We start from the raw sequence: 72,089 nt of genomic DNA on the forward strand, positions 1-72,089 counted from the left end.
TTAATCCAAATTGGTGAGTTATCAAAGTGGCTGTAGAATAAGCCAGGATCTGACAAAAGGGTGTTGGCCATCCTGGTAACATGCTTCTCAATCTGGGGAAATAGAATATTTTCACACAAAACTCCTTCCACATGGGTTGCCTTCTGTCAGTGCCCCAAACTACAACCACAATTTTTGCAATGAGATGTGAATTACAGCACCTGGCCTTCTAATTTTTGAACTCTGTTGTGTTTCAGAGTACCTTGAGTCTCTTGCCCTTTGAAACAAGATCCCCTTTTGAAAACATTTAGGGTTAGTCTGAAGTAAAATCCTGAATCCAGAATTGTGAGAGAGATGGGAATTTGCTGAGGAAAATATTTTACCACAAGGAATGCAATGATGGCACTTGACAGGCAAGCATGTTTTGTTCCTGAAAAGGTATGTACATCTAGGACTTGGAAGAGTTGAGCAGATTAAAGCTGGGTGCTACCTCTAGGTAGTAAATTAGGTGGCAGAAAGAAGTGTTTGGTTTTGGGCGACTCCTGCAAGTCATGTAACTGTATGTTGAAGGCAGTTCCCTCTAGGAGAATGACTCAGTGCTTACTACAGCTTGTGGGTGTCTTTGCTGGCATAAAAAAAGCTACCATTGGTTATGGGGACATGGATCAAAGCCCCTAAAGTAGGTCATGTCAAGTTTACATACCCACTTGTAATAATCATTTGTAGTCTCTTGGTAATAAGTGCCTTAAGTTTTAGTGTTCATGTTCTAATGTCTTTCCCATTTCAGTCCTAGGATAAACAGATTCTGCAGAAGTTTTCTTCTGAGAAAGCCCACAGGATCCATTTTTATATATACTGCATTGGAAAACTTTTTCAACGCAAAGGGAAACATATTTTTTAAATATTTGTTTCAGTGCAAGTTCACATTTGCTTTAAGGAACATAATAATAATGCCTTTATAAATGAACTCCTGTCTGTGAGGAGATCATATATACAGTAACAGCTGGCATGGCCGGGAGACCACCAGTCTCCACAGCACATACCTGGCTTTTTTAAAAAGTATGGATCACTTTCAATGACTTACGAAATTCTAGCTTCCATAATGCTATGCTATGACTGTTCAGTCATATAATGTCCTGGAAAAATTTTCACAAAAGCCTCCTTTTCTTATTCTTAGCATGGAGAAGAACCTTAACAAAGTCTTGATGAGTGCAGTTGTGGAGTGGCTTACCAGTAAGTACCACTAACCCAAGGCTCCCCTGGGTCGCTGCTCTCCATTAATTAAGGCAGAAGATGGAGCAGAAGAGACATATAAGCAACTCCTTTCTCAGGAATGCATAATACCTTTCAAGAATCACTAAGAAAATACTGTGTCAGTACTCAGAGGCTGAGTAATAAAAAAAGCTTTTTGACACCCCCACCTCCACCCCCACCCCCTCCCTGTTAACTCTTTCAACACAGGCATGAGAAGAGGAGTCATATTTCTGATGATTTCATGTGCTTATCTATTATAGACCAAAAGAGAAGCAGAAAGGAGTATGGCTAAAAAAATATTCTTTATAACTTTTTATATTTCATTTTTTCCTTGCTTAAGTGTCAAACTATTAGAACTAAACTTCAGAGGTCCCATTGGTTTGTCTGAATGATTTTCCAAGCATTTAACAATTTATTAGCAATTAATAGAGTGTATTTGGCAACCTGAAAAGTATTCAGTTGATATGCAGCTAGGAAAACACCTTAGAAATGCATATAAAGAGCACAGTGATTTCAGAGAGAGTTGTCATGATGAATTTGAGCTTCTTGCCTGCTTTTATTAATTTGACAGTAATTATATAAACTGAATTGCATTAGGACAGAGTGAAATACCTCAAGAATTCTAATATTGCAAACTCCAATTCTTTTAGATGTAATTTTGTGGAAAATTTTGACTTTTTGTTCCAAAGGAAAACACTACTACAAGTTGAGATACTGGATGTTGCCATGGAATAGAAATAGGAAATCAGCTTTTCTGATTTGCAACTATTAGTGTCTTGGTTCTAATTATATTAATCCTTACACTTGTGTGATAGAGTACCTGTATTTTTGCAAACTGACTTAAGTAAAAGAAAATTTGAATTAAAATAATCGCCTCTTCTAGGACATCTGTTCAAAATTAAAAGAATATCAACTCATTATCTGATACACATTATCCAAGATAATGTTAGCATTTTTTTTTTCATTTTATGTTTCTTTTCAATTGCAGTTTAAATTCCCAAGCTCTCTGAAGTGGTGAGTCATTAGGAGTGTCATTTCAAAGACTGTATTTAATCTCTTTATCTTTTCCCACAACTGATTTACCCAAGGGCAGGAGTAAAGCACATGTAATAGATTCCCAAAGGTTCCCAAATAGTTATTTCTTTCTTATCTAGCCTTATTTTATTCTCACTTTATTTAAAACTGTTCTAAAAAGAACCATCAAGTTGGTAATTTTGACTGTGGGAGAATTGGGTGGCTTTTATCACCTCGTGGAATTGAGCTGATGACTGGATCTGAATTTTGCCTCTTCTGCTTCTTGTTTCACATGTGTCTGATCCACAGCAGTCTCCTGTCTATTTCTACCATCTTTGGAGTACAGGCATACAAAGATCTTCTCTTTTCTATCACTATGTGGTTTTTTTTAAAGCCTTTTCCACATGAAACTGTTGGCTAAGTATAAACAGCATCAGGTAAGGTATTAAGTGAAAATGAAATAATTCAAAGCAGTTATTAAAGTTGATGAATATCAAACATTAAAAAAAAAAAAATTGAAGACCTAACTGATCTCTACTCTGAAATTTAAAGTCCTACGCAAAAACATCAAGGATGTTCCATGTAAAATACTCAGAAATAAGGAGAAAAAAGAGATTTTCTGCATTTCCAAATTGTGATTAAAATTATATTTATCTTGGTACAGTAGTTGAAATGTATTAATGTGTCATCACCACACAGAAGTGGTAACTTCAGAGAAGAAATGGGTGGAATAGAGGTAGATATGGGACTCTTTCTACCATTATATGCGGGGATATTTTCTTCACTTTTCTTGCCTGAATATCTCATGCGTGTCACCAGGTTGTATTGAAAACTTTGCTCATGCATTGGCTAGTTTCAAGCGTAGCCACACCTCAGTGTAGAAAGCATGTATCAAATATTACTTTTCTGATCTGGTAACATATTCTAGTTTGAGGATGCCTTCCCAATAAATACATGCTGTTAGCTTAAATCAGATTTCCTGTCTGTAATGAAAAACTTTTCTCCCATGTTGACCTTAGGCTCCAACTAATTTTCCTAACAAGATGTTAAAAAGGAGCCTTGGCTATAAATGAGACTCCGATTAGCCTTGTCCATGGCTGCAGCTGGCACACAGACAAAAACCACCCAAGGTCAAGCAATCTTCAAACGTCCTTCTCAAAGTTCCTGCCGGGCAGGGTCGTGTCCTACCACTGCCAAGTGTGGGACCTTGACTGGAGGCTCCCCGTGCCTCTTGTCGCAATGCGCGTGATGCAGTAACTCCTCCCAGCCACCTGGGAGTCCACTCTGCCGGGGTGATGGTTGCACCTCAAGCACTGTGCCCAGAATGCCAAATGTCTAGCTACGTGCGTGTCCAAAAAGTATTCTAAAGAGTAGAAGCAGATTAAAAAGACTGGGAGACAGAAGACAATTGTAACCTGGGAAAAATCTCGTATTAATATGACCATCAAGGGGAGAAGAGAATTATCTATACTTACAGCACTCATAATTTCAAACTTGATGGTCAAAATGCATTGTGTATTTTTATAGCACACCCTTGTTCTAAGACACAGCAACCCAACCTGTGTTGACCCATCACTTTGTAACCTGTAAATTAACTCATGTAAGACAACACTGTTTATATCATCTACAGCATGTAACTTTTACATGTACTGACATACACAAACACAAACTGTCCTCCAAGACTGCACACAAAGCACAGACTAAAGAAGCAAGAGGAATTCTGAGGAAAACATTTCAGTTTTTATCCAATTAAACTGTTCTACATGGGCATGGAGAAAGTTTGGTCTGTTTTCCATCGAGTCAAACTTTGGGCTCATTTCTCTGCACTGTCTTGCTCCCTCCTTTTGTAGTTAGCTGTTCACACCTGTGTACAAAGAATGCTCCTGGAAATTCTATGCCCAGTCTGCAGGAATAAATCAAAGACTAAATCTGTTCAGACTGAGCAGTCTTTATGCACTAAGGCAAGAGAAAGGCATTATCAGTTTGTTCTTCCAAATTCTCTGCAACTGATTTATCTGACTACAGCAAAGCCCTTTCTCTGAGGATCGGGGCTGACAAGGCCAGGATGATTTTAACGTTGTTTATTCCTAAAAAGAAGAGTCCACTGATACCTCATGATGTAACAACAACTAGCACCTCACTACTCTCTTCCCCTCCCTCCTCTCCTTCTTATGCTCTTCCCCCACCTATAATTTTTTTCTTTTGCAGTTTTTTTTTTTTTGACAGGAGTTTCCATTAATCAGCAGACAGACGTTGTTTTCCTCCTGCTGCATTAGGGACAAGCTATTCATCCTTTCTGTGCAAGAAAAGCAAAGGTCAAAAGCACAACTAATTAAAAGCAACTAATGACCAAGTTGGCCTCACAGGCAGTGCAGGAAACACAGCTTGCCTGTGGATGTTTTAACAACAATCTGTCCGACTTCTGTGCTCCAAGCAGTCCGAGAAACTGTTTATGATCAAAGGTTTGCTTCTCAGGCTGAGACCTGTTTGCAGACTGGACAGATAGCACTCTGGATGTGCTAAAGCTGCCAGTTTGCTAGCTAATGACATTAGGCCACTGACTTGATGGCTGTACAGTCATTGGGCCCATGCCAGCATCCGAACATCACAAACTTGGACATATGCTAAGAATCACCAGGAATACAGGGGTGATGCTCTGTACCCCAACAGTCCTGAAGAAGCTCTGCTGGAACCCCTGAGCGTTACCTTGGATCAGAGTTAAGACAAGATGACTTTCAGAAACCACCTCACTACGTTCCAAAGGGGGTCATCTTTGATGATGCCAAATGGATGAGTTTTTAGATATTACTGTCTCTTTGGGGGTTGTTACTATGCGAACATCAAATCTTCAAGTTCCCCCAGTCATGGCTAACGTGGTATCATTACATATCTACATACTTGTTAAAAAAAAAAAAATGCACAGATCCCAGCATGGATTACGCTAAATTTTCCCTTATTTCATAAAATGAGAAGAGGTACCATGTAGACACAGCTGAACTGAAGACACTGTCATAGACAAGGAGAGGAAACCAGGAGACCGCTGCGGCTGTTGTGGCACAGGTATGACCTGTCCTGGCCGAAGTACGACGCCACGGGCACTGCTAGTCAGAGATGCACACTTGGATGCTCATACCTGAACACACCTGAAGAAATTTCACCCCCTCTCTTGAGTATTGGCTTCATGTAAGAAAGTATACAAATACTTGGCTCATAAACATTGGTTTTAGTCAATTATCCCAATTTCCTCCAAATACATTAAACTACTATAGCTTACATTTTTTTATCCAAAATTCCCTTTCTTCACTGCTTGCAGATGTGGAAAAAAACAGCTCAAGTAACACAGTCCATTCCTCCAACAGTGCAGCTGCCCACCACTGCAACATGCTGCTATGCCATAAAGAGGGTGAAGGTGGCCAATGCTAATTACAAATGTAACCATCTTTAGTTATTTTTTCATCAGACGTTCCTTGCTGAGTTTGACTGGCTCCCTTTTTCATTTCCTCTGTGCAAAAAATATACATAATTTTAAGAGCTTGCTAAAAATATAGGTAAGCCATAATTAGAAACTGCAATCAGGAACTGCTGCAAATAGAAATCTTTAACTGAATTTCTAAAATTTATAAATTCCAGTCATCTTTTTTGGTACACAAGAGTTTCTCAGACTTCCGGTATTCCTTTAGAAACGTCTTTCACTTTTTGGAAGGGAAAACAGTCTGCTTCTGTTTTTGTTTCTAGATTTTTTAAATTGATCTTTGACTTGTCAAGATGGAGTCTGGTTCTCAATAGTGAAATATTTTTTCTGGCATTAGAACAGCTAGGCAAGAGATCCAAAATTTTAAAGGCAACTGAAATCTTAAAAAAAAAATGGCAAAAGAGTAAAGGGTAGTTCTTACATTGTTTTAAGCGTAAAAACAGTTCCTTACTGTCCTCTAGTGGAGCAGTATTATTCTCATGGACACTAACTGCTCCTTTCTGCTTGTAACTAAACCTGCTGCCCCTTTGTGAGCAACCCTTCCTATTTACTGCTTCCACACTTCATGACTTTATGGCCATCTATTGCACCCCTTCTTCTGTGCCTCCTTTGCAGATTGAGCCTTAACTTCTGCTTTGAAAATTCTCCTGTTCTTTCCCATACTCCAGTTCTACTTGCACAGTGAATAATTTAACTAAGTTTCTACTTTGTCCTCCACCCTTTCTCAAAATACATATAAACAGGCTGAATGAAACGGGTCCTGGCAGAACTCCGCTGTAATTTCCTCCTACTGTGGTGATTTATGTACCTTTAAACAGGCATAATCCAGGAGAGAACTTTTCCTTTTATACCATGACACGTTGGTTCTAATACAAGCTGTCAGATGAATGATGCTTTGACACTTTTTTAAAGATTCTTAAAGATCATCAGAATGATTTGCCCTTAAAAAGCGGCGACTTTTCACATTATACTTGCCCATAGGTCCGAAAATCTTGGTCATTACACTATCAATTAGCTCACTGATTCCAATACACCATAAAACTCATCTGGCTGCAGCTCCACTGATCTCCTTGGAGTCTTTTTATACGTCTGATGGCAGAATTGTCAGTTTCTACCCCTTGACTGCCAAAGCTGCTTTCAGTGACAAGCTCCACGCTACAGCAGGGGGGTTAGCTGTTCCTTCTCTTCCAAAACCACAGGAGTGGGCTCCAGTCCAGGCAGTTTGCTGACACTCACTTCATTGATCCCTTCTGCCATTTCAGTTTGCAACAGCTCCACCCACCCTCCGTGCAACAAAAGGTTCTTAAGTGCTTCCATGATGAACATCGGTGCAAAAATCCCAGTTTTACTTCTCACCTTACCTTTAAAGGTCCCCATTATTGTTTGATCATTTGCTCTACCAACTTACTGTGAAGTCTGCTCTTTCCAATAGTTGTTAAAAATAAGATTTACAATTAATTCTTTAAGAAGCTTTTTCTATAGCCTACTTCATAGCAAATTTTACAATGAGTTAAAATGTGCCTCTACTTTTCTTTTTGTGGACATAACTTCTACTTCATAAAGGTTCTCCCTAGTTAAAAGCATCCTCCTACCTTATTGTATTTTTAAAAAAATTTTTTTTTATGGATATTTATTCAGAGCATGTAATAGTTGTCTTAAAACAATTATCAAGATACCTGCAAGAATTCCATCTTTTTGGCAGCACCTGTTAATTTCCTTCAAAGTTTTCCAATTTTCAGGAAACTAGACTTACCTTAGCATGGATTCTTTGACTACAACTCCAAGAAATGAACTTTTACAGTGTGTAAACATTTATTGTCAGCATGTGTTAGTATGTATGGGAAAGACTAAAGATTTTAATTGTTATTTGGCTTTATGCATTTGCTAGTCCTTAGGATATAGCCCTGTGAAATGCTAAAGCAAATCAGTCAACTAAGCAGGTAGGATGGGGACAGTGCCTGGTGATACACCCACCCTCTATTCTTCCTGCAAGGCCTGTGATTTCAACCGAAGAAGATTTTGTGTTATTCAGCATTACAGTTAAAATTTTTTTAGTTTTCTTTTTAGGCATATGTCATAACCTCTCCACCAGCAGAAGCTACCACCACTGCTATATAACTCCAACTGGAATTAAATGGTCCTACCCTCCCAGTTTTTAAATACATACCTTTTTATACACACACACATATTTAATACAAGAATAGGAAGTACAGATACATTTTTTTTTAATATATATATCTAAAAAATAGAAGTATCTGTACTTTTTACTATTTTATTTTGGTTTAAGGCATTTAAATAATCACTTGCTTTATGATCTCTTTTTAAAAAGAATCCTCACTGGTTGAGCCTAACTCCGACTGTACACTGCTTGAACATTTTATTCTAGTCTAGAACGCTACTGTATTCTTAATATCTTATAGTGATTTTTGGCCTGCCTACCTATGTAAAAGCATTATCCTGCCTCTGTGATGCTGTATGCTTTTACTCCTGAAATGCAAGTATGCTACAAAAAATTAATTTAAAATCTCTCCGGAGAATCCTTCATAATCTAGTGGACAGGAATGGTCATCACCTAGGAGAATTCTATGCATAGCCATTATCCAAATGTATAAATAACAATGCTTATTTCTTTATCAATAAATGAGACATAGATATACAAACAGATCCAAATTAAGAAAAAAAAATATTGGATATTCTAATTTAAACACTGAGGAAAATGTGGTGCTATATATTTAACACCGAAATTTAAGACAGACACTTAGACTACATTGTCTTCATACCTCCAAACTATTAACAGTAGATGCGTTTCATATTTAATACAGCTTTATTTCAAGTAGATATAACCATTATTGTCAAAAAAGAAAGACTATATAAAAAAAAATCCAGTGCAAAATAAAAGCACCCTACAAAATCCACATTTCTGTTCCCATTGACAGGCATTTAGACCTTGCAAGAACAACAGATTTCAGTGACTTCAAAGCAGCTCCCCGCTGACACAAAGTTTAGACAGGATTTGCTGGAATTTTAGCTGTTGACTTCAAAAAAGATGTTGGCTTTCAAAGGAAAAAAAAGGGGGACTCGTTTGGCAGGTGCAAAAATTAATACAAAATGTATTAACACAATACGAAACAAACATACATTAAATAGTTTTGTTTCCTGGTACATCAGATTTGCAAATGAATTTTATAAAATTTACATATTTAATGAAATGATTGATCTATCACTGTGGAATACAGTTCTGTATTTCAAGTTTATATTAACTATAAATATCTAAGGACAGGAAAGACACTCTTCAAGCTGGCATGCCTTACTTCCCCATCCTTTATGTCTTCTGCTCTTTGCCTTTTGGAGAAAACATTACGGCATAAGGCTGCCGTCTTTTTGGACGTTGACAGGGAGCAAGATCTTCTTTAATATATCCTTAAAAGAGTAAGAACAAATCTGAGGTAAGAAATACAATATAGAAATGCATGTACCTTTAGTTTAATTTTCTGTTTACCCTCAAAAAACAACTTGTGAATTTATTTTCCTTTTGTGGCAACTGGTTCTAACTTGAAAAAAAGTTAGAAATCCCTGGGTGCAATATCATTAATGAAAGCACTCAGATGCTTTCTAGTAGATGACTGCATAGTAATGCATTACAGACAGATAATACTGAAGAAGAGAATGGAAACTATGAATTGTTGATCTATTCAAAACAAAACTGCAGTTTTCATTGTCTTTTCTACAGAAGATTTTACGTAAGAGTTATAAAGTATGTAAGTACTGCAAATTCAGTTGACTAATAAAAATCACTTTTAAAAACGTATTTCCTAGTCATACAGACTAAACTTCAGGCACATGTGCTTTGCAGGTCTAAATAGTACATCCCTCTGTTTTGAGGGCATTCTTATTTATTGAAGACTTGTCCATCTGGAAAAAGCCAAACGTGAACCTATGGATCAGAGACACCTTGAAAGCTCTCTGATAAGAAAAGTGTGCAGAAAATTTCTGTAACATGCTTAACCTAGCTAACACTGATAGTAAGCAGATAGTTGAATGAAATCAGTTACAGCACCTGGCTCTTGTCAAACCCTTACTGTTTATCAGCACCAACATCTGCTGAAGTGAGAGTATTAGATTCCTACTTCGTAGTTGGAAAATGGTGCCTGTGCAACTCAGTTATTTAAAAACAAAAACAAAACAAAAACCAAGACAAAAACCAAACACAAACCATAATTGCTTCAAGATACCAGTAAGAATTAGAAAATACATCCTTTGTACCTCACTACTTTGGAGTGACAGCTGCAATTGCTCATCATGGAAGCTCTGGTGTTTCGGTGTTCTTGCTGCACTCTGTATAATATGGCTTTTTACCAAGAAAGTGCTGATCTAAAGTCTGCCTCTGATACGCTGTTGAGAACCACTAACAACTGAACAGCTCTTACTCTAGCAGAACAAGGAGACAGCCAAGAAGCTCATTTTAACGAGATTGCAAGCAGATTCCAAATGCGTAGTAACAATCTCCCTAACAGGATCTCGATCACCTGAGGTTATAAATGGACATGCCTAGTTTAGACCAGCTTTCTTATCACCTCGAACAGGTAAGAGGCAACCAGGTTGGAAGAGAAAGGATTATAATTTGTTCATCTTGCAAGATAATGATCAAGAACCAAAGGTGGTTCTACAGTGGTGAGAACTCTCTCTCATTACTTACGGTGAAGGAGGAGTGGATTATCTCCTGCCAAGCCCTAACTGGATACACAAGAGAAGAAAGATAACTCAAAGGAAGCAGTGATCCCGCAGTGTTCCTGAGGTGCTGGCTAGCTGGACTGAGGGATTCACTTTTCCTTATGTGATACCACAGACAAATTGCTGGAAAAAGAACCATTTTCCAGAAGCCTAACCAAGCCCAAGGAAGCTTAACTGCCTGCAAGTTCTGTGACTTGCTTAACCCTTTGCAGTGGATATTTAAGAAGGGGGAACTTGACTACAGCTTCAAGAGCAAATTTTACATTTGTCCACCACAACTGGGGTGAGGCTTAAAGTCCTGAACACCGTGTCTGAAATGCACATATTTCTTGGAAATGCAGCTTCATCTTTAAATGAACTCGACTCAGTATATCTTCATTAAGCAGTATGATTTGCACTATGAAAGTTATGTAAGTCCCTAAAAATCAAGGCTCCCCATTCTGAAATATTAAGGATGATACTGCAATGCTATCACACAAAACACATACACCTATCTGGCTACATTTTTCTATGCCTGACCTGAAACTGTTATGAGAACAGATAAAAATAGGTAAAGATTAATGCTTCACAGCTATTAACATATGTACAGATAAAGTAAGTAACTCAAAGAGAGAGTTCATATAGGGCTCTAACTCAGAGTTTCACCAATTCTGAAGAAATGTATATATAGTACCCTACAACCTCACCATGTTTTAACATCATTATCAAAAACTTATTTTTATACCAAGCTCTAGGATTCAGAAGGATTATTTAGGAAAGAATGATCTTCTATGTGGAGTCAAAAAAAATCCCCAAACCCACTAGCTTTTGAGTGTCACTAACAAGCAGGGTATACATAATTAAAATTATTTAATCACACCCTACCTTCAACATTTTTATTATCATATGGTATTATGGAGCTCTAAAGATACAAAGGACATCAACAGAGCTGTCTGTCTCTCCTCAGTAAGTACAATCTCTTAGCCATTGCCTCTGAAAATGCTGACCCAACTCTTGCTTTTTAGTAGCACAGGAATAGTACAATATTTATTCAAAATAATGGCTGCTGAAAAGTAAACAGATCTCAACAATACTGGGTGAGAAATGATGCTTTATGAACTAGAGAATTTCAGGGAACCATTTCAGAGAAAAAAAAAAAAAAATCAGCTTTAAAAAGTTCTTTGCAAGCCTTTTTTGCACCAACCTCTTTCCACACAAGTTTGAGTGGAAGGAAATCCAACCTCCCAGAAATTTTCAGGAGTATTTGGAGGAATGTAGCGAAATCTGTGTCTTGAACAGGAAGCTAGTTTCTTTTCTCTCTCTTCTTCTGGAATATCTGCATAATACTGAATGTTAGGAAAAAAAAAATAATCCAAGTTAACCAATTCATACACATAGAGCAACTGCTTTACACAATGACATTGTCAATCACTGTTTAGTAACACAGTTACCTAAAAATAATGGTGAGGATAGGCAAGAGTAGAGATTTGTTATCCAATTGATAAACACTTGGCCATTATTCTAAAAGCTTACTGAATTTACAGATTAAGTATAACCTTATGGTGGCAAATTTGTTAGCTTTATATCTTTTAACATACCATAGGTATAAGGTTTAGGCGTGTGTACAGTTACTTATGTCAACAGTTTTACTGACTGATTTTACAAGGCTAAGTAGCACAAGTGTTGAAATAGATGAAAATTTTCCAACAAACTGTTTCAGCTCACATTTACAAAATAGAAAAGTGAAAGAAGGCACTACAGAATCCATGCTGCAAAATTATTTCCAGTGTCTAAATTCAGAGTAGTAACAGCAAACTTAAGTCAAAATGCTTCCTACTTTATTACCTCAAATTAGGAGTAAATAAAGAGCTAGTTTAACTATCTACCAGCCAGGCATTCTGTAGGGTATACAGTAAATTAGCTAGCCACTCTGACCCCAGTCAGCTGTACTGGAGGCTGCAACAAGAAAAGTATATACACTCTCCAAACGTTTTTGCTGGTTGTTGCCATAAGTACCATCATGGATAGTTTTTTTCATGCAGTTTTCTACTGGTTTAGTTTGTGATTCTAGTTAGCATCTCCTAAAAAGAGCAATCTGGCACTTAGATATCACAGAATGTCAAAATATTTTCAAAATGAATGCACTGCTTGATTCAAGCGTCAAGTCAACGTAGTCTGGATTGCACAAGAAATCTGACCCCCATAAAAGTGGTAAACCAATTCTACTGAAATTATAGTGTTACAATTCAAAAAGGCAAACTAAAGTTTAAAACCTCAATCAGCTGGGAAGTGATCTAGACTGAGGAAATCAGGAAAGGTACAGAATACCTGTCAATAGAAATTACCTCCTGTCCCCATCTATTGGCAGGATTTCAGAAAACCTACTTAACTTGGAATCGTAAAGTACACTAATAAATTCCTTTTTTTCCTACTAGATGGCAGACAAAGTATAAAATAGGCATAAAAATCCTCTTCAAAAAAATCATGAGCTATAAATATTGATGATTGTATAGAAAAGAGTAATCACAGCTCTGAAAGTGTCAGAGACAAAAACTGCATGAGCTAGTTTTCATTTTGTGATTACGTAGTCTGTGAGAACTGCAACTCTGCCTGAAACTAAGGTACGTTTTCTTCCACACCAAAATCAATTCAGATTTCTTGCCATTCTGCAAAGTGTGACACCAGAACATATTCCGCTCTCAAAGCCCTTATTAGTACAGGAATCTGATCTAGTAACATGTAGGTCTTCTGGACAAGAATGGAGATTCAGATTGTATCCAAAATTTCAAATTACTGGTCTGTCTACTACAATGTCCTGGTATGCAGGTTAGAATAAACTTTCAGTTCCACAGATAATATTCAGGAACGGTTATGAACACCCAGTAAAAGGCTCTTCACAATGTATTCTGTATAAGCCCAGGATATTCCCACACTCTTGACAGCAGAACTCCTTTCACTCACTGCATTTGGAGACACTTAGTTTGAAAATGTTTGCCACAGTCTTATCCAATGAACCTTTAAACAGGGAAAAGCCTATGCCAAGACCAGAACTTGAGTGGGTATCAGTAGCCTGGGGATTTAGTCAGATATAGCAGGGTCACTTATGCAGCTGGACCTCAGATCCAGCTGGAAAAATGTCTGTGTCAGTCAAAGAGCTAGAGACTAATGAAAGAGGAGGAACGGGTAATCATCACCTAGTACACATCAATTTTCACTGATAAAAATTAAGAAATGACACAGTGTTAAGTCAACAAAATCAATCATAAGAATTTTACAGTATCTGTGTAAACCAAATAGATCAACAGCTGAATCCTAATTAGGGATAATTAGCAGTGCACCTTATGTTTGCCCTTTCAATAGCCTGGAATTTTAGAAATCAGCCTACTAGAAGTTTGTAATGTGCTGCTTTTTTTTTTTTTTTTTAATTAAAACATTTCCAATCTGTGAGGAATATTTATGGATCAAACAATGAAAAATAAAATAGTTTTGTAGGAACAGAAAATAAAAAGATCAATCAATAATCGAGCTAAGTATGTATTCAAAACAAATTAGAAAATAAGTTGTTTTTTTTTTTTTTAATTTGGGCTTGTTTAGAAATATATTAGGGTTGACAAAGAATGAAAAAGTTAGATATGTCTGCTAAACAGCAAAAAGAGCTCTCAGCTGTTGTCTAGATCGATCTCACTAACCACAGCATTTTCAACCCACACAAAACATTTGAGCTAGGACTTTCTACGTGTGAAAAAAACAAACTCTTCAAATATTCCTCTCACTAGTTTAGCACAAAATTACCTACAGAGTAATTTCTGTAATCTACATATATATAAAAACATCTGACTGATCCTCCTACTTACCTAAGGTGTAGCTAGACTTAATAACCACACTAACAAACATTACTTTCATAAGCTACCAGTAAATCCTGCATACAGTTTTTCTCTGATCGCATCGCAAAGTCATAACAAAACAAAACAAGACCTCTTATCAAATATTCTACACTATAAAGTGAATTAGATGCTTCCACAAAATTTTAAGAACTCATAAAGGACTTTGATACCAGTCTACTATGGCATGTGCAGAAGTTAAATCTCTCACATCTTCTCAGAATGTCAGGTAAATCTCCCCACTCATACTGTTTGCAGCACACGGCCACAAACAATTTTCTGATTTCTACCCACTCCCTAAATATTTCCTTAGACTTTGGTGACTTTTCAAACCCATATGACTAATAAGTAAGCCAAAACTTTTTTTTTTTTTAAGCATCATTTATGCTTTGTCTAATGCTCCCTTCTTCCATAGGCATTTAATTCAAAGCTAGTTTTATTAAGGTGCAATGACACAGCAAAGCATTCCACACATTCCAAGACATTCATCTGGAATGGCATAACTTAAAAAAAGACCCAAAACCAATGACAAACCCGAACTTTTCTGAAATTTAATGTAGAAACCTAATACTGTAAAATTGGAGCAATAAATGCTTTCAAACACCACAGTTACCACTCTAACATAACAGAAAGTAGCAAGAACTATATTGGCTGAGAGAAGATCTGTAGCTTACAGAGACAGGGAATTAAAACACTTAACACATGGCTCTTGAGCCAAGAAATAGACTGAAGGTTTGGGTTTGTTTCCCGTGTGCTCCCCCCACCCCCCAGTTCTTGTTTTCTTTCAAAACAAACATAGTTTTGAAAATGGTATTTATACTTGACTGTAAAAGTTAATTATTTGCATTTAATGAGTTTTACCAAAGCTATTTTTCAGGAATGTGTTTTTGTTAAAAATATACTTTAATAAATGTCTTCAGCTAAGTAAATGTGACTTGATTATAAAGTAAATATCAAGAGAATCTATGAAAAATGTTGGTTCTATATAGATGTGGAAATCAAGTGAAAAGATTCTAGAGAATCCATCATTATTCAGTCATTAATCCACACTTCTGTCAAGTATATAATGTAACAGATCATCACCTAATTAACTGTAGCCTGAAAGACTATTAGTAATGAAATGAAATATATCCTTATTACACATGTAATTACTTCAATATTTTATCTCTGTACCAAGTATCTGAAAGCGGTCTAGTAATTTGAAAGGGAGGAAAAAACATGTAATGTAAAACCTAAAATTTCATACTTTTTAACCGGCTATTGTAAACATTTTTTGCACGTATTTGTACATATATATACACTGGCACCTATGCTGGTGCAATTATCTGAACACACAGACACCCCAGAAAACAAAATAAAAACTCAAATCAAGATATATCTACATATAGGTACAACAGGACATAGAACTTTCTTATTTCAGTACCTGCAAATTTCAGTAGAGCTTTTGAGCTAAAGTTTAGAAACCTGTAATCGTTCTTTGACTAGCTAGTGTATTTTCTATTATCAAAAATCTTACTGCAACCATGATGTGAGAAGTTTCTATCATACAGATACACAAAAAAATTTAAGACTTTCAAAGTTATATTCAGTGACTAGAGTTAAAAACAAATCAACCAACCCAAAACTTGGTAAAACACCTTTGATAAACACTTCTGTGTTACTGTACGTACTGATGGTGATGCAACCAGACTCATAATTTCAACAGCACTTTAGCACTTAGATACTAGCAGAGCTAAGAGAATAAGAAACTGACCAAGTTTTAAAGCACTACTTACTATCTCACATTCCTTACAAGTATGGCCAGGCAATTTTCTTCTTTCTTCTTTTTTTCGAATAACCTCAATATGAGGAAAATCTAACACAGTATTCTTTCTGAAAAACAAAAATGTTTTCACACGACAGTACACATTTATTTCTTCTACATGTCCGGAAACTTCCAGTTTTTAGAACACAATGAAAGAGAATATCAAGAAAATAAAAGAATATCAGAAAATGTCCGCAAAACCCAATCATTCTGCATTTCATAGATGAATAAGCCTGTTCTTATAATGACAACAGTTCCAGGATTTTTAAAATGTAGTATGATCTTTTACATAACCAGAGGTGTGAATCTCATTATTATGGCTTTTCATAGTCCAAAAGTAATTAATAGGTTGAAGTTACTCAAATATAGATCTGCTGCAGAATATTTGTTTTGTCCAAGACACAGTTGTGCTCGCACCAATTTCTGTAAGAGGAATGTGTGTTAGGGTTCAAGAACAGAACATATTCTTTTCAACTTACCTGCTCACAAAACACTAATCAAGTTTTCTACAAAGAAAACATATGCCAAGCTAAAAAGCTAACTACTCTTTAGCTGAAGGGCTCAGTATCATTATGAAATGAATAGTCAGACTGCCAATGATGATTATACAGAAAGGCAATAGAGGAAGCAGTAAGAGGTACAGTTGTTAAACATTACTCATTTATTGCCCAGAGAAAGGGTCAAAAATGCCAGAGAAGGAAAGGTTTTTAGTTATACAAGCAACCCATAGGCTGTCGCTCAAACTCATGCATGACCACATAAGAATCAAAACAGATTACTGCATTCAATAAAATTATAAAAAGCAAAAGAGGCACTCCCTTCTCTTCAGCAAATGTCATAGACAGGCATCTCAATGTGTTTATTTTCACCCCCTCACCCCAGCTTTTATCTAAGGCTTTTATCTAATTCAGTAGATCTTTTACCTGTGCATCTTCAGCTGCTAGTATGTTATGCACAAACATGCTTATTTTATGGAAGAACAAGTTCCCTATAGGGAGAATATAAAGAGCCTTAAAATGCCTATACAGAACAAACTAAATTACCTTTCATCACTTTTGAAATATGGCTCCACAAAAGCTTTCTGCTTGGCTTTATCTTGTTTATCCTCATGTTCTGTAAATATACATGCAAAACAAAAAGTTACATGTGATATAAGGTTAACAGACTGCCTGTAGAAATGTCTGCAAAATTATTAGCCAACTGTTCAATGAAATACAAAAATGCCATGTACATTCAGTCTCAGACAACCAACTCAAACAGATACTAAAAATAATATAGGACTGAACCAGTGATCCAAAAGCATTACTGGAATAGAAGGAAACCAGCAACGAGACGAGTGAAAAAGATAAACAGAATAGCAAAGGAAAAGTCGCATAAAATACAAAGTACTGCGAAATCATCAATAGAACGAACCTAGGATAGGGAGAAGAAAGGAAGCAAGTAATCTTCAGCCAAAAAACTGGTGTTTCCTGTAAGAGTCACTATGCTGTACAGCTCCTATGCCAACTTCCATTACACATCCCATATTTGTGTGGCGGCTATATGAATGAACTACCAAAGTAAGTTTCATATTGGTTTATGTTATGTCCTTGTAATGAATAAATTTTCCCGTGAATTTATGAAAAATTAACTGATGGTTTATTTGGCGTATTTGTTCCTAAAGAACAGAGCCTGATTTAGAATCAACTTTTGTAGTTTAACCAGGCTAAAAAAGACAAAAAAATTATATCCCACTCTTTAGTTTCTTGCTTGCTGCTGTTATTCCCTTATCCTGCTCTTCATCATGAAGACTTTCTTTTTCATCACATGCAGAAGGACTATCTTGTGGTAGGCAGGATTCATATTCTTCATGGGTTGTCTGATCAAACATCTCTGTTAAGCTGTCATTCATTTTTTTTTCTCTTCCTATTATAAAAAGCATAATGAACATCCAAATCAGTCTCTCAACAATTTAAGTCAGGAAAGTGCACTTTGACTGAATATGTTTCAAAAGAACTAATATTTACTTCCTGCTCCAGTACCGATTAACATCAGTTATACATTTATTCTTTCTGCAACTTCCCTGTCAATCTTTCAAATATGGACAATACTCATTTATTTTTCATAAAGATACCTTGATCCCATTTCTAAAATTTGATTAATTGATTAAATCACTTTGATGTCCCTTTAACCTTAATACTGGATAGATGGAATTTTTGTACTTGTAATTATGGAGTTATCCAAGCAGAAGGAAATACTTTCTGTGGATAAGAGATAAACTACAGAAATATGATCAGGTTGCAACAGCTTGAAAAACCAAATCACACCATTAAAAGTCACTGCCCTGCAGCCATGATTCACCACATGCCATACATTAAATGTGATATAAACACATTTGGATTTATTTTAAATATACCAGCTCTATTTATATGTCATGAAAAATGAAATCACTCTTCCCATAGAAAGTCTGATATGATTACATAGCAAAGTTTCAAAGCTGTTTGTTATAAGTGTAATTGTTGCAGGGGAGATCATACTTATTATACGCTTAGATATTTAACTCTTTAAACACTGTAAAAGCACAGCTACTGGCTCTGTCTCAGCACAAATCCTATTATTTTCTCAGTCTAAGTTTAAAAAATAAATAGAAAAAAAAAAATCAACCGCCACCACCGATTCCACTAGGGAACAGACTGATCTTTGTAACCTACAAAGATATATCAGTATTTTTTTTATTACAAACCATTTTCTATTGTCTATTCATACAGGGAGAAAAAAAATGTCCTTTACTCTTTCTTCTTCCTCCTCCAAAAGAAAAGCAAACCAAAATTAAAAAAATAAAAATCTTACTTGGACTGCTTTCCTGGTTTTGCTCTTCATTTTTCATTTTTAATAGCAAACTTTCACTAACATATGTATAATCCATATCAACAACTTCCCCTCCGACTCTTGACTGAGAACCACCCTAAATAAAAAAAGCAAACATGACAACTGCACTCAGAAGCAACTGGTGTAGCCAGCACCATTGCTGTATATCTGAAGCACTTTCACAACAGTTACTGGAATCTTTTTGGACACTTTCTGTGATTTTTTTCTGCAGTAATGTCTGCATGATAAAGACATAAAATCTAGGTAAGACAATAACACGTCTTGAAATTCACATGTGAAGCATTTATCTGGTGGATTACATTACTTGATGGACAAGAAATGCCTTAAAAGTTTTCATGATAAATTCTACAAAGATAAAAAGTAGCAGTGAAACATACAGAAATTAAAAACTGGTCAAATTAACAGGTTCTAAGATAGCTTTTAACTGAGACAAACCAACAAGACTTCTGGAAAATTCTCACAAGATCCTAATAACCTGCACCCAACTGAAAGAAAGATAAGTCATTATTTGCACATTTTCTATTACTTAACATAAAGAGATATCACAGCAATCATTTTCACAGGAAAAAATGTGAAATTTAGAACATTTTTTTTTTTTCATCTTAAACCCAAACCTACCCCCAGATGCATCGGTTTCATACTAAGTAGCCACCCAGCTGAGTTTATCAAATGCAACTAGACAGTGGAAATGTTTTAGGGTAACTGTAGTGTACTATTCATAAACAAGTATTTCAGGAGTGCAAACAAATATCAAATGAGCTGAATTTAGATTTTTGTTAGAAAGTGGGTTTGGTCTGCCCAGAATAAAGTTCATGATACTACTTCTGTAGGCTTTTTTCAATAAGATATAACATGCAGGCTTGTTATGTAAGTTTACCTTTGTATCAATCACAGTAATGTCCATTTTGTACCGTGAAAGGTCAGATCCTGAGTCTATGCTCCACTGGAGGTTTTCTAAAGAAGGTTTATCTTTCAGGTCTGGATGCAGAGAATATGAGGAAAAAAAAGGCAAATAATCAGAATCAAATTCTGCCAACAGCATCCTATAGTGTGCAAACTGTAAGCCATCTTTCCTTTTATCAATTCATCTTTGGGTTTAGGGATTGATTTTTCTCAAACAATAAACATGCTCATTTGGTGTAAATCTTAATTTACCTGAAGATTTAGAAATAGATCTTTAAGTTTTTTGTCATATTCAGGGAGCACACTGCTCCTTTGTGTTTGTATGAGGTATGTAATACACAAAATACTCTTGCAGGTAAAATCTATGCACTGTGTAAATCAAGTAGTATTAATACTGGATAGAAGACATTAGATCGGTAAGAATACAAAAGTCAGGTCTGACAATACAAAAGAATACAAAAGTGTCTGGTCATTGTTCCAGAGATGGCTCTTGATATATCTGTGATGTAGACGTTTAGATTCCAACACACTACTGACACTAACTACTGACAGATTTTTTAAAAAACTCCTAACACAAGTATTTCTAAATAAAGTGTGCAGCATAACAGCTTAGCTAAGGTATACAGCAGCAGTGATTCTACAATCCCAATTTGAAAAAATAAGTTTCCAGACTGGGATCACTCAATAGGAAAGAAGATACAACTTACAGGAAGAATATTTGGCAACATCTGTTCATTATCATTAAAAGGTATAAATGTCTTTCAACAGATCATCAGGAATAATGAAAAATATTAACAAAATGGCTTCCTCTTATGCTCAAGTACAGTTTTCAAGCATTTAATGTAGAAAGTTTAAACTGAAACTTCCTGAGATTTTACTGCAGCATCTGTTAATCTCACACTGCAGTACACAACAATGCTAAATAAATGAGAAAGAACAAGATTCCTAGCCTGTTGAGTTTACAGCTGAATGCCAATAATATATCTATTACACAGTGGCAAAAGAATGCCAGGAAGATACAGACTGAAAAGGTGCGGGGATGATCCTGAGAAGTTTTGATTAGAATGAGACTGAGTTAGAAGCAGAACAGAGAAAGCGATTAAAGTGGGAGAAAAGAAGATATGAAAAATTCTATTCAACCACAGCACAGGCTGGGGGGCAGGGAAGGCAATAAAAGGAAGATTTTCATCAAGTTACCTTGCTCATTTTGCAGTGCTTTATTTTTTGATAGTCTACAAGGGTTTGGTTGAAGTACAGATGCTGGTTCAGACTCTCCATGTCCTGTCCTTGTTTTCTTTCTATTTGGTGCATGGCCACTGGCAACCTAATGACATATTGCAATTTTACTATTTCCCAAAACATAAATATAGTGTTTCAAAGAAGAAAAAAAAGTCAGAAAAGCACACCTTCACATCATCGAAAAGTTGCTCTGTCTCTGCAGAACTTGGCAGCGGTGCAATTTTGAAGGGAGGAACTTCTTCTTTCATTTGGATCTGGTTTTTCTTATCTGGGAACGTTTTTCCCAGCATTGTCTCTTGTACATAGGATTCCTCTTGTAAACCTCTGCCAAACAAACAGCTCTCATTGTTGGCATTCTGAATGGATGATGAACCTTCAGGAATGGGCTTCCCTAGCTGTGAAAAAATGTCATGCAGAGTCACCTGTTTCAGTCTGTTTTTACAGGTCTCCTCACTTCCTTGTTTTTTCTCTTGACAACGAACTCCAGAGAAGCGATCAGACAGATCCAAGGGCTTATCAACTGTGTGCTCCCCATTAACAAGCTGAATGTCCGATCGAAAGGGCACAGAGTTCTCTTTGTTGAAGGATGTTTTTTCACAGCTAATTGCATGCTCATCGTCAGCCTTCTTTCTCTTAGCACACCTGCCTTCTAGCTGCTTCTGGTGTACAAGAAGGAAATCACTCTTGATCACCTCATTTTTAGCTGCACAAGTGTTTCCAACACAGGTTACAGCCTCATTAGTATTCTTTTTCACAACCATCTGCCTATTGATAGAGGCCTGGCTGATAACTGAGCTCATTTCTGTTCCAAGGTTCAGTGGTGCAACAAAAGCAACATCTTCAGATTTTGATCTACTTTTATGAGATCTGGAACTGGAAGGATTGTTGAAGAGGTTGGTTTTATGATTAGGCTTCAATCCTGAATCTAAAATACAAGGGGCATGACTTGTACTTGAGTTGATCTTCATATTGCTAGTAGCTCCAAAAACAGGAGAAGCTACCTGAGAATCCCAGTCAACATGTGGTGGGGTGTTCTGAGATGGATCTGAAAGACTGAATACAGTGAGAGATGAGATACTTTTCTGGTATACACAGGGGGCTGGGAAGCAAGAAAGTGATATACAAAAATTTTACATTTCCTATCAGTGATCTGCTTTAAAGCTGTCGGAGTTGCTAGTATTAACTGAAAACAGAAGGAAAAAAGAAAAATTTTTGGTCTAGGAGTAAGTACTGTTGCACTTAGAGATATGAAAGGTAAAAACCAGACCTTGTCCTTCATTTTAGTATGGTGTGAAATTCTGTTCCATTAAACTGAGAACCAAGAACAGAATTAAGCATATCTAGAAATCTCTTCTACCAAAGGACTCCCCCTAACATTACAATGCAGCGAAGAAAGTGGGAATGGTTGAAATTGCAGTCTACTTAGGTTCTTGTATAGATCTTATAACCACTGTAACAGACTCTCAAAGCTTCTGCAAGTGAAGGAAAAATGTGCAAGCTTCTTTCAGATACTCTGTCTTCCACTTGTCATCAGTAAAACATAAGATGACAAATAAGGGCTAAACAAATTTTCAGTTTAGACCACAGCATCCTGAGGACAGTGGGAAGGGCAACAGTCAAACAGACAACCAGTCAGCAGAGAAGTTTTATGATCATTTTTTTCCAGGCCCCTTACCTCCAGGTTTATGGGCCTCAGAAGTTGCCTTGCAAATAGTTACCTCACAAGTCAGCGAGGGAGGAACTGCTTGCACAGAAAGCCCAAATCACAAGTTTGAGAATGAAGTCCACAGCTTTGCATTCTATCAGTTCCTTTGCTTCTAATGTTATTTAATTGAAAGAAGCCTGTATAATATGAAAATACTTATTTCCCTGTCTGTACCTTTAAAGCAAACTGCTGTAAGGTTTTAAATTCTAGTAAAGCCAGAACTTGATATAAGCCTGCTTAAAACAATATTATTATAACCAAGTGGAAACACACCCTAAATTGTTGTCATCGTTTCTTGATTCAGAATCTGGATGTTTTCTTGAGTCTTCAGACTGCATGCTCTCTGGGGGCTGGCTCATAGCAGTATTAGTGTGGGGAGGACTCAGTACACTCTGGGTCTCCTTGCATGTGGTGAAGGAAAACAAAGGAAGCATGAGAAGCTACTAAAATGAAAAATTAGAAATATGCTAGGTTTGCACATAAATACTCTGAAGACCCATCCAAATCGAAGCATTCAAAACTCTGAAAAATAATAGAAGTTAAAAAGATAGATGAAATTTTGACCATCAACTTTAAAGAAATCCTATGGAAACTTAAAAATTTCATCATTCAAATGCACACACGGAACAAATAGTCTGCATATTATACTTTTCACTGTAGTTACCAAGCAAAAACATCAAATAATCTCACCTGAGTCACCAAACAGTCTCATCACCAGATAATATTTTTTAGTGTCTTAGACGTGATTCCTGCGCAAAGGGAGTTTGGCAGACACAAGGATTTATTCCACTGTCTTAGTCAAACCTGAAAGTTGTATACGCAGCGGAACTACACCCCTACCTTCCCCCCCAGCCCCTGGACAGGTCAGAACAGTCATATCTCTTCTTGCTAGAGCTCTTCTGTAATAAGTAAAGGCAAACTGAAGTGAGCTTACTGGAACTCGGAATACTTTTGCAGAGTTTTAATGCAAAAGAGGAAAATACTGGTTTTGGAAACAACTGGCACAAAAAGCTGGTTATGTACAAAATTTGGGAATGCTACTTACAGTTTCCTCTTGAACAGCAAGTCCAATTGTTTCTGCCACGACTGCAGCCAAGTTAAAAGATGGCTTTGGAACGGGGTAGCCTCCCATCCTTGGTTTATCTTTATGAGTAGAAAGAAGCTTACAGTAAGTTACATATACATTGTAGTATCTTACTCCACTCACACAGATGGTACAAACACAGAACTAAAAGGATCACAAATTAAAATTGGTAATTATGGCAATTGTTTGATTTGTGTCAGATAAAAATTGTATCTGGAAGTGGTAAGTGGAGAAGGGGAGCAAAAGTAGAATTTCTGGTGAGAGCAAGCTTCTGTGCCACCAAAGAAAAATGTTTCCAATATGAATATAGCTCCCCAAAATTAAAATACAAAAGAGAAATCAAAGTAAAAGCTGCTTTTCAAACTCCCAGTCCAGTGCATGAATAGTCTGAGAAAAGCATGTAGAACAATGATAATGTATATTTATAGTAAAATGCTTGTGTTGCATATTTCCTAGGTGACACAATTATTTTTCCTGTGTTTTTATTAGGAAAACAAAGATGAGAGTTTCCCTTCTTTTGAGAGTTTAACTTTACTCAGTTTATTAAATTGAGGCAAGGTTATACGATGGGAAAGTACAAGAACTACAACCACCAACAACCTTAACTTGCACAAATGATTCCAAAATGCTGATTTTTGCTGTCATTTATAGTTAAATACTTCACAGAAAAAAAAATCAGACACACAAAGTTCTTGTCAAAGAACTGTTTATGGAGATGGACTTAAGGTTTAAAGACTGGTACCAATTCACAATTGCAAAAAAGGGAATAATTAACAGAAACACTTATAAATGTTGCATATTCATGTCAGACACCAAGTGCAATTGCCTAAATAAGTTATCTAAACTATAAGATAAGTTGACTAAACAGTAAGATATTTGCAATAAGAGCTGCACTGAGCTGCTTTCTATTTACTGACTCTAACCTCTGATGCTACGCCACTGGATCATGTAATGCCTGTCTGTATACCACTAGATACAAGATCGGCATTTCAGCAGCAATTCTGTGATATAACATAATATCCTTTTTCTGGCTTGTTTGTTTAAGATGATGAACCCTCAGTTGTTAATAAGCACTCAGTTTTACATTTTTTTTTTGCCTTGTTTTGAATGGAATTAGAGCTAGATCTATTAATACACTTACTTGGTACAGGGGACAGGTGTGGATCACAGGTATCTGCCACTAGTATCTCTTCCCCATGATGACTGTTCACTTGTGTGGAATACAGCGGAATTTTTCCAAATTCTAGGAGATGTAGAAATAATTCCACATGGTGAAATTAGGTATCCTGTTGTGATAGTTTTGTGTAGATACAGACCATGATCTTGATCTTAAAGAACTTGAACGTGAGTTTTGATATGTCAGTAGATCCAGTAATCTAAGCGCATCTGATTATTTTTATTCTGATGTATCAGTATGGCAAATTAGTCACAAATATTTCATATTAATCCTTACTCTCACAAACATGAGCCCAGCCAGTCAGCCATAAGACAATACTGACACATAATTACATCATTTTCTATACTGACCACATTAAAAGTATGTATTCAGTCTGTATTTGACCTGTTAATATGGCATCAAAACTATCAGAGAGTAAACCATCCAAGGGAATAATGTTCTGCATCAGCTAAGGTAATGAAAAAGTAAAAAACCTGAGATTCGAATCATGACCAACTTTGTGTCATGTAGCCCCTTCTATCTGGACACCAACAGCTTTTCATAGCTATTAATTCTTATAGGTATTTATACCATTTCTTACATATTTAACTTTGGTTCAATTTATTAGCTCATTTTTTTTTTTTATTTAGAAAATGGAGAGAGGTAGGTATGCTTAGAAAGGAGAAACTATTCACAACATTAAAATTACGTATGCAAAATAAAGGGCATGAATAAGCAAAAGACCCTCTTCACCCCACAGCTGTGCTATCTTTATTCTTGGAAAGAAGCTTTTAGTCAAGACTTATATTTAGATGTATTCATATATTATTCAAAATACCTTTTTTAAAAATCTACAATATAATTTGCACATTAAGAGCACATGTATTGTATATCATATTTACTGTGTATCATTAATATACAAGTGCAAAGTCCCTTATTTCACAAAAATATTTCTTGTAGTTAAAATACACTAGAGCTATGTCTATGACATTACAGAACAAAGTCAGGAAATTAAATGCGCATAATAATTCTGGACTTAGACACAGTACAAATGCAAAGTGTACCAGGATGAGAAAAAGAAAGATCATCTAGCTGCTAGTATTAGGTATCTATCAATTTCAGTAATATTACTTTACTGGCAGAATAATTTTTGAATGTGGCAAAACATTTATTTCACTCTCCACTAGGTGGTGACATATCTGTATGCACAAGTCAAACCCCAACAGATTATTTCAGTTGGTTTGCAGTTGGGGAAGAGATGTGGGTTGGAAAACAGTTATATTTGCATGTGGATGTGGATGAAGAAAAGTAGGAGGTTAAGATAAGCTCTGAGCATATTGTCGATATAACAGTTACTGCTAAAGACATTTTTCCTCTGACTTCCACTTATACCGTAAATGGAAAAAAGCCAAACCAAACAAGCCACAAGACTTTTTTTTTGGTTTTCACTCTCTGCAATCAAACTTATACATCATTTTTTTCTTTACCCCTTAAAAATATATTTTAATCAAAAAAAAAAAAATACAGTACTCTTACCACTGTTGCTTTCTGCAAGTTCCAAATCTGTGTGTGTCTGTTCTGTGTATCGGATATGCCTATTCTCTTTTTTTCTTCTCATACGATTAACCATGGAAAACGAAGAAGTCAGAACTGGAGAATCTGGAATGACTCCTTCTTCTAATTCCACTGCTTGTTGCTTTTGTTCCCTGGAGATCAAATTATGTGGTAAAATAAAACCCCAAGTCAGCTAGATGAAGAGCTTCTATTTCAGCAAGCAGGAAAATCATATGGTTTAAGAAAGCAACAATTTAGAAAATACAATCATCTCAATAACATCACAGTGTAAAAAAGCAATACTAGAACCCAGTTTTTAGATAGATCTGACAACAAATTCATAATTGCTCCATCTAGCCTAAGAATGGCATACAACCCTAGTTTTTCACATCTGAAGTCAACGTTTAACTACTGCACTATGCTAGAATTTCCCTCAAAGAAACTAGGGACTGTAGAGTTTCTAGCTCATCCTCTGAAGAATGTACTATTCGAATGAAAACTAGTGTCTCTCTCCCTGTATGGAAGTCCCTGCATACCCCAAGAATACTGTCTTAAATATAAAACAAGCTGTTGGACAATTTTAAATAGTAATGAACAGCACTATATTCAAAGCAACTACTCTCCAGAGCATTGAATGTTACCTCTTACTCGCCTCACAAAGGTCTTCAGAAAGGAGTGTAAAAAGCAATATAAACCATCTAAAACAAGTAACTTAAAACACAAAATGGGTTATGAAGTTTGCTTTCTCTCACACTATCAGCTCTAACAGCATGTTACAGAGTCAGCATATAAAAATTAGCGTAACAAATAACTATGTCTTCTATCTCCAAAAACTATCTAGACACAGCAAAGAAATAACAACAAAAAAGCGTTAATTTCAGTTCTTTTAACTTAAATATGGTTTGTTTAGTACTTAATAAGGGCATTGCTACCGGTCATATGGTGATGATAGTGAGAAATGGAAGAGCCAGTAAAAGAAAAACACAAGGAAATGTAACCCAGACTGCCTGGTCATCCTTCTGCAGTAGCACTTTTCCTTACAACTCTCAAGAGAAAACATGAGCCAAAAAGATAATTTCCTAACTATAAAGAGAAGGATGTAAGGTTGTGATCTAAGGGAAGAAGAGGAAATACGGATATATTTCTGCTTGCACTGAAATGAATCACAAGATCTTATATAAATTAATGGAAAACTGGAAAGCTGCTTGACTTGAGACAAAAAGCATTTTTGCAGTTAGGCTTTTCACCATGACAAATTTAATGACAAATATTGATACACTGATGCTCTGAAGTCTTGACAAATCCTGTTGTGTGATTTCATAATTCCTCTTTTCTAGCACATGTACAAAGAAAGCACCAAAAGTGGAAAGCTGTATCATCTACTAACAGTATTTTAAGAAACAAATCAAACAGCAAAATGACATATTCATGCAGTTGCTTTGCAAATTTAAGTTAGCTGTTAAGAGTTTTCTTTAGGTTTACTGGCACATGTGGCCTTGTATGGCAAATTAGCCTACTATAAATATATTTTTCTGTACCTTACTTCTATGCAAACCAAAAGGTAATTTCTACATACCACCACACAAAAAACTCTCGAAGAGTCTGCCATACATACTATACATCATCAGTACGCGATAAATAATTTCTGAATCATGGAAACATTTATCTGAGACCATGCATAATGAAATCCTAATCTGATAAAGGATCGGATAACGCAATTCTTCTAAAATGTCATTGATTTCTCTTTTATAGAGGATTCTTAGATTTTTTGTTTCCTATGACATTAAACTTCAGTAACAAAATACAGAAGATTGTAAAAATCTAATTTCATGTTATGTACCAGAAACAGTCTATTATCTTGCACCTACATTATATTGATCTAAGTTGTCCACTGTAAATAAAGTAACGTGACTATAGTTAACCAAACCAACCAAATGCGGTGGCTATATTACAAACAGCAGGACCATCCTTGTTAATTACTGTTCATCCACTCAACTCTGCACTCATTTAAATGACCACTTAACATGAAAAGCAAATAACTTAGTGTTAACATTAGTCATTCTCAACTTTCCTACAGTTGCTGGAGATCATTACTGGAAGCTAAATTGCAAGACTGGGGGATCAAACTAGTAAGTCTGGATGGATCTGTCTGGTGTCAATTTTTTTCATTTCACCTCCTAACTGCTGTCAAGCTGCACAGGAGAATCATTACTGAGAAACAATTATACACTTGGAAGCATACAGAAATTTGTTACTACTTGGTGTTGAAGTACTCCTAGCGTCATAAAATATGTTACTCTGAGTAAATGAAATGCATCAGGAGGAAATAAAAAGAAAGGATGATGAAGGTACAAAAGATGGGAGACAAACCAAGAAATACAAAGCAACAGGATCCCAGATATTCTGAACTGAATTCCAAAGTTGTTTTGCTCCTCTACCAAAGTTACTTTCTGGCAAAGACAAGAAAAAATTACATGCAGAAAAAGCCTTACGTACCAATTCCGCGCATCCTGTCCCATTCCCCCCATGGACCTAACTCTACTTGTTCACAGATGGGCAAAACTGAGTTTCAGATGATATCAGACCACTGCTGTACAAGAAAGGAATACTACCTCTGCCTTGCACCGTGCACCTTATTTGCATATTAAGAACATTATATGGCACATTCTTGCTGTCATATAAGATTACAATTTGTAGCTCATTATTTTTATGGTCTTCTTTCAAAGTTCACTATGTTTTTGGTGTTTTTGTTTTTTTTTTTTTTTTTTTTCTTTCTTTTTAAAGTTGTAAAATTATCATAAGTTTTATTTTAAACATTTGTTGTAAGATCCTGGAACTTTTTGACTAACTGAGAAAGTACTTTTCTAAAGTCTTAACCTAGGAGGAAAGAATTGGTAAAGAGTCAACAGAAGAATAAAACAATGAGATGTAAGCCTTTGCTATGCACTGTGACCAGAATAATCCTGAACAATCACGAAGTCAAACAGAATTTCTATGATAAATTTATATCTCTCAGTTTAAAAACAAAAAGAGATGGACACAGATAAAAGAAAGCAAAAAAATCTCCACAACACAAAGATGCTAGTTTTATGTTGCTATAGTGGCAGTAGACTATCTTTTCACAATCTATTAAAAGAAGAAACTGAAGTTTTAAAGACTTAAAAGCTCATATTTATATTCCCCAACATTACTACTGAGGAATGGGAGGGGAGCAGGAAATATCCAAAAACCGTCAAAACTTACTCCAACTCCTTCTGTAATTGCTGGAACTGTTCAGTTATCTTTTTATTTTCATCCTGTAAGTTGTTTTTTTCATTCACTATAATTTACAGGAAAAAAAAAAAAAAAAAACAGAGGGGGAAAAAAAAATATCAATGCACACATGTTAACATCATATCATATACCTAATTTTGTCAGGTCCTTTAAGGAAACAGAACCAATTCTAAAACTTAATACCATACACACTCTCTATGGCTTACCAAAATGAATTTTCAAGTTAATCATTAAAAACATTTTAAAATGATGTGTTAGAAAAGGCAAAGGTGTCACAATTACCAGATCATAATATTAGTTCTACACAATCATTACTTTTGTCCATGTACATAGAATTTGGTTTGAGCCACCAAATCAAAGAGCTAATTGGAGAGAATGGGAAAAACCGCTATTTCTTAAAAACCTGTTAAGTATTTTGGAATATAAGAGACTAATCAGAATTTTTTTATTTTACTTTTCTTAATTTCCAATTCATTTGCCTGTAATTCACACAATCTTACTGCACTACCTTCAGCCTTTTTCCACGCTATCTCAAACAAATATAGTGATACCTCCCAACTTTTACTTTCCTGTTCTTATTTTTTTAATGTGTTTTTTACCTCTGGATTATTCTTGACTGACCTTCTTGCTGGTTGCAAGAAACGCATAAATTGTCATATAGATCTCAACCCACAGAAGACTACTGTTCTGTCAGGTAACATTCAAGATGATTTGTATCTAATAGGTCTCACCTTGATTTTTCTGGCTCAGAACTTTGTTAAAGATTGTTTGTACCCTCTTTGTTGTTAATCATTAAACTCAAAGATTCAGAATATTTTTATATAAATATCCAATACTAGAAGTCCTTGAAAAATTGATGTATTTTATATTAGCACAAAACCTAGTGTTTCTATAATTTAATTAAACACCAAAAAGCTACTTCTTGTGTCTGGCATTTCCCATATTTTAAATCTCACTGAATGTCTGCTTGTTCTTGATCAAGCAAGACAATTAAATGATACAAAATAATTAATTAATGGTAAAGATACCATTAACATTTTTAAATCTTGTCTTCTATTATTTAGCACTTTATATAACCAATCTTTCCAAACTCTTTATGAAGAGATTTGTTGTGTCCTGCCTTCATATCACCTAGAACAAAGTTTATTTTTTCCTGTCCCGTATGTACTATTTCCTGAAATCAAAATGAGCTGGCTACAAGCTGCCTGGTATAGAGCAATTCTTTTGTGGCTTCTGAGGGTTATGTGAAGGTTATGGGTTTACTGCAGTTAAACTCCAAGACCAACTACAGGACACAGGCTGGACCCAGGGAACTTCTGTTTGAACTTGCTACTTTGTGATCACCAGTTACTTCTGAAGTCAGGGTTTCCTTAGGAAAGCTGGCAATCAGTCATTCTATGCCTTAGCTGTAGGAATAAACAGAAGCAGCCACATTTTATCTAAATTAGCTATTTTGCACTGTAAGATTTTCGACATCAGTTCACTTTCAATATCAACACTTCAATCTAAGAAGGTGGATCAAATGACTAGTAATTGGTATGTTAAATATTTTCAGACTGTAGAGTTAAGTATCCCCTGACCGAATTTCTTGGACTACTAAACACACTATATATAAATTATATCAAGTTACAGGAATCCATGAAGAACTAGTTTACAAAATTGTATGTTTTGCCTTCAGATTCATGGATAAAACTCACTAAGCTCAGTGATAAGTTTAAGATTCTGCTGCCGGATATTTTCAAACTCTTGCTGCTTCTTTCTCATATGTTCTTCGGTTACAGCACAACGATCACATAATCCAGCTCTTAATCTACAATAAAATTAAGAGAAGAGAGTCCTTCTGTTACAAAAATATTGCCATACATGAAGCAGATATCTACACTTAACAGACCTTCTGAACAATGGAAAACAGAACATTTCTGACAACTGTGCAGAATACCACTAAGTACTGTGGTTTTATATGTTGACACAGGAGTATTTTGAGATTTTTGAACGACCTAATACATGTACTAGCATTTGCATAAATGGCTGTAGGTACTGGATACTTCTAAAACAACATATATTATTTATTAAAAGTGGAGCATGCTACACCTTGCCACTGATAGCCTTTGTGAGATGTCCTACTAAATACTGTCAGATATGAATTACCATTCATTATAAGTAAAGTTCATTCAAGGAAATACAAATAATCAGATAATTTCAGTAAATATAATTACTACTTCATCTAAGAAGAATATATCGCTGTCATTAAGCAAAGTAATCAAATGAGGACAAATAGAATGTTTACTCTGTAACAAGTACCAAGCAAATGCAAAATCCTTTATCTTTATCTAGACACCAATAATTAGAAGTGGATCTGAAAGTCCAAATGAAGCACTGCCTCCACAGTCTCTAATGGTTTAGATCAGCTGTTTAAAGCACATCTGTTATCAGAAAAGGACTTGTTAAAATCACTCCATCTTACTTGACACATTCATTCATGCAGTGAAATGTGTGTTCATCTTACAGGTGATAAATGAATTGTATTTATTTCTGGTACACACCAAAAAGCCAACAGTAATACCAAAGTGAAAACCAGAATCAATTTTGCCTGCTAAATAAGAGACCAATTAGTTAAGAGTTCTGCATTGCTGCTGCTAGGACATGACGTATTAAAAACAAACAAACCAACCACCAAGTTTCCAATTCCACAGTTGAATACCGCAAGTAAAAGCCATCCTGGTTTATGGGTATTTTAACACTGTGGAATTATGGAAAGAGTAAAATACTGAAATACCTCTTCATCCTAGCTTATCTGACTGTGTAATAAACACAGTATTATCATCTTCTTGTATTAAACCACTTTAAATAATCCTTTTGTTTTCCACAATGGGAATACTTCATCTACTAAGGGATTAGAAAGGTTCATCCACTCTGCAAATGTCTCTCTACCTATGTGGTGTGAAAGTTCATTACCTGCATGGTTACAAGTTTATCCCTAATGCCTTTCACAGAGAAACAGAGTTGAAAGCAAAATTTGAGTATCATAGCTCTAAAATTTGAGGTAATAGGAATGTGGGAAAATGATTTACTGTGTAATGATCTCCTACTCCCAGAAAGGTTCTTGGAGTCTATTAGCAGAACATTTAGTATCACTTTCCAAAACAGGGTCATTTTTGAAGATGAAAACATGCATTGTAATTTCATGTCTATTGGTTTTGTTTTTCTATACCAGATTAAACAGGAACAAATGAGGGAAAGGCAAATCAGGTCAAAAGGTGATTAGAATGTCTACGTCCAAAAGAAAGGAAAAGACAGAGCCTGTGATCAAATTTAGATAAAAGAGACAACTGGTAGAAAAGACCCCCTCAAATCTGAAAGATTTCCTAGTGAGTTATTTCATGAGTTTCAAACTATATGATATAGTTTGCCCTTGGGTTTTGTACTTGTATTACATCTCAACTGGTATCAAATTTACCTCTACAAAAATGGATGGAAAAGAATGTGCTTTAAAATGGCTGTCTGCCTCCAAAGCTGACCTACTTAACTTTTATTTATTTTAATTGTAACTAAGCAAGTTAAGCACTTCAAAAATAACAAAATAACAAAAAAAATAATTCAGTACGAAGAATAAAAAATCTACACCTTTCTTTAAAACACACTATTTGGATTGTATTAGAAAATTACTGGTTTACTAAAAAAAAATGATACACCCAACTTTCAAAGTACCCAGAGCCGCTCTGTATGAGCAAAACAAATTCAAAAGCTAAATGACATTACTTCACCTGTCTTCTAAAACTTTGATAGTGTCGTGCAGTGCCTTTTGCTGTTCTCTGAGCTGTTGGTTCTTGGTATAAAACTCCTCAAGTCTCTCGGCATCCCTAAAAATCAAATAGAGGAAAAATTAGTTCTAGCTTTAAATTACAGCTATTTGTTTTTCAACAGTGAATTCTCTCTGCATGTTTCTTTTATATTCTTGAGAAATGTGATTATCATCAGCACAAATATGGAGTTGAAGATAAATGAAGCAAGTGTCTCTGATGAATGGTAATTTAGAAATGTCTGAGTTAGGAAAGGAGCAGCTAGTTTCTAGTTCATATTACAGCTGAGTTTCTGTTCATAAATCTGATTTTTGCTCAGGACAAAAATTAGAGTTGATGACAGTCAAGGCATAAAAGCTAAAAGTATTCACGCAACAATTTCTGGGAACATAAGCTCAGGCACTTCTCTTATTTTAATGTGTTGCGGAGCTGCTGGGAAGCTAATTGGGGGCTTTCACAATCAGTTAATTTTGGCCTTGTCTCAGGGGTGAGTGTATCTTGCAGTGTGGCAAACCACATTAGGTTTGTAAAGCTCTGACAAATTGTTAGATCCACTAGAGGTTTAGTTCTTCAAAAAGCAATTCTCAGGTCTATAGAACATGGATTTACATAATATGAATACAGTGAAGACAACTCTTTTTCAAAACAACTCAGATTATCTTGGAGAAAATACCTTCTCTAAAAGCCAGGACTATTTAATTAACAAATAACATTTCCTCCTAAAAAGAGCTAAGGAAAAGCAGTAACATTCACCTCCCTATTTTAGTTCCTCTTCACTTTTATTATCAGATCACAACATCTCTTTAAGATGCAAACAAGGTATGAGGAACAAGCACAATATTTTCTACAAGGAAATTAACTTTCAGTGAAAGCTAAGCAGCTGAATCTATGTAACATGACAATGGCTACCTTCTGAGAATCCATTCCCAGCTGTCCTTTTTACCATGGAATCCTTTGCATATCCCATGAAAGTAGGTGTTTGTTTTCAGTGTGCCTGAGATGGATTATTTGAGGAAGCCATGAAATTGGCTCACAAAAAGCTGCTAAGCACACACACAACAGGAAATGAAAACATATTTACTAACATGTTGATACAATCCTTTTACACAGGCATACTTTTAAATCAGCACTATCCCTTTAAGATAGGTTAATCAAACACATTTTCATATTGTTGGTATTGGAAAAATAAAAGAAATTAACAATCATGGGTCATACGGTGAATGGGGCAACCTGCAGTTTCTGCACTGTACAATCACAGACATATTTTATTAATTCTGAAATTTAAGTACAGATATTTTATTTTTCTCTACTACCATCCAGACTTAATATTGTCCTTTTCAGCTGTGTATACAACATATAAAACTGTTCCATGCAAACAGCATGAGAGACCATATAACGTGTGCTTTCACTTCGGGAGGACAAAGTGTTAAAGTTCTGTTATCTCCATTCGTTAAACAACTACAGCCAGGCCATGGAAAAACTTGAAGTCTGACAAAAGTAGTCTCTTTTTTTCCGATGTTTATGGCATAAAAAAAAAAAAAAAAAATTTCAGTTTATGCAACTTACGGAAGGCCTAAAATAACAAAATTTTCAATCTTTTCTCAAGCTACATTTAAGTCATTCTATGGCATTATTTGTTAAGAAAAAAAAAAAAAAAAAAAAAGAGACATCAACATACACTAATACTCCATGCCTTCCATCTTTTTTCTCCTATAAAATGTCACATTAATGTCACATTAAGAATATAAAACGACAGAAGGAACTAGGCTTTCTTTTTTAGAATTCCAGTGCACCTGATAAACATGACAGACATTTTTGGCTATGAAGGGACTCTGCATAATGAATGGTCTCTGACCTAGCATTTACAAGTCATTAGTTCCAATGCTGAAGTGGGATACAAAATAAGGCGCTCATTGTCAGCTGATTACCAAGTCTGAAATACTAAACCTCAGGTATTCCAATGCACCAAGGAGAACAAGACCTCCTATGTAAGAGTGCTGTATCTACAATGTGGTAATTGTAGAAAGATTCCAACAAACAATAATTAAACCATTTGGTATGTGTTCAGTCACATCACTGATAATATTCATCATCTCGAAAATTAACTGATCAATTTAAGATTTCAGAATGTGGAAGGAACTCATGATACACCAGGTTAAATTAACAATAACAGCAAGAGATCATTTCATCCTTTCAGATTAAAAGTGAAATAACTACTTCATTTGTGAATTAAACATAAGAAATAATAAGGTGTCAAATTGTTGTTTGTTTGTTTTGTTTTGTTTTTTCCCCCAAGAAAGTAGGTGTAGCCTTTAAGTATAAAACATAGCACCAAATATTTGCTAACTGAAAGCCATCTAAGAACCTAATATAAATTAATCTACTAAAATATATATTCCTTGTCATACTGCAATATCAATCTTAACGTTCAGAAAGCATATCTTTAATATGTAAACAACACATATGCTGTTTGGACTTTAATGAAAGATCTGACAACTCTCCATGATACACCCTGATCTCAAAATCTTGATAGAGTTCATATGAATTCATATTTCCAATTGACTAAAAGTTCACCAGCAGATCAAATAAGCAACTGGACTCTATCGCCACTTTTTTTTCTTAATAATTTGTAAAGTCTTTTTTTTCTCAATAATTTGTAAACTCTTACGCACAATTAAACAGCAGCTGCAAATAGTATACACTAGTGATGGAGACTGAACAAGAAGCCATATAAAAGCTGACAATTCTTGACCCTGAGGAGCAAGTACGTATGTGGGGGAACAGGGGGCTAGCTACATATTTTCTGCTTATACAATTTGAAAAATGTTAACTACAAAAGAGACAACTAAAAATCGTAATAGATATTAATGAGGAAGAAAACTGACTAGATGACAACAGAAACATTAATTATGAAAAAGTGCAAACTATGCTTGAGAGCACTGTGGCTACACTTTAAAACTCAGATTGTATATCTTTGACTTCAGATGGCAATGCTGGGAATGCAAATATGGAGTATTTTTGATAATTTTAAGAAGAGTTTAATTTCTTTAACATATATATTTTATTGTTTTCCAGAGTGGAAAAAGATCAAGTAGCTTATTTTTATTCCTCCTACACAGCACTTCATAAAGTGCAACTCATAATACAGGTCATATGTAGTATTAACATAGTATTAATATAATTAAACCAGAAGTAAAAATTTAAATAAAGAATCACATTAGCATATCTCTTATCACTTAATTAAATATGGCTTTCAGAGGAAAAATAATACCTGGTTTAATGCTGTAAATATATATATTGTGATTCTACTGTACATGTAAATCTTGTAATTCAGATTTTTTTTCCCCAAATTGCTTCAAATGAACAGAACTAAAAATTAGTAGCAAATAACAACTGCAAAAGTAGTTACATATGTCTTAAAATGTAAGAATTGAGTGAAAATTAGCAAGGTTATTACCAGAATCTTTACTGAATGACTGAAAGCTGAGTTAAGAAACAACACCTGATACTAAAGGTAAACATGTAGAAAAAAAAAAGTTAGAAAAAAAAAAGTTGGCATGTTGTCACTCACTTACTCTACAGATTTGACCTCAATTTTAAAATGTCTCCCTAATTATCTTTTGTATTAGAAATGTCAACATCTTGATAGGCATCCTAGAAATACTATATATAAAAAAAGCCTTAGAAGTCATTTGTTCAAGGAAGGCAAACCCTGTGTTCAGGTTACACAACCTATAAAGAATTACATACATCTTTAGATGACTTTAGCTGAATTAAAGTGAGCAGACTTTTATACATGTCTGAAGGAAGAATCCATGAAATTTCAACTGATCTTACAAGAATTATAGCTAGTTAATGGTACTCAGACTCTCCTTTATTAAATTAGATCATTAGGATGAGTACTTACAAGCATCTTTCCTTTTTCAACTTAGATATTTTCAGCTGTAAGCCTGAAAAGTGGAAAGAAGAATACATGTTATAGAATTCCGATTCAAAAAAATGAGTGAAACAAACTCTCCTTTTGCCAATGACATCTGCAAAAGAGAGAAAAAATGTCACTAATTTGGAGAGAAAATGGTTCATTCTGGACTTCAAGTATGTTCTACATGATCTTGGAAACAAATATAGCTATTATCATCTCTAGGAAGTAGGGATTTTAAACACGCAGATTCCCACTTAAGCAGGTATAAAAACACCTTTGTAAGAAAAAAACAAAAAACAAAACACCAAACCACACATGAATACCAAGCACTGTCAATATATTTTCATTGACTATGCCAAAATAAGTAGCATAAAATATTTTGTGTATGCATAAACACATAATACTACACTTGAAATGTAGCATCCAAGCACTGAACTGAAAAATGTATTACAATGTATATGCATAAAGGAAACATTAAAAATACATGATTCAAATCTTTAAAGCACAAAGATAACATACTCTATTGGAAGTATGCTACCAGACTGTCTCAGACAAAGCTTCTTTGGAGTATCTTAAGGCGAACTGAGGAATATTTTATCTGTGGCCCTTCTCCCACTAAGGCCCACACTCTCCCAAATGTATGTTCTGTGCAGAAGTAAAAGCATTTGCAAATACAACTGATGCTCTTGGCAGGAGTGGCCAGCTGACAGCCCAGGGGCCAGACAGCAGTCCAGCCAACCTGCCTGCAGGGTTTTGAGTGCATGTGTATGTGCACAGGGGCAGGAAGATAAAGGTGCTTTAAGTATGGCACAGCTTAACAAGAGAGATGCAGTGCTATGGAAATTCATGTGCTACCACAAACACACAAGTTGGCCATTCCTATTATAAATAAATGGTCAGAAATAATCAGACTCCAACAGTATAACATTTTTTAAATACAAATCCAATAGAAATTTTTGTACAACATCAGAAAGTAACATAATTATTTCCTAGCACCATATTTTCTTCAAACTATGAAGAGTTGTGAGAAACTTCAGGTTGAACATAAGGTGTCTTGCGAGCTTTCTTGCAGAAGCATTAGTCATTTAGGGTAACGGGATAAATTTAATGAAACCAGAACACTTTTAAGAAAACTTCTGACAATTTTGAATCCAAACCAAATCACATACCAGATACTACATCTTACTATAGAAAATGTAGGTTAAAGGCAGCTAATAGACTTCTTTTTTCTCTCCCTTACCACACTCAACTAGGAACAACTCCAAGGGGAAAACTACTTGCTTGAGAAGGTTCACTCTTCAGGACAATTGCACTGTAAGTCAGGCCAGCCAGAGCCTCGGGGAACCCATGCCACAGATTGCTACAAGATGCCATGAGACAATGAGATAAAAATGCATATAGACTTTTTAAAAAGAAAATGTTCTTAGGAAATATAGCAAGATTGTTTTTATCTCTAAGTGATTAACACCTGTGAGATGTTATGTTCTATCATGCAGATCAGCATAGAAAGAGGGTTTATTTTTCTTAAGTAGTTGCTATTCATCAAGTCAATTAGGCATCTGCAATTAGAACCCCTATAAAGTGTGCTTTAATGCTGCTCCACGCCCATCGGAAGGAATGAAGCTGCACAACAATGCACCTCCTGTATGAACAGGTAGTCTGTTCAGCAAGTATTTAGGATTGTAACATCGGCAACCTGAGCCACAAATTGAAGAGGCAGTGCTCAAAAGGCCCAGTACTGTGCTACAGGTAACACTATCTCCCCTCTCACCTGAATTCAGGAGGAACCAAACTAGTTACTTAAAGGTTGCATTTTTAATTCATTCGAATGACTGCAATGAGAAGGCAGGAAACCAGTTTGTTACATTTATCCAAGAGCATTGAATTACTACATCAGGTGTAATCTCTCCCTTTTACTTTTACAGAGCACTGGGAAATTTAAAGCATACTGATTTAAAGAGCTTTGCTTTTTCAGATTTCCTTATTTAACACCCTAGTGAGCATGTACATTTATGTGAAACTACACTAGGTACATTCCTGACTGAATTTCAGCTTTCACACAGTATTTCTATGTAATAGACAAGCTGCAGACTATATAAATCTACACTACCTTAGGCTCATAACTGCTTTAGTAAATGACACACTGTCCCCATTAAAGTGATGGAGACTTTCTTTAAACTATCATTAGGCAGATTAATTAAATGCACAACATTATTTTATTAACCTTGAAACTTGATTAGACTATGTACCTGTAATATTTCAACTAATGGCTATGACAACTTCTGATGAATTTTCAAATGCATTAAATGCACTTTCTTAAACCTGACAGTGCCCAGAAAGACTGTAGAATCTTTATTACTGAAGTCTTCTCAGAAAGGGTTGGACAAGCTTCTGTCAGCAATGACACAGACATAATCCCACCTTAAGGGTATAGAGATGGACTAGATGACCTTCTAAGATCCCTTCCAGTCCCATTTTCTATAATTATTTACTTTTGAGGAGCTTCCAGCCATTTCCTTTCCTACAGCAATCTATCAATGAGATTGCTTTCCTCATAATTTTCTCTGCATCTGTGACTACAGTTTTTTCTCTATTGATAGCTTCTGCTTTTCAGAGGTAAGGAATAATTGGAAAAAAAACCTAGGCTATTTCTTGTACACAAAACTCTCCTCACATTTCTATGCTGAAATATGCTTCTTTTTAGTATAGAGCTTTAGACTTGAATTCATCCTCAGGAACCATGTTGATAAAACCCTCACACAGCAAGTATCCATATAATTATTTTGAGCTAGATGCAAGTATTAACACCTGCAGAAATTAGTCACGTTATAAACAGTATTATTAAGTTCCTTTCTAATTTGAGACCACTACGCAAGTATCCCACACATTCTACAGGTAGGAAATAAATGTAAATATAGTCTTAATGAGCATTATTCTGAGTCGCTGAACACTTCTGAAATCCATGAAAAGTCAACTGACATTGACCATGCCCAACACTTTTGGAAACTGGGTTGTAGGAGTCCTACCCATTGCCACATAATTAATTTGATAGAAAATTATAGGTATTTTGTCTGAATAGGGCCAAAATTTTGAATTTTTTGCAAGTGATCAGTTTATAAGAAGCTGGGTTTGGTTAGCTAACATGGTGGGAAAATACACCCTTTACAATACAGTAATATAAAAATGTAACAAAATCCATTTCTAGTCTATATTCTGTAGATATATAAATATTGTAACTTGTAAAATATGCCTGACCATTTTAAGATTATCTATCATAAATCCTACTTTTCATGGATTTGTAATAAATAATAAGAATTCCACCATTACAGTGTTTAGTACATTGTGCACTGTACATGCAAAAAGCTTTTTCTCCAACTACTAACTTTCCCTTAATCCACCTTCCTCCATGTTTAAAACAATTTTTTGCTGACATTTAGATTGGAAACTCATGAGTCAATTTTAATTCTTATTTATAGACTTCAGAAACAAGCAAAGTCCAGGCAAGCCTGTGTTTGATGTTTCTAAAATATCTTCCAGTACCATTTTCTATAAGAGGATCCCCACCTTTTGAAAAAATTAACTATCCTTCAGGCATGTCTTTGATGTTATCATGGAAGACCTAATTTTACCTAACACAGTGCGGGACATACTGACAAAGGGCTAGGCATGAAAAAGACTGCCTAGTGGCAAAATTATCTGGCCACACCCAGCATGCATTCTAAAGAGTATCTTCACTTGCATAAAGAAAATCAAAACTTTAAAATCACGTGCTACACATCCCAAGAAACTAGAGAAGGGGTCACTTAACATTACGCTATACATTAGAGCTTTTTGTTTGTTCAGTTTTTGTTGTTCAGACATGCCATGGATTGCCAGATCCCATTCTGTCAGTACTTCCACATTTATCTGCAGTTGACATCACACCCACTCTGAAAAGAACTATCAAGAACTTAAAAAAGAAAAAAAAAAAAAAGTAATCAAAAAATAAGTAAGATTTTGTTGTGTTTTGGGTCAAAATATAAAATTATACTTCACATGGTTACACATACTTTTTTTAATCTAACAAAATACTATCTAGTACATCATTCCTTTCGGTTGCCAAACTAATAGAAGTTTTTTTGTTTGGTGTTTTTTTTTTTTTTTAAATTATTAAAACAAAGTGTCAAGGCCCAGTGTTGCAAATTGTTGAGTCAAGACTTTCAGTGGGAGGTATGAAACATCTACACATAAAACAATCTTCCAAAGTTTTTGACATTAAGAAGTGATAACTGGACCTAAAGGTACAGCCTGGAACTGTTTCAAGGCTGGTGGAAACTACCAAGGCCACTGGAATGGTTCGACTACAAAGATCCACTTGTATGACTAAATCTCTTAATTGACAAAAACTCACCCATTTTTATTCCAGCCTAATATAAATACTGTTTCATGCATAAGGATATGCTTTTTGGAAGATCCAGCCAAATACTGTTCTAATTCCATCCAAAAGAATGGATGGTGTGATTTAAGATTATCAGAACAAAATGTTAACTTCTTATGAAGTATTTTTAGCAAAATATTTTATGAATACTACTTATAAAACAATACTATAATAAGAATATAAATATATGGTACAATAATTCTTCTTTATTTTGAGTGTTATTAATTTCCTGCACTACTGAAGAAAGAACATATGCTAACAGCCAATCCATAGTAAAATTTATATCACAAGTCACAAAATATAATTTAAGAATAAGCAACTCCATTATAAATTTTGTTGAGAACACTTAGAACACTAAATACTCCAGGAATACTTTTCACTTCAGTAGTATTAATCTGCAGTGGTATTTTGCAGAAGTTAGAGGAAATAAACAATGCAAATTATTTTAATGTATCTAAAGTGACTAAAACCAAAGGCAAAAGAAAAAGGCAAAAAATTCTCCTGAATAACTTGATTTGGAAACTTTGAATCATAATCCATTAAATGTAAGGTAACATTTAAATATTTCCTAAGCAAACACAGATCCCATTTAACATTGTGTTACTTTTTCTTCACTGACCTAGCAAACCATTTATACTTGATAGTTTAAATCTAATCCTGTTAAGCCAAGCTTAGGTGGTCAACCTGTAAGGATCATTCGTAATCATCCACTCCAACCTCCTACATAACACAAGACATCAAAAATCCATTTAGTTCCATGCAGACGGTGTGGTACTTTGGTTCAAAGTTTTCCTGTGGTAACAGCCTGCCTTCTGGGAACTCAAACTTTTAACAATTTACCTTGTACTTCTTTATCATGACATTCTTTCAGTTTGGACCACAATTCCTTGAAGAAATCTCCTGTAGGTTCTGCAGAACTAGGGCTCCCACAGCTTCCTCCAGAGGCATTCATCTTACTTTTTTCTGCTCCCAACTTCTTTGACTTATTTGCAGAACTGGCTCACTCTCACACTTTGAGTCTTAAATTACATAGTTATGAAGCTGTTTCTGAAGACAGGTGTATGCCTGTAATGACAGATCGACAACACTTAGATTTGCATTTATCAGAGTATAACTCGCAGCCATGGATGAAATACAAAGCTTACTGCCTATCCTCATCCAGTTGTATTTATATACTGACAGTCACCCTGAAAGTGTGGAAGATGTTAAGTATTTTGCTACAAGTAATTATAAACTAACAGAAGTTTTTTCCTCCCCTTAAACAGCTATCAACTTAAAATTAGATTAAGATGCTTAAGAGTCTTTATTCTCTTCCTATGTAAAGCTACAGTTAAACAGAACTCCTGTTTTCCAAAAGTAAACCATGCTTCCAAAGACTGGCTGTCAGCAAAAACATTTGTCAAATGTTTTCAGAGATGTATTTGTGTATATACATCCTTTACATAAACATGGATGACACCCTTCTGCAAAGAAAAACTCACATTCCCTTGAAGTCTTCGTGACTCTACACTGAAATGATTCCCACTCCCTGATGAAAAGGAAATAGGAGACTCATCTCAAAATTTATGAACCCCCAAAACATTAGTATTTGAGAAGAACTATCCGACAGCTCTGTCTTAAAAGCCAGACTGCCTACACAACTTAGAAAAATCTTACCCATAATTCTTACTTCTTTTGAAGGGTTTCTTAGCACAGATGATGCCCTCAGGTAAGCTACAAGGGAAACATGGTACTCAGATCTGGGTCTGATCCAAAGTTAGATTCAATTCTATTGGCACTGGGTGTCTAATGTTGAAATACGTCATCTCTCTGTCCTTCAGTTCCTTGTGTGTGAAAATGGACATTCTAAGATTTCCCCATTTTGATGTGGTCAATTTTAAACAAACACTTTCGAACAGGGACTGTGTTGTCACCAGGTAGACACAGTGATCTCTATTACTCTGTAATATAAATAACAATAAGGGAAAAAACCCCAAACCTAAGGTATTTTGTACTATCTCTAAAGTAGCAGCTTGAGCAAGCAAACCACAATGCCCATATAGACAAATAAAAGGAGTAATTGGCTTTCAAATTTTTGAGGCACAAGTTATAGTTGTAGTTCGCATGACACAAGGTCTACAATTAGTCAAGAAGCTGCATTTCCTATCTTGAGAGCCTTTGAGCAACTCAGAGTACCTGAATGTGCTTACTGGTTTAGCTGGTCCCCTAGATTCACCACGATAAAAATGTTCAGTCCGGTGGTCAGTGACCTAGTGCAAGGCCTGGAGGCCTTAATTTTGGTCTCCTTTCTCATATCTCCATGCAGTCTTAAGCAAGTCACTTTTCTTTCAGTCTGGTTGTCTTTAAAATGGAATTAAAATAATTGAATGAATGGAACAAAGCATTATTCTCAACAACATAGGAACACTTGAACTGTATGTTTTCTATAGTATAAGGATACTTAAATGGTACAGTAATGGAGCTGACAGAACACTCAGTAATCATTAAGTAGCTCCACATTTGCTTTAACATACTCTGTCCATAGAGAATTCAGTGACATTTTCAGTACCTGGTTTCAAGTTAGCAAATGTTCTTATACTAAGAGAAGTCCTTAACAGAAAATAAAATTACCTCTTCAAATTAGCAATGCCTATAATTCTTCAGTGGAACAGTAATCTGCTTGCATCTTTGCAGCTGAAATGCTCCACTTTGTGTGCAGTCACATTAATACATCTTACAATGCTTCTTTTTGAAAGTGACTGCCTAGTGACATTAGGAATGTCTTTTAAAATCATATTTTTCTACCTTAACCAACAGATAACTCATAAACCATATTTTTCTCTGTGAAGTGCTAGGGCAGTGAAATCAACAAACTTGCTCTCACTTACTGTTTTAGATGTATGTTAGATGAATCGTTTTCAGGAAAAGGGCATCTGACTCTAGAATTGGTAAAGGCTGTCCCTAGTGGTTTTGTTTTGTTTTCCCCAAATATGACTATAAGAAAAAAAAAATGCACAAAACTTGCTCAGAGCTTCTGTAAATGGTTAGTACATCAACTGAGTACAAACAGGGGGAAAAAAATAGCAATGTGTTTTCCCAAGCTTCACCTGCTTCAAAACCTCCAAATCATACATTGCTTCCTACAGGTGTTCAACCTGTCTTCAAATAGAGGGCCCCCAATGAGTGTTCAGGGAGAGCCTTTGAAAGGTCTGGGCAGTTGCACAGGTGTAAAAGGCGTTCAGTGATGTCAGCTTCTTTGCTTACTCTCTAGTCCTAAGAAAGGGGTTTACAGTCCTTAAGGGAAAAAAAACACCTGAGCTGGATGTACAGACACTTGCTGGCAAGGAGAGAACTGGAAGCTACCTGAGGGGGAAAAGGAAGCACAATGCCAGCCCCTCTCCTGAAAGTCCTCAGACAAAGCTTTGCTCCTATCCTCCTGACTAACCTTTTCACAGATGAACCTCGGCATTTGTATTTCCCTCTTTCAACCAACTCCCTCCAGCACCGTCAAGTTTTGCAGTTTCTTGAACGACAACACCACTGGCAGTTAGTACCGATAAAGCACTGAAGCTGCTTATCTGTATTTATACTTGGCCGACAGGAACACATTGCCTCTCTGTGATTCTGGAGAGCACAAAGCTTCCTGACCCCCGACCCCCACCAAAAAGCCAGACCACCAACTGATCCTACAAAATCAACTATCTTGTACTTCCCAGCGGTGATTTTTATGTTTCCCCCCCCCCCCCTCCCTTTCACTTTGCACAAACACTATACAGCAAACTCACTCGTAAGAGACGCCGGGGTGCTCTGAGAAATCCTGCCATGACCTCAGAGCTTGCCTGGCGGGAGCAAGCTCCCGCGCCTCAGCCGCCCCTTTCCTGCCAGGCTTATGTCACGCCCAGGGGTCCGAACGACAAAGGAGGGGTCGGGCATGTCCCACACGTCCCTTCTGCCCAGAGCCAGAGAGGCCGGCCAAAGCCTCCGAAACGGAGAGCCTTCCGCCGGGAGCCAGTGTTTACAACGTGCCCCGACGGGAACCCAACGGGACTGGGGGCCGTGGGGAAGCGGGGCGGGGGGAGGGTGAAAGCGGCGGAAGGCCCGGCCGGCGGCGCAGAGCCCGGGAGCGGAGCGGCACGCGCGCGGCCGCTGCCAGGCGGCGGCGGTGCGGGGCGCGCGCGCCGTTACCTGGTTGGCTCCCGGCGGCTCCGCGCGAAACGGCGGGAAAAGACAAAGCCGGGCCCGAACACCTCTCCTGCCGGGGGGGGGCGGGGTCCGGGGAGTTCTCGCGAGGCTTCCGCGCCGCTTTCGCGAGAGCTGAGAGCTGAGGGTCTGCCGCCGCGGGGACTGCCCGCCCGCCCGCGCGCGCGGCCGTGGGCAGCGATGGGCCCCGCCAGTTCACGCACCCGCCGCGGCAGACAGGCGATGTCCCAGCCTGCTCCTCCTCAGCCTGTGTCTGGCCAGGAGAAAGCCAAGGCGATCAGCCAGGCTTTGGCAGGTGCCGCGGTTAAGCTTGGCAGCCGGCACAAAACATTATGGAAAAGCAACGGGGTGTGTGAAGGCCTGCATTAAAACAAATGCTGCCCATACAAGGGGAGCCTACCTGAAAGAATTTCCTGCTGATTTAGATGTGAAGAGGATCTTCGGGATGTACTACTGTGGCAGAAGGGGCCTTGCTAGTATTCAGGCTATGCGGCCAAAATCTATCTTTTCCAGAGGATTTGTAGTCTGCTGACTGCTGGGGTTTACACACAGATGTATTGGCAATGCTTCCTCTCTCCCTGCCCTCTAGATTGTAACAGATTTCCATGCATTTGTCATTTTAGCATAGAGCAGAACAATTTAGAGCATATTTTAATATGTGAGTATGAAAACGGACAGGCTTGTATAATTAGTATGGCATAAGCTGCAATTTTGTGTCACGAGATTTTTACCAATGTTTTTTGCCCAAATTGCAGGACAATGTTCTGTCATTCAGTGAGACTGACCCTACTGTCTGCCATGAGATAAACCCTTTATTTTTAGTTAGTTCTCCTTAATAATGAAATAGAAACAAAACGGCTTTTTGCTATTACTATTCTGCCTTCGCACGATTCCACTGGACCATTTTGGTATGTATAGGAGCACTTGCAGAGACAACTTAGTGGCATGATTAGAAGACACAATGGGGTTCAGTTTGCAAGGGCCACTGCTGCAAACATACTTTTTAGATTATTAACAGCAGTATGAAAAAAGTTAGGTATTCAGATATTTAATAATTGTTAGTACCTGTTCCATTTTCGTCTTGTTATATTATTCAGATCTCCAGAAAGTATCAGAAATATGAAGCTAGAGCATAAATAAAATTGGATCTGAAATGGCATTTCAACGTTCCTGAAGTATTTTGAAATACTGTTAGACAGGAGTCCAAGCTGACCTGTGGTTAAGCAGGCTTTAAATCAGTTGTTCGCCTTTTTAAAATGCTCTTGGTTTCCCATCAAATATGTACCTCAAATTCTGAAATATTTTGAAAAATCCTGTAGTTAAATTTTCTGCTCACTCCCCACCGTTGTTTAACCACTTGGTTCTCAACTAAAGTAAATCCAGTGTTCAGTAGCTCAGCAGAAAATGACTTACATTGTAAGTTTGATCCATTATCATATCAATACACATATGGTAGAACTAAAATTAGCTACATCTTATGGAAGAAACAGTTGTGATAGACACTCCAGTCTTCTTAAATAATGCTTGTTGGCAGCTTTTTATTCCACTTTTGAAACTTCTATAATCTAAAAGTTTGTGATGTAGGAAAGTAATAATTTCCTCAGTTAAGAGAAACAGATGTCTTAAATATATACACAGATCTGATAAGTAACAATAAAATAGCCCTCTTGCCGATTTTTCAGGTATATTACCATAAATTGGACCTGTCTTTTTATTTCTAGGAAGCACTCTGGAAAATAATTATGTCACCTATTTTATATTCCAGTAAACTATGTGAGCCGTTTATTCTCATATTCTTTCGTATTGATCTTTACAGCAAGATAAATCCATTGACTTCTACAGTGTTGTTCTTATCTACTCAGCAATAAGTGGTAACAGATTAAGACCAGCAGCTGAACTTTACTTTTATTTCCCTCCTAGATTTATTTTATTTTATGTATTCCACAATCACATACTTGGCCACCAGTTACTGAATAGATCTGTGTGGCTCATTAAACATACTAGAAAACTACTGAAGAGTCTGATATTCCACATCCACTTTTATTGGATGCCTTAAGCTCACTAGTCTAACTGGAACTGCATCTCATTCATCTCATAAGAGTAAACACACACACCTAGACAATAAAAGTGTGGGAAAAATGCTTTACCATTGTTGCACTTGAACAGATACAAAACTTTCTATGGTATCATGACTCATGTCCAGATTTCAAAATAACCCTTAATATGGCACATTAAACTAGGTGACAGAATGCTTATCCATGAGCAACTCTGCAAAAAGGGATTCTAATTTAATCCTAGCGCATTTTAGACCTGGCTGGTCTGAAATGCTTAATCTTACTAATAGTATGTGAAGCTGTTGATTTTTAATTACACTTTAGTGGTAATGCCTTCCTTCTTGATGACTGGACTATTTACCAACAAATCAACTAGTGACTGGATTTCTATTATAGGAGTACTGCAATGTTGCAGCACAGATAACATAAAAAGTAGCCTTTAATTCACACCTCCCCACTCCCCTCTTTTTGTGGGGTTGTACAGAGGCTTCATCAGTGTTTCTAAACACTCAGGTAGCAGAAGGTGACCTAGCTCACTCTGTATGCATACAGAATGGCCTTAAAAGAGATTAGCAGGAAGCCTACTTTTTTTTTGCTTCTATTACCTTAAATTTAGATGTAAAGATTAAAACCAGCTTTGAATTATACTGGAGAACTCCAGTTTAAATATTTTAATTGCTTTAAACACAATGGTAAATATATCACTCTTTTCCTGTATATATAAATATATATATACACACACATATATATATGTAATAGTGAAGTCCTTATTTATTGACATGAGATTTAGAAGATTGCACATGTACATACACAGCCAGTGTGCTCACAACCTCCTTGACTTGCGGATCTGCACTGACGGATAAATATATTGCTTAACCCTCTAGTCACGTTCATTTAACGAAGTGTATGTTGCAGTTGCCAATAAGGACATCAAAGGAGCCCAACTTCAGTTGCAGCAAATAAGAGCGTGTGGCACAGTTCATCTGCTACCTAAACGGGATTTGAACTGGGAGTGTAGGAACTGGCAGTCCTCTGAATGGTATGATTTCTTACAGCTGGGAGGTTGCACAGAGCACACCACTGCTGTCTGGCACAGGTAGTTACTTTCTCTGGAAAAATAGGGAGGAGCCACTCCATCACCCCCACTAGTTGAATTTGATTCTTCTCAAGCTGCTTGCGTAGCCACTTTTGAAATCGAGCCAAGATCAAATTCCCTGATGCCAGTAACATTGTTCACTTCAAGAAACCCTCTTCTTTGAAGTGCTTTCACTGCTCCTCATCTGTAGTCAGAAACAGACAGGATTTATTCAACTGAAACTCTCAGGTCTTTTAGAGAGCCTTGATGGAGGGAAAAAAAAAAGAAAAAAAGCAACCTGAGGGATGCTGTTGCAGGACCCCACGGAAGTGTTCCTGGTCCTCAGACTCTAAGCCACAGCACCCATGCTGCATGCAGAAATGTTTTGCTCCTACTGATGTTTCTCATCTTAACATGAATAGCCTGAGTAGTTATGCATATTTATCTCAGCCTCAGGAAGCTGTTTCAGGCTTGGAAGGCTGAAGTAAAAGTTTACAGGTCTGTGAACAAAATCGTGCCACCTACCTTTTACTGTAGTGAATTACAAGAATTCGAGACAGGAAAACAAGCAAAAGATAAACAACATATGGGAAATAATATTTTACTTACCTTGGAGGAGAAAAATCCCCAAACAATGGCCCTTGCCCTTAGTGCCCCCTAAAAAAAAAGCAGCTGAGGAAATCCCAAATAGAACACATAAACTGTAGAGAGAGAGGATGTCAAGTAGTATTTTGAAAAAACTGATTTATTTGGTTTGAATTTTAAAAATGTGCTGTGTTAAAATCTGGTAGCTTTAGAAATCAAAGCTTTCTTCTAGCATTTTGTAGGCTCTACAGAGTCCCTGTGCAAATCATGCAGTTTAGCCAGCTATAGTTTTTTCTTTTGAAAACGGTTTATTCCTTACCAAGTTTTGCTTCCATATTTGTTAGCAAAATCAAGAGAGATGATAAAAATGAAATGTTTTTTCCTGATTAATATCATTAGCTTCTATGAGAGTACAAAACTTTCCCTATGTTATTTTCTGTTTTCCCACACTTTGAAGAAAAACTTTCACACACAGATACAGTGTTTCTAATGAGAAGGTCATTTCAATCTGCTATTTATTGAGTTTTTGAGCTGCTCAGGAGGCCTGTTTATTGGCACTCTACAAATGAGTAATAATGTTAATTTTTGCATCAAGCTGGAAATAGCTGGCAGTAAACACCTCCATAATTGAAGCTTCCGTTGTGTGACTACCATAAAGTCTTACATAATCCTGTATAGATATTTTTGTATCGCATGGTTTATGTCCACTGGGGACTCTGATTTATTTTTTTTTTTTACATCATGAAAGAGAATGGTAATTGTTTCACTTAGACAAAAATAAGATTTCCAGGGAGATGGAGGTAGCTATGTGAGGCTTTTCAAAAATGTAGTTACACAGATGGCGAGGAGATTCACATTTACTTAAGTTAAAGAGTTATTTTGTCCTAACAGGCATGACAAAACCTGTCTTCATTCCTTTCTATTCAGCTCAGCAAGTACTTCTGTGCTCCAGTAGTTAATCAGTTACCAGATTCCACAGCTTTTGTTTTCACACTGTTTAATTTTTCTTATTTGACACACAACCTGTGAATGGATTCAGTTGCAGATACAGGTATAACTTTCAGGGCTGCCTACTCTTTGTGATTCAGACTGGTTTTGGTACCATTGCCACCACCGTTACTCATTCTAAACAGGTACATTTCTAATAAGTACATAGAAAGAAAGCAATAAGAATGACAAGTACATTTCCTATCTTACCGTGAAGCCAATTCTGAATATATAAATCTAGGTATAATTAACTCACTCCATAAAATTGAACAATTAAAAAAGTTAGTCTGGCAAGAATTAGTAACCACACATCTTACTGTAATGGCACTATGCCTTGTCGCTATAGTGCTGTTATGAGACAGGGATTATAAAAACACTATATAAAGGAGAAGACCAATAGGCAATACTTAAGTCATCTGCTCAAAATACTAAGTCATTGGCAGTGGAGTTTGTCTCTCACTCCTGTGCTTAGTTCATTGAACTGTCTCTCCAGTAAATACTCTTGCAGACAGAGCAGATGATGTTGAGCTGCACACAGAAGGGTCAAAAAGCTGCACTCACAAAAATCCTGTCAACAAGCGCCACAGAGACTGGCAGTACTCAGACACATTAAGGAGATAGCCATTATACCACTTCAAGCATAAGAGAAATTTTTGCTTAAGGTTATCTTAAATTAATTTTAAAGAAAGACTTTCAAAACTCACCCTTCTGTTTGAATTGTGAAAAGTTCTGTTCTTGATCGGGGTGATAAATATTTACTATTGACTTCCCCTCCAGCTATAAACCTCAAGTGTAAGTAAGAGGAGGAAGCCACTGTGGACCACACTAGAGAATGCCGAGAGGAGATCTGCTGCACCTAAGATATATACAATGTGCAATGGATAACCTAATATGCCTTTCATTTAACTGGCTGGGCAGGTTTCTGCATTCTGGAGAGCATGGAATCATACCAGAATTTGTTGGCATAACAGGCCTGTCAGACCGGTTCTCGGGGCGCCCAGGAACCTGCCCAACCAGTCTGCATCAAAGGCCAGCCCAACATGCTGCAGCTCAGCTCGGCTTGGGGAGGCTTCATACACTGTGAATTATTCACGCCTCTGTCAACTCCCAACATACTACTCAGAGAGAATGATGTAGCCTCCAGCAAAATAATTTACTGAGGGGTGGGGGAATGATACATCCTTGTTAAGTGTAGCAAGATCTTATTGTTATAAATTTTCTTTCATTTTATATGCAGATGCACTGGGCTAGAGGTCTTGCCCAGCATAAGTGCAAGGAGAAACAGGAAAGAAAATTCATTTTTTTTATTTTTTTTTTTAATAACACTAACTGCACAGACCTATTATAATCAAATAACATAAAATCTTTAGTATGACCAGCTGAAAAAAAAACACCCCAGATTATGTTCTAATTCAGATTTAATTTCCAGTCCTGCTCTAAGTGTTTAAGTATACCTACCGTATGTATAGGATTCAGCATTTCTTTCTTACATGTGGGAGACAGGGCACTGGGAGCTTGCACATGGAATATCCACCTTGTGACTTTGGTGGAGCCCTAGGTCAGTGCAAGCTCACCCTGAACTACTGCACAGGATATTTCAAGGTGAAACAGGCCAGAGAACATAGAGTGTATGGGACATGCTTCCATAACCATGAGGAACTACTTGTGAGGAAACACCCTGCTTCTCTGAAGGATCAGCAGCTGCCCTGTTACAATAGCACATGAGCTGCAGCAGCGGCTGGGGCTGCGCTGCTTCTTGTTCATGGCTGGGGGGCAAGAATACTTGCACATCAGTCCTGCATATAGCATACTTATTCAAGCTGTAGGTAGAGATCAAGATATGCCCCGACAGAAACCTGCATCTGTGTAAACTTATTACTTTTTTGTTTTTTTTGGTTTTTTTTTTCAAATACAAATATAGGCCATAATTTTCAGATCTCCTGCTGTGGTTGTCAGAGATGTTGACTAAAATCAGTAGGAGCTGTAGAAGCTTAACACTGCTAGAAATGTGATCATGGGTACATACAATCAGTCTGCTAAACCAATGGTTAGGTAGGTTCCTTTATTTTTTACTTAGGCACCTGACTTTAAACACTCAGACTTGAAAATATTGACTCTATTGAATGTTGTCAAAGCCTCTGAGTAACTGTAGAAGCCTGTGTTTTTTCATAAAATGATCCCACAGTGGTATCATTTATCATTTTTTAGATCATGTTTTCTTACTTACCCATTTGAATAATAGTTACTGGACAACTAGTGGTCAGAACAGGAAGTTACCATCAAATTCAGTGAGTGTTGTGCAATGTGGGAAGTTTTTTCATCATTGACCAGACTATGTAAAAGAAATACTGATATTTGAATATACTCTACTCAGATTATTTTACTACAGGAAAGCAGCTCTTCCTATAACACTACATCTTATGACAGCCTTGAAAGGAAGGCTTATTTCTGAAGAAGGCAACTGGATTACTAACTGAGCTGAAATGACAGATGTACGCTGTTTGTGCTTGCAGTCACACCACCTTAGGCTATGATTTCATACAGTTAGGCAGGGCTGGGCTTGGTCACTACTTGGATAAGAGATTTACAAAAAGTCCGCTGCAGGAAGTGGGTTTGGTGATTCAGTAGGCTATACTGAATAATTGGGCAACAGTGCCAAATGTGATGGAGACACTGGGTCCTGGATATGTCACAGTTTTGGTGCCATATGGAATTGAAGTTTTCAAAGACTGCAAAGCCCTTTCCACAAGCACTACATCTTGAACTGTAAATCCCTGTCCAATGTAAATGTACTATATCTGCCTACAATTTCTTTTTATGAGTGTTGAATAATTAGATAAACTGCATAACTGATTAACACAGGTAAATTACCACCCAAAATAGCTGTTAAACTATACAATGTGGAGAAGGTTCTGCTTGTATAATAGACTTAAGGAGGGCTGGTGTGCTTCAGAGTTTGTCTACTCCTTCCAGCTATATCATCTGGTTTCATAAAAAATACTGTCTGAAATTTTATGTCCTGCATCCTGAGCTCTTCATGGAAACATCAGGGCTGAAGAAAAAACCTTCTGACCATTTTTTACATGGTTAGAATAAATGCCGGCTTTCTTGATACCTTTTCTCCAGATTAAACCTGTAGCCTTATAGAGAATCTGATGATTGGCCTTTAAAAGACGTTGGGCTTGCCATCTGTTTACTGGACTCTGAAGAGTATAGAGATAAAACGGATCTTCATTGTCTCTTCCTTTGACTTGGTAGCTTAAAGAAGAGTTTGAACACGTTTTCTCTTGCCCAGCCTCTTGCTCCCCCAAACCAAATCCACCATGTATGCACCTTACAGATTCAGTAGGGGCTTCTCACCAGTAGGGCCTTCTTATATAGGGTTGCTGACAGTGTTGAGACCTGAAATTAGGCTTTTATATTCACTTCCACAAGTTACAGAAATTTTTCATAAGTAGAAAAGCAAAGTTATAGAACTAAAAGGTCATTGTATGTATCAATACATTATTGGATAAACATCACCCGACTGTTGTTCTTAGCCTTGTAACTCATGACAGTTCTAAAAATACATATACCACAAAAGTAAATACTGTAGTATCAGACTTGCTTGGAATTCTCCATGAGACAGATTGCATTTCCTCCTAAAGAAGACAGTATAATGACCTGAACCCTCTCTTATTTCAAATATAATTTGCAATAAAGGGGCCTTACGGACAAATGCTCTTTCAAATCAAACTTATTATTAAATGCTTTTCCAATTGAGAATAAATTATAAGTTGTTTGTCATCTCCAGCTTCAGTCAAGAAAAGTCACATAATGCTTATCTGTGAATACTTCCAATTTATACGATGATCACATAAAATCTTCAGAAGAGGTTCAGAGAGGTGCAATTCTAAAAAGTAAGACAATCTAAATGATGCAGGCTTCAACTTGTTCTTATAGTGAAGGTATGCACAAACATTCATGTCTACAAGTATTCATTACAGAGAGTTTACAACATACCTCCCCGTAGCTATCAAAAGCTGCTCAGTACTTTCACAAACAAATTCAGATAGCACACATGCCCCCACACTCCTATCAGAGTTAGGTAATATCTCTCTCCTCTTGTCTGGTTGTGTAGCAGTGTAAGGACAGGGAGACAGTTGGTTCATAAAGGGCATATTGAAAAATAGGCCAAGTCCTACCTTGGATAGGGGAGGCAGGTAGCAGCAGTTAATTTCTGACCTAGAGGCTAGCTAGGGAAAAATTCCTCCAAGTAAGCCAAAGCATGTAACCTAAAGCATTTTTTGATGCTTTTCTGATCAAGAACAGGTTTAGAATTTGTTGCAACTAATTTGCTGATGACGACAATTTCTCATATACTCCAGCTGAGACAGCAGGGCTGTGTGCTGGCAAGATAACAAAAACAAAAATCATGAGAACTATCACTATTCTCACTACAAGAGTAAGCCTGATATGAAAACTTGGCTATTTTTCTCTGAGAGAAAAAAAGCATTTAAATATTATTCTTCTTGGTGTCAGTCTATCTCTTTCTCAGCAATTTTCAAGACTGTCTTTAACAGTTGGTCCAGTTCAGTAATTCAAGAAGGGAAATCAGTTTTGTGAACTTTTGAGTGTAGAAAGGTCTCACTATGGGCTGTAATGCTACAGGAATGTTGTGAGGAAATGTAAGAGAAGAATTAATTCCTAGGAAATTCCAACATACCCTTCTGCTCTAAGAAAGGAGGAGGGAGAGAAAGGAAATACAAACAGCAAGTAGCTGAAGCACCTCAGATCATTATACTGGAATGATAACTCTGGAATGAGATTGCACAAATGACTGGAACCTCCATTTTCGCCTAATTCAAAGAAGTCCTCCCTACAAATAGTCCTTTCCAGAAGTCTTTTATATGCAGAGTGAATGATTATTACTTATTTCAGAAAAGACTGCCACAGACTAAAGTATCAACATCACTTGTCATTGGATGTTCTTATTTATTGTCTGTATTTGACCAGGTTTGAATTAGTACTGTGAAGCACTGCAGCTTATCCTCTTACAGATATTTAGGAATACTTTGCCTTTTTTTTGTGGCGATTAATCTTTACAGAAGAGTGAGTGTTTGCTATAAAGAGAATTATAAAGCAGAAACCAGAAGTGGCATTTCTGTAATTGTGGATCTGAATAGTAAACATTATTCTTTTATTTGTCTTCTTTTGCAGATGATACTGTATTAAGCAGCAGGCTTCCCATGTGGACACATGGAAGCATGGGGTATCAGGGACCTCACAGTTACCTTTTCCCATGCTGAAATTAGATATTTTATTTCTCCATTTTTTCTTCTATAGTTTATTTAAACGTGAGAACTACTTGCCCACCTCATGGTGATTTCACTTGTATGTAGAGTCTCTTCTGCAGTCCTTTGTCAAAGACCTTGGAAAATCCAAATAAATTATCTACTACTCATTTATCTGCTGTTCTACTAATACACTAGATAATTTCATTAAGGAGCTACGGTTTTCTATTGCAGGAGGCTTACTGAAATGTTCTTAGCATATTAGGTTTTGGGTTGTATTTCATTTGCATTGCTAAATGTAGTAATAGTTTAAATCAAGATGTTACTGAAGAAAGACTCACTAAAATTTTCCAAGATCATTCACTAGGTCTATTATTAAAAAAAGAATATGTATTTGTTGCTTTCTGGTTCTTTGAGTATTAGTGAGAAAATAGGTTTTTGGTTTGAAGCCTGATTATTAGTTAGCAAATATCTTTTGTTAGAGACTTAAAATGCCACTTTGTTATTAAGCATATTCAGAATTCAGGACATCAAGAGAAACCCAACCACTCTTACATTCTGTTACTTCCTTCAGCAGTTTTTTGTTGCAGCGTTTTCTCTTCCAGTACCTAAAGCTTTGTTGGCCTCTCATGTTTCTTGTACTTAGAAACAGCAAGATCAGGAGAGTATTTGAAAAATACTAGATGGAAGTAAATGTAGGTTCCAACTTTTCAACAGAAAAGCAGACTTTTGTTATTAATATATTTCAAGTAAAATTCTGAACTTCTGAATTTAGAAGGAGCTTTGCTAATGTCTTTACTGAAGCCAGATTTTTAATCCTCTTGTGCTACCTTTCTTATACGGTAAAATAATCAAATGAACTTTTGAAAAAAATACCATTCCAGTATATGTTTCTGTCTTGAGCCTTTAAGGGAGTTAGTTGCTTTCTGAAGTAAGGAGGAAAGATAAACCTGGGCAGACATTTCCCCCATGGTGCTAGTCAGTACACAGAATACAGGACCATGCTTTATTGTAACCCGAGAATCCCTTCCAGGCCTTGCATGATAGAAACAGCAAACCAAGACACAGACCCTTCAAGCCTCCAGCCTTGACCTTCAGCCTGTGACCTGAACCGTAAGTATGCTTCCACCAGTTCAGTGCATCCTCCAGCAGATCACTAGCTGGATGTAATCCAGTGACCATCTACCTCTGGTGAATTCGAGTCTGTGGGAGAGGTCTGTTGCAATCAGCAGGGAAGCATACTGCTTAATAATGCCTTGTGCTCACACAAACCCATTAAGTGGCAGACTCCCCAGATGCATTGTAGGGTTTTTCCATCATGCCTCTTGCCTCCAAAGTAACACCATGTGTCAGATGTGTCCTTTTCTCTTGGGAAGGGTTGAGGTTCCTTGTTGCATGTCAGAAAAGAGGCATCATAAGAACAATTTTAATGAAATGCACTTCATCATATTTAGTTGTTTTGCTTCCTTAGTGACAGTGCTTCTAAAGCTAAATGACAGTAATTTGTCAAGGGCTGCTAATGTATATCTAGAATATATAGAATAAGACCAGCCTTGCTTTATCAGTCTATCTCCAAAATAGCTTTTTAATCCACTTTTCAAGCTACAACATATTGAAATTACAAGGCACTGTGAGAATGGATGGTGAACCTGAAGTTAACTGCTGTTGTTTCAAAAGCGGTCACTCTCAGAAAAATCAAGTAACCTATAGAAAACCTGGGGAAAGTGGTGTTTATATAGCTCTTATGGCTGATTCTTTAACAATGTTCTGTGTTTATTATGGATATCCATAAATAAAAAGAAATTGGTTCTTTTCTCATATTCCTTTTATTTACTCTTTATTTGAAGAGAAAAGGGCCTCTGACTTTTGAGAGCCTTTTTTTTGGTCTTGTCATTGTTTCTTATATTAAATTCCATTTTGTGACCTCTAACAGGTATCCACTTAAGGTCCCCACTTAAGTGTCTGAGCAGTTATTTATGTCTTGGCTTAATCACACTGAACTGAATTAATTTCTGTTACAATTAATGTAACTAACAGGGAGATGAATTGGGCCTGTTTGTTTCATCTGATTTCCTCTCTCTCTCTCATTTCTTCAAATTCTATCATCCGTGGTTGGTTTTTTATATTCAGCAACTACAACAGAGTCGTATCGTCATTGCTTGACCTGTTGTCAGATTTCTCAGGACTTTGAAAGGAAAAAGTTCACACTAGTATGGCAGCATTATTGAAATGGGATGAACAGAGCGGCTTGTTTTTATGCCTCATCCAGTATTTCTTCTTTATCGTGTTTAAAATATAGATTAGCTACCTTCTGGGCAATCCCAGGAGGAGGTAGTTTCTGTCAGAGGGAGGGGAAGAGCAGTGGTAGGTGGCAGAAGTTGCAGTAGTGCCTTCCCCCAGCACAGTTCTCTGCAGAGCTTCGACCACCCTCCTCTGAGATGCACAGCTGGATCCCTGACTCTCACGAAAGGCAAAGAGTCTGTGACCCCCCTTTTTGATTTATCCGGCAGTCCAGTTTGCCATTGTCTCACAATTGTGCCAATGAAAGTGTTTGTGTTTTTTCTTGGTGGAGGCCATCAGTGAAATAATCTGGTTAAAAATTCTATACTTTAGCAAAAGGCATTTTTAATCCAAAATTGCTAAATCAATATGATAGCTCAGCCCACAAGCCCTGCATTAGTGTGGCTGAAGTACTGGGAAACCTTGGCAGGGCAGGCAAAAGTGATGGCCCCACAAGATTATTTTTTAAACAAAACCTATGTTTCATTTTAAAACAAAGCCACCAATGGTAGCATGTCTGAGGGGGTACACGCTTAGGCCTTTTCAGTATATAAGAGGGAACAAACTTTTGGGAAACTATCAAACACACAGTAACCAAACACTTATTTAATATGATATGAATACTGTTCAGGCCTTAATTTCATGAGGAAACTGTATAATGGATTTACAGCTACAATGTAAGAACATTACTGGACTAATTTGCAAAATGACACAATGCACCTTCTTCATTCCCAACTTGTTTATCACTAAAAAGATGGGATCAACTTAAAAAAAAAGCAAACACAGAAAAGGTAATAGTGATTTAACAATGTCTTTTGTGTTGAATTTATTTTCCTCCCTCAGGAAAGCTGTATAGCTAAAATATAAACTCTTCACCTGCACAGGAAAGATTTAAACTTTGAAGTGATTCTTCGTTACATGATGCCGGTCAAATTTTTTTTGCACTGTGGTTACTGTGCTGTGCATAACATCACAGTATTTTCAATGCTCTAGTGATCAAAAAAAGAAGTACAATATAGATACAATGTAAGTATTGTTGTTTCCGTAAGGACTTAAGGGTTTCTGAAAATTCCAAGGGAAGTGGGAATTTGCCTTAAGGAAAGTGTATTTTTTTTCTGGTACTTCCATAAGATCCTGAGAGAAGACGGTTGTGTCAGGACTGATGGCTCAGGTCCCCTTTATCTAAGCCTCCACCAGAGGAAAGACAGAATCCAGCTGATAGTTCATCAGGATTCTGAGTCATGCTGTCTGAGAAAACAGATATGACAGGATTTCAGTGTAGAAGGGCTTTTTAAATGATTCAGTTAAACTAGACCAAATTCATCTGCAGCCATTTAGGTTGATTTCCATTCCTAATCGGCTAAGCTAAGTCAGGAAGCCTAGTTTGAGTATGAACTTCGGTGATCAGACAACTTTTTGGATTTGCTCAGTGCAATCAGTTTAAAATGTCACCTTTCATCAGCATGTCTGACATAGGAAGATTAGAGAGAAGTAAGCTAAGGCGTGAATTTACAGCGCTTTATCTACTTTGCCCTAGTTCCTTCTGAAATAACACTTGTAATAAGTGTAAGTGTATCCTACTTTCAAAGTGGACTAACTAGTGAGCTCTGATGGCATTCCCTAGTCCACTTGGCAGTGGTTACCTCGTATAGCTGAGACCTAAGTTAATCTATTGAAACTTGCTCATATCTCATGTGTGAGATTCATTTGTATTCTTCCATGGTTAGCACAAAGTGGGAAGAAATGTCAGCAAGCCTGACCTAGCATATCTCCTCTCAAACTAGTGCTTGTACAGATAAACTGTGTAAATGGATTGGGTACTGTGTAATTCAGGTATCTAAAAGGGACTTTCCTACCATCCCTTGTGCAAGTTCTCCCAGTATTTTCTTCTTTAGGAAATAAATCATACTTTAACAGATGCTTTTTTGAAAGTAAAATAATTGGAATCTGATCTAGAGTAATAAAAATGGATCTGCTTGTACAGTGCAGAGGCCTTGAGTGTTTCTATCTGCAAATCAGCAATGTGGTTTTCTTCTTATGTAAGCATCTAGAAATGCAAAATCAGAACGTGCTGGTGAAGCCATTCTTTCTTTGTCCCAACACTGAGAAAAATAACTCTGATGCACCCTCTAAAATTATCCAAATCACATTTATAAGTAAAAAAAAAAAAACAACCTGACAATCAATTTCTAGACAATATTAACTGGGTAACCATCACTCTCTTTACCCGGCCCAAACACAGACTCTCCACCTACCTTCTTATAACTGGGCTGACACACACAGTCAGGACCAGACAGTGTGGTCTGTAAAATGGCAGCAAATCAGAACCTAAAAGACAGAAAAGAATACTGCCTAATAAACCTCTTTTGGATTCAAGAAGTGAAAATGTGTGAGTTAAATGACAATCTGAGAGAACACCTTCCCCCACTCCCGACAATTTGAAGTATGTATGGAATAGTGAACAAACTGTGTATATGTACCTCCAGTCATATATTTTTTCTGACACTCACATCTGTAGTTCACTCCTGGCTCATATGCAAGCAAATACAGGAATATGATTAGTTCTAAGAACAAATATCAGGAACTCATATTTGACTTACACTTTAAAAGGCACCGAAACAAAAGCATAAACTGTTAAAACACATCTGAGGTATTGACCTAGGCTCTGCTACCATTTAAGCAGAATTCCTCATTATATATTAAGGTACAAAATATTTCATTAATGAAGTGCATAAAATTATTTTCCATACTGAAATGGAAGATGTCAGTGAGGTGAGGGAAGAACTTGTCCTGTTGTACTTTCTCCTTTCATTTCTTTGTTGCTCTTTAGGTCTTGTGTTTTAGGATTCTTCAAAGAATTGTATCTATTTATTCCATGAGGGCGCACAGAACCAAGGGATGAAATAGGTTCTGGTGTTTTATAAACTGGGCTAGCAAGGATCCTGCTGCCTAAATGTCTGTGCTGGAAGGAACAAGGAATGCTTGTTGTCCACGCAGATAATCGCTGCTTCCCCTATGCAGCCAGATACCTAGCTGCTCCTCAGTAAAAGGCCAACGAAACAGATGGATGATGGCTATTTTGGGGTGAGAGCAGAGGGGACAGAGAGGTTATATCTCCTTGCAGGAGCAATCTACTACTTCCAATTTCTTCACTGCAGCAGCAGGGGTTAAACCCTCAGCTCTTGAGTTTTGTCAGCACATGTGAGTTACTTTATCCTCTTTTTTAGGGTGCCAAGATACAATCTTCCCTACATGCTGAGAAGCCCTGAGACAGTCCAGTGTCAGCAATGCTGGTTTCTAAGAATTCTGCACGCTTATATACTTACTGCTCAGATGATATCTTTGTTGTTTTTCCAATCATGTCTACCTCTTATATTTTAAACACAAAGCAGTGCAAGGATTAATGCAAGTGGAATGCGCATACTGGAACATGGCCTATTTGTTACAGGAAACTATTGTCATGCGTTACTGACAATCTGACATAGGCTTGATTGTCTGAATTGCACTGTAAAACAAGAAACTTACCTTTGAGGAAATATAAACCATTTATCAATGGCTAATCTCCAGGTTGTTTTCTTAATGTCAGTGAGAAACAATAATTCAGTGACAGAGAGAAGTTGGTTTTTTTTTGTCATAGGTATTCCACCTGTGTCACTAGCAATACCAGGTAGATTCTCTTCATAAAATCATTTTTTTCCTTTTTGAATTTTTTGCAATGCTAGGCCAGAGGAATGGCACCAAAAAAGACATTCTGGTATCAGTGAATTTCATGGCACAATGGGGTTGATTTCAACTGGTACTGGAATTGGTTTTAAAACTGAAAGTCACTCTGGTTTCCTCTCTCTCCTTTTTGGGTGTTTCTAGACCATTTTTGGTCCATTCCTGGGCTGTGAAAAAAAGTGAAAGCTCGAGTGTGCCCTGGCTCCCCACCACCTCGTTGGCTTAAAAACTAGGCAGGATCCAGCCCAGCCTTTGTTTTCCAGACCAAAATACCCATTATAACATAAAAAGAAGTTTACTGGTGGGACAAAAATTACCTCATTGAGTAGCCCTGCAAAGTTTCTTTCAAGGGACACCAGTATTACTGAGAATTCAAATATTATTTAGCTTCAGTAAAACCATGGGAGTTTCTATCTGCCATAGGCATGACATAAGGGTTAGACTGAGCCCCTGGGGGTGAGGGATACCGGGGGTGATCAAGGGCAGGAAGGCTGGACAGGGTACTATGTTTTGGTTTGCTTCAGGTTTAGGACAGCCTTATTGCACTGCTGCTTGAAGGCTTGGCATCCTCTCTTTTTCAGCTGGCCTAATGAAATAGTCCCACCTCTTCTTCTGCACGCCTACATATGTGCTGTAGGAACTGTAGACAGTGCTGCAAATCCCACTGGGGACCACAGAGCACACTCCAAACCACTTGGCTGATGGACTGATGCCTGTACAGCAGCACCGTGTGCTGTAGCTGTTGGGAAATGCTGTTGAGGCCGGGCTTGGAGAAGGCAGCAGCTGACACCAGTGGTAGTATTCAGGATGTGAATAGGCAGGAGGGCATGGGATGGCAGCTGACACAGCAACTGAAGTATGAAGCAGGGTGCAGAGAGCGGGGAAGGAATTTGGAAAAGAACACAGACAATTTGGATTTGAGTTCAAAAGTTTTCTTCTCGTGAAAGTAAATGCTTGCTGCATCTAAATATACTCAATCTCAGGGGCATTTATACTTTTACCCAATCGCTTATGAAGCAGTTCACCAGTACTGGTCAGAAGCAACCTGCATATTCACTTTCTAAAGAGAAATGAATCTTGTTTCTGTGTAGGAAGTGATTGGCATCTTTGCTAAGCTTATTGCAATCCTCAGAGAAACCAGATCATTCAAGCACCTGAAAAACAGTAACATGAACGTTTCCAATCATCATCATTTTCAGCAGTATCAATCAAGCAGCATGCTTAAGGAATCAGGAAAATGTCTTTATCCAAGCAAATTTTTCCTGTTTCTGTTCTGGTTCAGATTTTCCTCTGATTCAGCTCCAGAATAATCACCTTATGGCAATTGTTAGGAAGGTTGGAAGAGTTAAACAGGGTGAATATGGCCCTTTTGTTTGTGCTATCTGTACTTTTTGTACTCTAAAGCTCAGGGTGACACTTGATATTGTACTTAGTCAAAGCCTTTCAAGCAGTGCTCTCTGTATCAGATTAATGATGCTCTGAGTTACACAGACAGCAAATCAACCAAATCAATACACATACAATAGTTCAGGTGGCTTTTTGTCAAAAGAATGAAGGACTTGCTGTGACAACACCGGAAAGATAGAAATATGTGGGCAGATGGCAGTAGGGCCTCGTCTGGACAAGTGAACAGCATGAACTAGTGTCATCTCACCTGGCATGTGACCCGAGAGAATTTGGCTCTGAGTCTTTTCTCCCTTTTGCATAGCCCTTTGTTCATTGTCTCTCAGCAGTGACTGATGTTTGAAATCCATATGCTATGTCTGCATACAGAGCTCTAGCACCAGAGGAAAGCAACCTGAGCTTTCGAGACACTTCAAAAGCAAAAGGACACAATATCTATCTTGGGATGGCCATTTAGACTGGTCTTTTTATAAAGTTTTGCCCCTGAGAACACGGCAGTTGCCTAATTTTGAGCAGCCATTACCTTACCTTTATTTTGAAGGATCACTTCAAATGAAGTGTAAAAGGAACTGTACACTTCAATCAAGAAGTCTAGCCTTCTCAATGCCTAAGTACAAATTGATGTGTGAAATACTTTTCAAAAAAATCCTGATGCTAGGAGAAAAAAAGATATAAACCTGCCTATTTTTATGTAAATGTCTGGGTCAGAACAGGAGGAAGGACTCAGGACTCTCTTGGTAGCCTGAAGAGTTTGCCTCTGCAGGGTCAGACTACAAGCTTTCCAGAGAAATTCCAATTACATTGTTGTTACAAATGCTAAATCATCTTTTCTGTTTCTTTTTTTTTTTTTTTTTTTTTTTTTTTTTTTATGAAGGTATCTGGTTTTATCACACAGGAAGATCAAAAGACATATAAGCACCATGAAAGAAAGCTGGGAAAATATGCAAGTGCAGAAAACTTGGCAAAAGACTACCAGGTGAGTGACCTCAGGGAGGCTGAGCTGGCTTTGGGCTGGGTCTGAGATTCCAGGGTTAAATTGAGTGAATTACTTGTGCTGGCCGCTTAAGAAAGGCAGATACACAACAAGTGGAATTTTATTTCTGTGCTTCTTGTCCCCTTGTAAGGAAGACAGCTAATAGCAGGAATGCTGTTGCCTCAGATCCCTGCAGAAGGAGATGACTGCTGAAGGCAGAGCATGCATAAGGATAGACGTTGGCTTCCTCTTCTCTAGTACTTTCCCTGATGTGTTACACAGCATGACAAATAGAACAACACTTCCATGTTGTTTATATGTTTTATAATACATGCTAGCAGTAGAACCAAGGCCAAGCGCCAAGATAGTTAATTAATTCCACTTCCCTGAGTTACCCATAAGGTTTAAGTTATGTATGCCAATTATCTCCTTTAAACTGTTAAGCGTGCAGAAAGTGGTTATTGCCTGCTGCCCTTCTACCTGCTCGGTGGCAGGGGCAGGGAACCTCCGCGCGTTCGCTCGCGCAGTGACACAGAATTGCCGCACACCTTCCTGCCGCCGTGAGAGCCACGTCGGGCCGCGCTGGCGGCCCCATGGTGCTGGGCTGCCTGCGCGCGCCCGGCTGCCAGCAGCTCGCTGCCTGAGGAGTTCCCGTTCCAGGAGATGATGCCGAAGAGGATAAGGCACCAGTGTATCATCATCATGGCTGTTGCACAGAGGAAGAGACGGAGAGAGATGAAGTGGCAGGCCCAAGGTTGCCCTGAGGAGCGGAGTCACTGTAACGAACCAAATCCCCCATTTAACCTACGGCTCTATCCCAGGAGCTACCCATAGGACTCTGTGTTAAATCGCACAAATCTTACAGATTTCTTTTACAGTTTAATTTCCTCATGCTGCTAAAACAATGCCAGTCCCTAGCCATGCTTGCTCCATATAACTTCAAGGGTTCTGGCAACTTTAGCAAACAAGGAAAACCACAATCAAAGGGCAAAACATGATACTCCTTGCTTGGACTTCTAGTCTTTTTCTTCCTGCTGAAGGTGCCTGGTTGCTTTTTAATTAGCTTAATCTGATTAGCCTTCACTGGATCTGTTGTATGGTAATGAACCTAAACTTAAACCTACCAGTCTGAGGCTGCTATGTGACTCTGCAAGGTGATATGGTACCTGCTTGCAGGACACATTAGAGGGCCTCTGTATCGAAGCTGGTGGACTTAAGTGGTCCTGGTGTTTTATGTCAGCAAATTACCAGATATCCTGTGGTGGGTCCCATGGCACTGACAGAACTCCCTAAACCATGTGTGCAGACTTCACTGCATGGGGCCAATGTACTAGAGTCTGCTTTGGGCTGTAGGTTTTGTTTCAGTGGTTCTTTCCTGGGTTTCCTGGCGTGCCTTTAGATACACCTCTCTGTCAGTTTACAGGATAAAGATGATGTATCTAACCCGTATTTAATAGCTAGACCACCATCCCTCCCAGCAATCCATAGTGAGTAAGCAAAACCAGAGGGCAGTGTACAAGCAGGTGATGAATTTTAGCTCATTCCCAGAGATCCAGGCAGGGAGGAGGGGGTGTTCTCCAGATCACAGTTTTCCCTGCTGGTCTGGGGAGCCACAGCAAAGTGGGGTGGTGGGGATCCAGCTCAAAGCTTGTAAAGCTAGGGTCCCTGGAGAGGGATGTTGCTATAAAAATGCCCACTCTTAGCCTGGTAGGAAAATAAAACAGTTAATGGTGAAAAATTAGGGTGTTTTTACAATTGCATTTAAAACCCTAGGGGTGCCTGTAATGGGCTAAGTGGACTACTTAGAGAAAAGCCCTCATGTTTTCCTCCTTTTTGTGTGTGTTTTAATTTACTGTATATAGCTGCCATTATCCATAAACCAAAACTTACGACTCTGTTACAACAGGAGAAAAGAACACTTTATTGTCTGCTGTTGGCAGATCACCCAAAGTCCCCTCCCAACTTAACAAGCGTTAAGCTTCAATAAGACACAAGACACTTCAGAAAAAAACATTGCCACAAGGCTAATGATGACAACAGCTGCCAGCAAACTTTCCATTGCAAGCAAGTAAAGACTTGAAACAAATTTTAGCTCAAGTTTTGTTTTAGTAGCATCAGTGACATGTCTGTGCCGGCAGAGGCTCAAATTGCATTCCTTAACACTAGGACTGTAGACCTATCTCCTGGAGTCATTACATTGCAACAGCCTGGTAGTCATGAGTAGAGTTGTGAAGTCTAACGAATCTGACCTTTTTCTTCTTTTAAGAAGAGGTATTTATGCCCTAAGACCAGTGAGCCAGTCACTGGAGTCTCATACAGATGAGAATTTCTGCATGCCAAAGACAGCTAAGGTGCCTTTTATGTTTGGAAGAGGGCCTAAGAAAGAGGTTATGGGTCTCAGCAAAGCTGGAGAGTCAAGAACTTTGTGATTCTATTTACTTTTCTGATATGAATTTTCTTGTTAGTAAATCATTTAAAGCCCAATCTATATCAGTAACCTCACCTACATAAATAAGAGCTCCGTACAGTATGAGTAGATGAGGTCTGACCTCTAGCATTTCCCTTAATTTTTCCAATCTATAGTGCAGTGCCAATTTTTCTGATACACCTCTCCCAACCAGGTGGATCATGAAGTTGCTCTATATGAAGTTGCTCTGTACATAAAGCCTTAAAGATAATTAGATGAAAATAACTCCAAGCCCTTGGTAACAGTGAAATGTCTGAACAATATAGCTGCAAGATGGTACAACACAGATCATGAGCACTGCTTGGTAGGCAGTTCACACTGTCTGTCTGCTGTTGATGCACTCTCCCTTCTCAGAGCAAGTTTTGCCCAGCATCTTCAGGAACTGCAAAGAAATAATGAACAAAAGCAGGCTGGACATCCTATCTTTTCTGTTTTATGAAAAGTATGATCTTAGAATGGGGACTATCTTGGAGACGTGGAATTAGCCACTGGGTAAAAATGGAACTTATTTAGTAAATCTGCTCCCTGTGCCACAACCAGGAACATTTACATGTCAGTTTTCTGACTTAAGTACATTTTTGCTATGTGTAACCTAAGGCAGAGGTAGAGATTGCTTTTGCTCTAAGAGGAATCAGGAAATTCTGGGCCAGATAGGTTGCCTCTCCCTTACTTGGTAGAGCAGAAGTCAGAAAGCTGCCTGAAACTAAAGGTACTTTCTCACCTGTGTGTCTGCAGTTCTGGCCCTAAAGTACAGTTCAGCAGCCTACATAGCCTAGAGCATCTTGCTGCAGACACCAGCCTTTGTAGAAGGCTCCTAGGCTGACTTGTCTACATGGTATTGACCATGTAATTTTGCTGCATGGTGATAAAAGCAAATAATTTGACATAAGTTAACACAGCCTGTGGGTTGGAACGTGCTTGGGTCTGGGCTGAGGAACAGTGTGGCTCCAAACCTCTGCTTGTTTAACGCTCTTGCATTTTGGGTGTTGGTATTCAAATTATTTGGACATGAAACAAATTTGAGTTTAAGCATGTGCTGGGACCCAAGATTGAAATTCAGTCCATACCCATACAGACTATGGTGCAAAGTCACATTTCTAAAGCCGCTTAGGGGCACCACGACGTGACCTTCTACTTTTGTTTATTTATGGTGTCACCAGTAAAATACTGGGATAATATAGCTTAGCCTTTATATCCTACTGAATTTGTACTACACGAGGTTAGAAAAACACCTTTTAAAGAAAACTTAAACTAAGAATATTTGTTATAAATTCACCAAGTGATCATAAACACCAAGCCCTGTGTTACTATTTTTGGAGTAATTTTTCAAACTGTAAATGTACTATACCATTTGCAGCTGGCCAGTAAGCAGGAAAATATTTAAGTAATTGGCAGATTCACCAAGTAAAGCACACACTTACCCTACAAAAATATAGACCTTCTAAGGGGCTTCTACAAATATGTTTTATATTTGTGGTCCTATCATCAACAGACAAAGAATAGCACAGGCAAAAAAAGTGTGTTGTTAAGGGGCTTACACTGACTAAATTAAAAATAATGCTGACTATAAAAAGTAATGAAGAATATTGGATTCGAGAATTTCTGCTGAGTATTTTGTATAGAAAACCTGATATTAAAGCTGTGAAGAATCCCCATTTGTATTCAGGGATGTAGTCCTGGTTACTTAGAGACAAAACATTTGCCTGTCTTGACTATTTATGATATATTTTTTGAATTAATTCATTTTAGAACAGAACAAGACCAAATTCCTATGTTTTTACTTCAAGGCAAAACACCCACATTTGTCCTAAATGAAACTGACTTGTCTTGATTTATCTTTTATTTATTTTCTATGGGACATGTTGTGGTATTAATTTAGGCAAGACACTCCTCATTGTTTTCACTGGGGAGTCCTGCTTAAAACATGGATCCACATTACATTATCCTAATGATGTACTTGGAGTGTGTAATCAGATCTGAAGGAAAAGACAACCTGATTTTGGAAATCTGTTACTTTTTGTGCATGTTCAACTTTAAAAAAAGAACAAAGAGACAAAGTCCAGTTTGATTTCTGCCACAAATAGTGGCAGTCCTTCCTATTCTCTGAGAAGGAAGCTTCCATTGGAGAAAAAAAAAAAAAAAAAAAAGGGAAAAAACCCCCCTGAATTGCATCCTCCCACGAGGACATTTAATTTAATAAAGCAGCCTCCTCGGGATTGCTCTACTGTTGCTTAGGTGCCTCGGGGGGAGGATTCTTCCTCATGAGAGGGAGGATCTTGGCCAGGCATGAGGGAGACGCTAAGGCTGGGTGTTAGGGAGTGGATTTGTCCCTGAGGGCAACGTTCCGCTTTCCAAACAGCTGTATGGATTTCTAATGCAAATTCTGTCTTCATTATGTGTGTGAGAGGATTCATTTTTAGGTAGGTCAACTGTTTCACACTCCTTTCTGAATTCCCCTGACTAGCCTACTTGGTCTGGCAGTTTGCAGATCTGCCCACCCTGTGTCCTGGTGTATATCTGCCACCCCCCTCCATCCTTGCCCCAGGCGATGGGATGTAGGATGACAACAGTGTTAATGAATTGTTGGCAAGTTATACAAGGACAGTCTGAGTTTTGGCTTTGATGTGTCACTGTTGGTAATGCCAGGAAGAACAAGTGAGCCCTTCTGCCTTTCAGGGTGGACCAGGGGAGACCCGTGCCCTGTCTGTAGCCAGGGTCTGGAGTGGTTTAGTCAGCTGTTACCCCGGCACCAGTCACCCACCAGCTCCCAGGGCCAGAGCTGCTCCTGCTTGTCACACAGCATTGGCAATTGCTTGTTTCAGCATCAGTTTACAAGGTAGAAGACACGATCTACTGTATATGCTCCTAAAGAAGTGAAAGGGAACTTTCTTTGTCAGCCTCAGTATGAACAAGACTGAAATGAAACCCTTCCCCACCCCCCCCCCCGCCTTTACAGTACTGCAAAAGTCTTTCAAAATGTAAAACAGATACCTGCTTTTGGGAAGTCCAATGTATACTTGTTACAAAGGGTCTTCAACCCAGCAATGGATGCTGCCCAGGAAATGGCAAAGCAGAATCTAGAGTTTTACATGCACAAATAATACGTTCTTCTATCTAGGAGGAATAGTCTGTGTATATAAAATGTTACTAAAACACGGCCAAACAAGCTAAGAATAGAGTCAGGAATGAGCAGGTTTACAACAAACTTGCATGGAAGAAAACCCTTATTAGGTGGTTGACATTCCTGAGCAGCATCTTGAAGGATGATTAGATACTTCCCTGATTTTGGGCAATATTGTGAAGGACCAGTCCTTTGCTGTTTCTCTTTTTTTTTTTTTTTTTTTTTTTTTTTTGGGAGGTGCGGAGGGGCCTGCGGGGTGGGTTGGAAGACTATATGGATTTGTGATTTTGTTTGTTTATTCTTCTTAGTGCTCTTGTGTCCTGTGGCAGCCTCTCTGGTTTGTTCTACGTATTTGATTGAGTTTTCAAGAGAAAGCATGAAGGAGGAGAAGCCAAAGACCTATGGAGGAAAGGACACTGAAACACTCTTATATCCAGCAGCAGGATTGCATCTGGCAGCACATACATGCCTTTCTCTAGGCCAGACTTTCTCTGATTAAATGTTTTTGGCCAAAAATCAGATTTGGTAAGTACACTGAATATTGAATTCCATTCCAAAAGTATAATGAGAAAGAAGGGGAAATACTATTCAGTTTAGAAAAACTCTATGGCTTTGTATTTTGATAACTAGTTATGTATACTTGAAAAACATGAAAAGTGGTGGTTTCTAGCTGCAGGGTCACAGAACCAGATTTTTCAAGAAAAAGTTGATGATACCACCAGATGGCGCTTAAAGCACAAAATAACCGTAAAAATGCCTAAACGTCAGGGCTTCCAGTGCCATCTAGTGCCGCCACCCGCCTTCCTACTCTGGGCAACTAACATTCAAAGAGGGTCCCCAGGATGGCTGACTTGTGAAGGAGCAGGATAGGCTGGCTATATGTTCATCATGTGCAACATATGCAGTGGTTTGAGATGGGAAGACTGTCTGGAAGAAATATTACTGTCTTGTAATATTCTGACTTCGTTTTTGTACTCCTCTCAAAACATCCCACCCTCACAGACAGGGACCTGGTTTAGGTGCACTTTTGGTTGTTCTTGTGGTAATTTTGACAGTGATGAAATTTACTATCAAAAATCATCAGTTGCAAGTAAAACATATAATTATAAAGAGGTGGACTGTGAGAAAATAAATATATCTTTTTCAGTATCTCTTTCAGAGTGATACTTTGCATATTTACAAGACTCCAATAGAAGTTTTGCAAACATTAATGAGTTGTTATTATTATTACAGCTTTGACCATCATACTTTCTTTGCTTCCCTTTATCCTCTAAAAGTGAAGCAAAGAGAAGGGAATGACTGTAGACAGTAATTTTTAAGGATTCATTTTGAGCAACAGATCCTCAGTTCCTTCTACTTTGCTGCTGAGCTTGCAAATACTTACCAGCAATCTCTGTTGCTCATCATGGGGAAAAATTTTAAAGCAAATGAACATCAAAGAAGTAGTAAGAGGAGAAGGATTGGCAGTTTCCACATTAGACTATCCTATGTTAAAAAAAAAAAAAAAAAAGTTGTTTTATCTCTGAATGGATGGGACTTACTCATCTCGCCACAGCTGCCTGCTTTACACAGTCCTCCAGCTTGCCTGAGCATGCATGTTTTCTGAGTGGGAAATGTCCTGCCCTGTTATGTCAGCTCCTTTTCTCCTGGAAAAGAAGAGCTAACAGCAACGTTCTTCTCTTGCAGAGCTATGATTTTCTGAGCGATGATTTTCTACATTTAGCTACTTCATTGCACACTGAACACTTGCCATTTCTAAAGGAATGAACATCCTCCTAGTAGCTGAAACAGTTTAACTGCAATTAATTAGTACAACAAATGCTTACAGGCATTGTCTATTAAGTCATTATTTTGCGTAGCAACCTGTTGGTCTTATGATGTTGTTCCCCCATCTGTGCCAGTTCTCTATTCCTCCCATGGACCACAATCATCTACC

General features: G+C 37.3%; 1 protein-coding gene across 5 annotated transcripts; it reads right to left on the reverse strand.

The window, feature by feature from the left end:
* Positions 1-8,513: 8,513 nt before the first annotated feature.
* RBBP8 (RB binding protein 8, endonuclease) lies at positions 8,514-51,754 on the reverse strand. Of its 5 annotated transcripts, none has more exons than XM_042798199.1 (20): positions 46,200-46,218; positions 43,692-43,748; positions 42,876-43,100; positions 37,604-37,646; positions 33,661-33,756; positions 31,594-31,706; positions 29,867-29,942; positions 26,606-26,775; positions 25,055-25,156; positions 23,875-23,972; positions 23,103-23,230; positions 21,292-22,177; positions 21,083-21,209; positions 19,860-19,960; positions 18,944-19,058; positions 17,849-18,019; positions 17,158-17,227; positions 16,086-16,182; positions 11,634-11,775; positions 8,514-9,139 (listed from the first exon to the last, which is right to left on the reverse strand). In XM_042798199.1, the coding sequence occupies exons 3-20, from the start codon at positions 42,985-42,987 to the stop codon at positions 9,042-9,044; spliced, it is 2,745 nt and encodes a 914-aa protein (XP_042654133.1). In that variant the 5' UTR covers positions 42,988-43,100; positions 43,692-43,748; positions 46,200-46,218; the 3' UTR covers positions 8,514-9,041. The 5 variants fall into 5 exon arrangements, with proteins under 5 accessions (XP_042654133.1, XP_032857030.1, XP_032857028.1 ...); XM_033001139.2 differs by lacking the exons at positions 43,692-43,748; positions 46,200-46,218 and adding exons at positions 44,903-45,008; positions 45,800-46,146; XM_033001137.2 differs by lacking the exons at positions 43,692-43,748; positions 46,200-46,218 and adding an exon at positions 51,620-51,754.
* Positions 51,755-72,089: the final 20,335 nt, after the last annotated feature.

The sequence above is a fragment of the Tyto alba genome, unplaced genomic scaffold, assembly GCF_018691265.1.
Source record: "Tyto alba isolate M040663 unplaced genomic scaffold, T.alba_DEE_v4.0 Super-Scaffold_27, whole genome shotgun sequence".
Taxonomy (NCBI): domain Eukaryota; kingdom Metazoa; phylum Chordata; class Aves; order Strigiformes; family Tytonidae; genus Tyto; species Tyto alba.

Bases quoted from the DNA above. Each gene is read 5' to 3' on its own strand.
- RBBP8 (XM_033001137.2), bottom strand. From the start codon at position 42,987: ATGAATGCCTCTGGAGGAAGCTGTGGGAGCCCTAGTTCTGCAGAACCT. The intron at 23,973-25,054 runs GTAAGTGTATTA...CTACTCATAAAG, and splicing joins ACACCTGTCCCCTGTACCAA to ATAAACCAAGGATGGGAGGC. The intron at 11,776-16,085 runs GTAAGTAGTGCT...CCTAACATTCAG, and splicing joins CTTGTAAGGAATGTGAGATA to TATTATGCAGATATTCCAGA.